At 47.4% G+C, this 54,556-nt stretch overlaps 1 protein-coding gene across 2 annotated transcripts; it reads left to right on the forward strand.

Annotated features, from left to right (window-relative positions):
- Nucleotides 1-27,444: 27,444 nt before the first annotated feature.
- On the forward strand, nt 27,445-43,900 carry DDR1 (discoidin domain receptor tyrosine kinase 1). Of its 2 annotated transcripts, XM_064283189.1 has the most exons (18): nt 27,445-27,591; nt 32,533-32,662; nt 32,755-32,857; nt 33,053-33,281; nt 34,623-34,770; nt 35,020-35,119; nt 35,626-35,812; nt 35,912-36,158; nt 36,737-36,832; nt 36,968-37,119; nt 37,977-38,142; nt 38,819-38,929; nt 40,036-40,280; nt 40,438-40,565; nt 40,658-40,876; nt 41,388-41,622; nt 42,238-42,387; nt 42,503-43,900. In XM_064283189.1, exons 2-18 carry the CDS (start codon nt 32,575-32,577, stop codon nt 42,641-42,643), a joined length of 2,745 nt encoding a protein of 914 aa, XP_064139259.1. In that variant the 5' UTR covers nt 27,445-27,591; nt 32,533-32,574; the 3' UTR covers nt 42,644-43,900. The 2 variants fall into 2 exon arrangements, with proteins under 2 accessions (XP_064139259.1, XP_064139260.1); XM_064283190.1 differs by lacking the exon at nt 38,819-38,929.
- The last annotated feature ends 10,656 nt before the right edge of the window (nt 43,901-54,556 follow it).

Here is a 54,556-nt window from a genome sequence, read left to right on the forward strand (position 1 = left end):
AGTTAAATGAGGCCATTAAAACCCCCTTCCAGGAGCTGCTTTGCTGTGACAGGCTAAAATAAAATGGGAAATGTGGTTGAGAAATGATCCATTGCACCACCCTGGCTCAGGGGGTGGGAGACAGTCTCAGCAACATCATTTTGAGCCAAGAAATACGAGAAGCTGGGAGTCAACTAAAGGCATTTTGAGAATCAGCTGAAGGAAAATCTGTGAGGCGAGGAAGGAGAAAGGAAATAGCTCAGGCTGTGACCATTGCTGAGAAGTATTGCAGTGCGTGGTGAAAATGACAGGAAGTCCCAGTGATACAAGAACTCTTGGCACAGAGACTGGGGTGGGGTAGGAAGCACTAGGCCAGGCTCAATGGAGCCTTCGAGGCCAGTTTATAGCATAGGTTAAGAGCAGCTTGTCTCCCACGAAACAAAAATAGAAAGCAGAATGTCCTCTCCAGTTCAAAGAATCTAAACAACTTGCATTCAATTCCATGGCAGTGATCAATATTATACAATAGCTACTCCACTTATTCTGCAGAATCCATTCCTTGCCTTCTTCAAGGTGCAGGAAACATCAGGATGATGAACCTCTTGGATGAAACCTCAAAGCTAATGAATTTAGTAACACATACAGGCACATGACCACGCACACATCTGAGGACGTTCTTTTTTTGTGTGTGCTTTAGGTGAAAGTTTACAGCTCAAGTTAGTTTCTCATACAAAAATTTATACACACATTGTTATGTGACCCTGGTTGCTATCCCTATAATGTGACAGCACACTCCTCCTTTCCACCACAGATTTCCCGCATCCATTCAGCCACCTCCCATCCCTTTCTGCCTTATCTCACCTCTGGACAGGAGCTGCCCGCTTAGTCTCATGTATCTACTTGTACTAAGAAGCACACTCTTCACAAGTATCATTTTATGTCTTATAGTCCAGTCTAATCTTTGTCTGAAGAGTTGGTGTCAGGACTGGTTTTAGTTCTAGGTTAACAGAGAGTCTGAGGGCCAGGTCTTCTGGGGTTCCTCTAGTCTCAATCAGACCATTAAGTCTGGTCTTTTTACTAGAATTTGAGCTCTGCAGTGCACTTTTCTCCTACTCTGTCAGGGACTCTCTGTTGTGTTCCCTGTCCTGACAGTCATTGGTGGTAGCCAGGTACCATCCAGTTTTTCTGGTCTCAGGCTGATGGAGTATCTGGTTTATGTGGTCCTTTTTGTCTCTTGGGCTAATACTTTCCTTATGTCTTTGGTATTCTTCATTCTCCTTTGCTCCAGGAGGGTTGGGGCCAATTGACGCATCTTAGATGGCCGCTTGCTAGCTTTTAAGACCCTAGATACCACTCACCAAAGTGGAATGCAGCACATTTTCTTAATAAACTTTGTTATGCCAATTGACCTAGATGTCCCCTGAAACCATAGTCCCCATACCCGTGCCCCTGCTCCTCTGTCCCTTGAAGTCTTTGGTTGTGTTCAGGAAACGTCTTAGCTTTTGGTTAAGTCCAGTTGTGCTGACTTCCCCTGTGTTGTGTGTTGTCCTTCCCTTCACATAAGATAATTCTTGTCTACTATCTAGTTAGTGAATTCCCCTCTCCCTCCCTCCCCACCTTCGTAACCATCAAAGAATGTTTTCTTCTGTGTTTAAACGTTTTTTTTTGGTTCTTATAATAGTGGTCTTATACGATATTTGTCCTTTTGTGATTGACTAATTTCACTCAGCATAATGTCTTCCAGATTCAACTAAGTTATGAGATGTTTTGTAGATTCATCATTATTCTTTATCGTTGCATAGTATTCCATTGTGTGTATGTACCATAATTTGTTTATTCATTTGTCCATTAATGGGCACCTAGGTTGTTTCCATTTTTTTGATATTGTGAACAGTGTTGCAGTGAACATGGGTGTGCCTATATCTATTCTTGCGATGGCTCTTATTTCTCTAGTATATATTCTAAGGAGTGGGTTTGCTGGATTGTATGGTACTTTTATTTCTAGCTTTTTATGGAAGCACCAAATCGATTTCCAAAGTGGTTGTACCATTTTACATTCCCATCAGCAGTGTATAAGTGTTCCAGTCTCTTCACAACTTCTTCAACATTTAGTATTTTGTGGTTTTTGGATTAATGCTAGCCCTATTCGGGTGAGATGGTATCTCATTGTAGTTTTGATTTGTATTTCTCTAATGGCTAATGATCGCGTGCATTTCCTCATGTATCTGTTAGCTGCCTGGATGTCTTCTTTGGTGAAGTGCCTGTTCATATCCTTTTCAAGGAAGTTCTTAAAAAAGAAAATCAGAGGAAGTAGAACAATGTATCCTAAAGGCCTATAAGTTAAATTTATGTAAATCTATTGTTCATATTTTCCAAAATCTGAGTAATCTAGTAAAATCAGAGGGACAAATGCCAGAGCAGAGAATTGATAAACAAGAAACTGAATTGTGAAATTATTTAAGAATGTGTATCAAAAGGCATTGCAATTTGTTTCTCTGGGTAAAACTGTCCTTCCTACTACCGTCTCCCAGTGCAATCTTTATGAAATCCCCCAAATAGAGACACCACATCAAGGCAATGACAAGGAAATGACAGGGATGTAGGTGGACTCAGGGGCACATAGTATAATACTATAAAATAGCAGAGCTGTTGTTGTTAGGTATCAACATGAGTCAGCTCTGACTCAGAGTGACCTTATGTATAATAGGTCTTACGTATACTGGTCAACCTTATGTTGACCAGTACCTGCCCCATCCTCACCATTGTTGCTTTGTTTGAGCGCACTATTGCAGCCACTGTGTCAGTCCACCTTGTTGAGTGTCTTCCTCTTTGACATGTCTCTAGGAGCCTACTCCAAGAGCTTAAAGGAGTTCATACTCAAGTACTTATCAAGTATCTCATAAAAGAAATAAGTCACCTTCAGTATTATTGCTATGGAATCATAGGATCCAAGCTTCCAGTTATTGCAGGAATTGAAAAATGCACGTAATAAATTCCAGGATACTGTAAAGGAGTTGGTATTCCAGAAGAGGTGAGTCACTGAGGAATACATCAAAAACAAAATATGAAAAACCTATCATCATCTACTTACTCTTTGTTATTAGGAATGGAACAAGAAAAAACATCAACCTAAAAAGCATATAATAAACTTGTCTTTAGGAAAACATAGACCCATTTCTTCCTCCCGAATTCTATTCCATGGTTTCATTTTCCATGTTTAAATGCTTCCACATTTACATTCATCTGGAATTGATTTTGAGTATAGAGTGAGAGATAACTCGAATCATTATTACTTTTCAAATGGTTAGCCAATTGAAGAAATACCATTTAAGTAATAAAGCATGCTTTTTACACTAGTTTGAAATGCAGGTTTTGCCGTATATCTACTTCTTAGATACAGTTAGGTCTGTTTAGAGGCTTTGTATTCTGTTCTGCTGATATATCTGTTCTTCCTCTGGCACCACTTGGCTTTAATTATTGGGACTTTCCAATGTATTTTAATGTCTAGTAGGTCAGATACCCCTTCATTATTCTCCTTTTTCAAAATTTGATTGGAAACTTCTCAGAGTAGAAAAATACGCATTATGTTTGGAATTATGTCTCTATATAATTTGGAAACCCTGGTGGCGTAGTGGTTAAGCGCTACGGCTGCTAACCAAATGGTCGGCAGTTCAAATCTGTCAGGTGCTCCTTGGAAACTCTATGGGGGCAGTTCTACCCTGTCCTATAGGGTCACTATGAGTCGGAATCAATGCAGTGGCACTGGGTTTGGTTTGGATTTTGGATATGTAAATTGGGGAAATTGATGTATTTAAAATATTAAGGCTTCCCATTAAAAAACTTGGGATATCTGCATTAATGTTTGTCTTAGTCATCTAGTGCTGCTGTAACAGAAATATTACAAGTGGATGGCTTTAACAGAAGTATATTCTCTCACAGTCTAGTAGGCTAGAAGTCCAAATTCAGGGCATCAGCTCCAGGGGAAGGCTTTCTCTGCCGGCTCTGGAGAAAGGTCTTTGTTACCAATTTTCTCCTGGACGAGGAGCTTCTTTCTGCGGGAAGCCCGAGTCCTAAGGATGTGCTCTGCTCCTGGCGCTGCTTTCTTTTTGGTATGAGGTCCCCCTGTGTCTCTGCTTGCTTCTCTCTTTTATATCTCAAAAGAGATTGGCTCAAGACACAGTCTAGTCTTCTAGACTGAGTCCTTCCTCATTAGCATAACTGCTGCCTATACCATCTTATTAACATCATAGAGAAAGAATTTACAATACATAGGAAAATCACATCAGATGACAAAATGGCAGACAATCTCACAATACTGGAAATCATGACCTAGCCAAATTGACACATATTTCTGGGGGACACAATTCAACCCATGACAATGCTTATGGTCCTTCAAAAACTTTTGTAATCTTCTTTCTGTGGACATGAATATTTTTTTTGAGTATGTTTCAAAGTATTTTATATGTTGATATCATGAATGGAATTTTAAAGATTATATTCTCCAGTAGACCATTGTTAATAAATAGAAAACCTATTGCTCTTATATATTTGGAAATTGTCCACATTTCTGAATTTACTAGTAGTTTTTCAGTTGATATGCTTGGGTTTTCTAGGAAGATAATCAGATATGCAGCTAATGATACTTTGATCTCTCCTTCCTTTCCAATATTTATTTAGACTCTTTAATTTTATGTTATCTTATTGTATTAGATATATGTCCAGAAAAAATGAATAATACTTAATAGTAGCGGTGATAGTGGAAAATTTGTCTTACTCTTGATATCGTTGCTGTTGTTAATTATGTAATGATTTCTCCAGAATTGATTTGTGAGTATTTAGAGGGCTATCCTACTTGGAACTTGGAGGTTCTCTTTGATGCTGAACAAAGAACAGAGGAAAAATGTCTTCCTTCCGAGGGGTTAATTGTAGATTAGGAATACTTTAGTAAGTATTATACTGGTTGTTGATTTGAAATAGATATCCTTCATACGGATGGCTCAGGACCAGGCAGTGTTTCATTCTGTTGTGCATAGGGTTGCCATGAGTTGGAACCAACTAGACGGCACCTAACAACAACAACGTTATGATAAGTGGGCGTCTTTTTATTCCTAGATTCTAAGAGTTTTTTTTTTTAAATACAGGATTGATTGACATTCATTTCTCAAATATCAATAAGCAAGATGATCATATGATTTATCTCCTTTGATGTACAGATGTGATAAATCTGAATATATTTTAAAATATTCAACTATCCGTATTCCTGATAGATCATGGTCATTCTTTTAATGTTCATTTCATATTAGATTTTTACTTTGTGGATTGAGACTCTGGAAATTTTTAAACTTCTTTCATAAACTCTTCCTCTGTCCAGTACCCTCCCAGAAAATCTACAATTAACCCTTCAGAAGGAAGGTATTTTTCCTTTGTTCTTTGGTCAGTATCAAAGGGAACCTCCAAGTTCCAAGTAAGATAGTCCTCTAATACCCACAAATCAATTCTGGAGAAATCAGTATATAATAAACAACAACAACGATAACATCTGTTGCTTATTGAGGGTTTACTATGTACAAGGCACTGGACTAAGATAGTATAAGTATTATTTAAGTCTTAAAATCACCCTCAGTTTCTTTCAAATGTGTACTGTAGTGATTAGCAAAGAAAATCTTAAACAATATTCCTTAATAGAGATAATGATGAATTTCTTTTTTTTTTATTATTATATTTTAGATGAAGGTTTACAGAACAAACTAGCTTTTCATTAAACAGTTAGTACACATACTATTTTGTGACGTTGGTTACCAACCCACGGCATGTCAACACTCTCCCTTCACAATCTTGGGTTCCCTATTACGAGCTACCCTGTCCCATCCTGCCTTCTAGTCCTTGCCCCTGGGCTGCTGTGCCCCTTTAGCCTTGTTTTGTTTTATGGGCCTATCTAATCTTTGGCTGAAGGATGAACCTCAGGAGTGACTTCATTATTGAGCTAAAGGATGTTCAGCGGCCATACTCTCAGGGATTCTCCAGTCTCTGTCAGGCCAGTAAGTCTGGTCTGTTTTTGTGAGTTAGAATTTTGTTCTACATTTTCCTCCAGCTCTGTCCAGGATCCTCTACTGTGATCCCGGTCAGAGCAGTCGGTGGTGGTAGCCGGGCACCATCTAGTTGTGCTGGACTCAGTCTGGTGGAGGCTGTGGTACTTGTGGTCCATTAGTCCTTTGGACTAATCTTTCCCTTGTGTCTTTAGTTTTCTTCATTCTTTCTTGCTCCTGAGGGGTAAGACCAGTGGAGTATCTTAGGCGGTCCCTTGCAAGCTTTTATGACCCCAGAAGCTACTCACCAAAGTAGAATGTAGAACATTTTCTTTATAAACTATATTATGCCAATTGAGCTAGATGTTCCATGAGATGAAACTATGGTCCCCAGAGCCCTCAGCCCAGTAATTTGGTCCCTCAGGGAGTTTGGAAGTGTCTGTGGAGCTTCCAAGACCTTGCCTTGGGCAAGTTGTGCTGGCTTCCCCAGTGGCAATGGTGAATGTCTTATAAGTGCTTAAAAAATACTATTTATGATGATAATTTTCAAAGATAATGCCAAAGTAGCGAGAAGAGTGTAATGACTCTCCATGTACCTATTACAAAGCTTCAATGGCTCAAAATTTTGCCATACTCATTTCATCTACCATACCACTTTCTTTTTTTCTTTCTGGAGATCTTTTAAAACAAATTCCAGATATCATATCATTTTATCATTAGATGCTTAGCATTACACCTAATTCTTATGGAGCTACTGCAAGCTGAGAGCAACAATACCAAAGCACACTTTACTCAGTGTAAGAGATTCTGGAAACCAAAAAAAAAAAAAAAAAAAAACCAGTTGCTGACCAGTCGATTCCCACTCATGGTAACACCGTGAGTGTCAGGGTAGAACTGTACTCCATAGATTTTCAATGGCTGAGTTTTTGGAAGTGGATCACCAGGCCTGTCTTCTGAGGTGTCTCTGGTTGGACTTGAGCTGCCAACTTTTTGGTTAGCAGCTGGACACATGAGCTGCACCACACAGGGGTGCTCCCTAAGAAATTCTATGAGGGTTTAAAACAACGTGACCCAAATAAACATTACTGCAAATTTCTGCAATTGCATGATCCACAGAACTGGTGGGACTGCGTATTCTTCAAGCAATCCTCCATGGACTTTGTTTTCCCTCAATTGAGCTTTTGGTAAGAATTTGGGATGGAGGGAGAGGGTGAGAATATGTTCTTCAAGGTTAGATATTTTGTCAAAAACTTCAAGTGGAAATATTTCTTATTGCCCATGAAGAGTGATCCACTGACCAGAAATCAGATTTTGCATATTTGTAGAAAATTCTATAGCCGAACCAGAACCTATGACACCTGACAGCTGCACCGGGACATAGCGTGAGCTCTTGGCAGGGTTCTCTGAGCTGAACTGTCTCCTCTCAGAGTGGTATCACTTAAAGTAGACAGGCAGAGTGAAAGAAACCAGACAAGCAAGAATGCATACTGTATGATTTAATTTACATAAAATTCTAGGAAATGCAAACTAATCTATGGAGACAGAAAGCAGATCAGTGGTTGCTTGGGAATGGGGGGTGGGAGGAAAGGAAGAAAGGAATTACAAAAGGGCATGAGAAAACTTTTGAGGATCACGGATATGTTCACTATCTTGATTATGGTGGTGGTTCCATGGGTGTGTACATATGACAAAACTTATCAAAGTGTGTACTTTAAATCTGTGCAGTTTATTGTATGTCATTTGTACCTCAGTGTATCTGTTAAATCAGTCTTGGAGAAAGTACAACCAGAACGCTCCTTAAAAATGAGGATGGTGAGACTGGACATGTCATCAGGAAAGATTCAATAGCTAGAAAAGGACACCATGTTAGGTAAAGCAGAAGGTCAGCAAAAAAGAGGGAAACCCTCAAAGAGGTGGATTGACACAGCAGCTGCAACAATAGGCTCAAACATACCAGCAACTGGAAAGATGGCCCAGGATCGGGCAAGGTTTCCTTCTGTTACATGTAAGGTTGCCGGGAGCCAATGGCAACTAACAGCAACAACATATCCGCTAAAAGGAAAAAAAAAAAAAAAAAAGAAAGAAAGAATAGCCAAGGGGCAGAGAGTGGTGGAAAGCCTCCAGGTGTCCTTCCAGAAGGCTGGTACCCATATCTCCAGGCCCAGGTCACGCATTTAACTTGCAATAAGAAGAGACAGGAGTCTGAGAACTGGTGACACTGAGCCCACACGTTAAGGAAACCACTCCTGGGGTGCACAAACCACTCTTTGTGTGTAGAGTCCCACCAGTCGGCTGGATAAGACGAAGGTAGAGACCTGACCCTTGTTGTCTCAAAAGACTTCCCTGGAGATACAGCCCTTGCCTCCATGCCTTTCCTGGGGTGTTCTTCAGGCAGCCTGATAAAGGTCCCAGCCTTTTAATGCAACAAAACATTTTTTGTGCCCCTAGACCTTGTCATGCTCAGGTGAAGTTGAGAACATGTTATTTGTTTCTGGTCTTCTATCCAAACACAGAGGCTAAAAAGAAAGAGGGAATGAGAATTATCTGGTAACTGTATTCCCAAGAATTATGTTGAATGTATGATAGAACTTAGCTGTCAGGCAGAAAGTTCAGTCAGTCACTATGATCTAGAATTTTGCCTCAGGATTCCAACCTGGACAAGTGAAATTTCAGGAAGGATTGACCGACCTTTATATGATGAGTAGGTCCAAGTTGTAGCTCAGTGCACATGGGCAGAGGGAAGACTGCTCTTACTAGTTCCTACCTGTCCACCTAACAGACTCTCCCAAAGGGTGCTTATTCCATGGTTATGGCCAGGTGTGTCCATTAGTAGAGGGAACAGCTTTACTTATACCACTGGAGTCTGATACCTTCATGCTTTGTATCCCCTCTGGGAAACGTTGGGGATGCTCCAGGGTCCAAGTGGGGAAACACCTAAGCCCAATCCTAACTGCCTTGAGATTTCCCCCATGCCTGAGGGCCTTTTTGCTGCTCTTAGAAATTTTTTTTTTTTTAGAAATGCAGGAGGCCATCCCTTTTGGGGGGATGGTTGAGGTGCCAGTCTGTACATTTGAAGAAAGAGCTCTAGGTCCACAGGGGTTGACTAGAGTATCTTAGCTGAGACAACTGAAGTTGGAAGAATTGAGAGGGTGGACCCAAGATAAGGCCTGGGGAGAAAGTTGAGCACCAAGCCAGGGAGCCCAAGTTCCGAGGCAAGGCTAGGATAGGAGAGGAGTCCCTGTCAGTATCTACCAGGAATGGGAGCAGATTGGGAACAAAAGATATGAGACAGTTGTCTGCGCAGACTCCAAGGGTCTGTGGCTCCTGTTGCTCAACTTTATGGGCCATGGGAGCACCATTCGTGGACATGTCAGGCTGATTTGGAGTTACAGAGGCAGGACGAGCACCACTTAGACTCCTGCTGCAGGGCAATGGCTCCCGAGAGTTGCCAGTGAATGACTCTGATGAGTTCCGGGGCACCCGGGGTGGGGAGCTGCTTTATAAAACCATATTTTGGGGCCACACCCTTCCCATTGGCCCAAATATTTGGAGCTGGCCAAGGTGTTTGATCCTAATGCTTCTTCCATTAAAGGGGCCATGGTGACTCATACTAGTGGTCATCTGGTATTTCCTGGCACCTCCCAGCAGATCATGGTTTCTCAGTCACTAGGAGTTGTTCAGGGCACTGTTACACTTTGCCAGGAAATGGCCATCCTGACCGCACAGCAATTAGATGGTGAGTCCAAAAGTGCTCCCTTTGTGGGACTCATAGTGACCCTATATACAACAAAATGAAATACTGCCCAGTCCTGTGTCACCCTCACAATTGTTGCTACGTTTGAGCCCGTCGTTGCAGCACCTGTGTCAATTCATGTCACTGAGGGTCTTCTTCTTTTTCGCTGACCTTCTACTTTACCAAGCATGATGTCCTTCTCTAGGGACTGGTCCCTCCTGATAACATGGCCAAAGTACTTGAGATGGAGTCTCATCGCCCTCATTTCTAAGGAGCATTGTGGGTGTACTTCTTCCAAGATAGATGCGTTTGTTCTTCTGGCAGTCCATGGTATATTCAATATTCCTCACCACCATGATTCAAAGGTATCAATTCTTCTTCAGTCTTCCCTATTCATTGTCCACCTTTTGCTCACATAAGAGGCGACTGAAAATACCATGACTTGAGTCAGGCACACCTTAGTCCTCAAAGTGACGTCTTTGCTTTTTAACACTTTAAAAAAGTCTTTTGCTGCAGATTTGCCCAAGGCAATACATCATTTGATTTCTTCACTGCTGCTTCCATGGGCGTTGATTGTGGATCCAAGTAATAGCCCTTGCAAATGTCTTAGATTTCCCCTTTTTGTTTTTTCTCCCTATATTGATGTCACTAATCACTGGAGACTTATGGGTTGCTCCTACCCAACACTCCTGACTTAATGGGGTGAGACATATCTGTCCTCTCTCTTATCAGGGTCTCTTCTCTATTTCTGTGAAGAGGTTTCTAATAGCTACATATGGTGATTCTCCTTTTGAATTCTAAGAGTTGCTATGAAATTTAATGGTATGGACCTGTGGGTCTCCACAATTCTAAACTCTGTGTAGGTGCCACCAAACCTCCTGCCCCAGAATCCCATCTGCCTTAATGCCAGAGAGATTCCTGGTGCGGGACCCATGAGTTCTGTACCAGCCTCCTTTTCTTTTCCCATTTTGACTCTGCTACTCCTCCAGCTTCTTAGAAGACAGTTCCAGCCAGCATGTAAAATGGCTCATTCTCTGGGCCTGGTACAACCCTGCCAGAAATTATCTTTGGTCCAAAGACTTTGGGATTTTTGGCAATTCATTGTATAATCATTATATTAAGTAAATAAGAATCATGGGGCATGGGGAACAGTTCTTCTCTGGCACATGTGAGGTTGCCATGAGTTGGAGTCAACTCAATGGCAACTGGTTTTAGAAATTAAAAAAAGTATCGTGAGGCGTGTGGTAGACACTGACACCTGCCCACTTAAAACTACCTTCTTCTTCCTGGGAGCATAGGCTGCATTTCTCAGTCTCCCATGCAAATAGGTGTGGTTATGTACCAAGTTCTCTCCAGTGGATTGTGAGCAGAAATGTATATGCCAAATTCTAGGCCTGATCCATTAAGAACCTCCCACTTCCCTCTTCTGCCTGACTGAGATCTTGACATTAGACCTTAGAAGCCATGAGTTTAAAATGTCAGAGCCACTGTGACTCTGCCCTACAAAAGCAAACTCCAGGACTGTTACATAAGAAATAACTTATATTAAGTTAAGCACCAAAACTTTAAGGTCTTTTTGTTACTATAGCCTCTCCTATTTCAACTGACAGTCGGATCAAGAAGAAGCAATTTCCTTTGATTTTTGTCTGTTCCTTTAAAGCCATTTTGTGGGACCCATTCTCCCTCTGCCCGTAGATGAAATTTAGGGCAATCCTCATGATCTTTCTGGTCATTTGTAGGCAACCAAAGGTCATCTAATTTCCCAAGTAGTTTAGTGCTTAAATGGTCTTTTCCTAAATGGTCTAGTCTCATATAATGGTAAAAACTTCAAACTTCTTTTAAATGTGAAGCTTCTTACCTTCCTTTGATTGTGCCATTCAGTGAGAAATGAAATGTATGATGATCTTCTCCTTTCCCCCTTCATGCTTTGTGGCAGAAACCGATATTGTCCTCCAATATCTAGTCTCCTTATTAATATGACTCACAATTTTTTACTGGACTTGTAGCCATCCTGAATAATTTCTACTAGATTTCCCAGCATCCTCTGCAGCCTAGGTGTGGCCATGTGAAGAACTTCTGGCCAACAGGCTTTGAGTAAAAATGATATGAGTAACCTTTTGTTATGCCCTCAAAGGGCAGGAAAGTCACCTTTCTTCCCCTTCTCTTTCCATCGGCTGGAAAATGGACCCAGAAGATATGGTGATGGGTCATTTTAAACTTTCTGATTAGGACAGCACTGTAGGGAATGGCAGAACAAGCAACATTGAAGGGCTGGGGTTCCCAACACTATGGAGTCACTATATCCGGTCCAGGATTCCTAATGATGAAGCTATGGCATGAGAAATAGATTGACTCTTGTCTTTTTTTTAAGATACAGATTTTTTTTCCCCCAGCAGCCAAACCAGTGTACTAACAAATGCTTCTATCACTCCTCCCCTTACTTTGCTAACTGTTAGAGGATTAGAATGGTGGGTAGAGAGGCCAAAAGGGACCAGGAAAGGTCTTGTTTGGCTAGAACTGTCGTGAGATGGCATAAAGACTCACTGGGTGGTTAGGCATAGCTGATTCTTCTTTTCACTGGGCGCTTTATGGATTTTTTTGAGACACCTCCTCCCCTGTGCTGAAATTTCTCACCTGTTGATTCCTTGATGTGGGCAAATGCCTTTCCTTTGGCTGGTCAGTCATATTTCTTTCTGCAGCCTCTAAGACTCTGGCAATTTACTCCTCTATTAGGATCATCAAATCCCTTCAAGTGACCCTCTTGGGATCTAAAATAATCTGTTTGGCTCTCTCTTATGCTGGCCTGACATCTGCTCCACAGGAAACATCATGTATCCAGTGTCCTCTGCAATCTGGAAAGGCTGGCTGCCCCATAGCCCAGCAGCCTCTCTTAGCTCCACCGTTAGGACAGCTAGCCAGCATCCTGACTTTTTTTTTTTTTAAATAATTTTTATTGAGCTTTAAGTGAATGTTTACAAATCAAGTCAGTCTGTCACATATAAGCTTATATACACCTTACTCCATACTCCCACTTACTCTCCCCCTAATGAGTCAGCCCTTCTAGCCTCTCCTTTTGTGACAATTTTGCCAGTTTCTAACCCTCTCTACCCTCCTATCTCCCCTCCAGACAGGAGATGCCAACACAGTCTCAAGTGTCCACCTGATACAAGTAGCTCACTCTTCATCAGCATCTCTCTCCTACCCATTGTCCAGGCATCCTGACTTTTTTGATGTTGTTGTTCCTGAGAATATACACCAACTAATAATTTTTACATGTACAATTCAGTGACATCGATTACGTTCTTCCAGTTGTGCATCCATTCTTATCCTCCTTTTCTGACTTATTCCTCCCCAATTAATATAAACTCACTGCCACCTAAGATTCTTATCTATTCTTTTGAATTGCTACTGTCGGTTTGATCCCATGTAATTCTTAAAAGAGAATAATGCTCACGGCAGATATTTTTTTACTAGCTAAGCTAAACTATTGTTTTAAGAAGACTTCAGGGGATATTTTTGGCTTAAGGTTTAAAGATTATCTCAGGGCAATAGTTTTAGAGGTTCATTCAGCCTCCATGGCTCCAGAAAGCCTGGAGTCCATGAGAATTTGAAATTCTATTCTGCATTTTTCCCCTTCTGTAGAATCTTGATCAAAATGTTGTCTCCTGGCTTTGTGCTTTTTCAGAAATGAGTCAGCCATCAGCTCACCGAGTTCCCCAAACTGTAGGGAATACGTATTAAATAGTGGTACCACTTAAGCCGCTTTCCCTGGATTTGAGCTTAATAAAATTAAAATTTAATGTCCAAGGTTTTGTTATTGGGTCAAGTTCATTGTGCTTGGCTGCTTCTTCTGCTCCGGTGGTTCTTGACTTAAGAATGCCTTTGATTTCCTCAAGAGGCTTAAGAGGCTTCCTCCTTTCTACTCTAGAATAATGTCTTATTTTCATGGGGTCATTTCCAGGCTTAAAATTGTAAAGGTGCTGGCCTCTTCCCTCATTATCCTTCCCCTCTTTTATTTAGGAAGAGGTTCAAATTTTCTAGAAGCTCATTGTCTTGGGTAAAGGCCACTGTTTTTTTTTTTTTTCCCCAGACACCACGCCCCACCCACTTACCTAAGATCTTCTAGGGAATCTCAGAAGACTTCACATCCCCAGAAGCTCTGGGGTGAAGCTGCATTCACATTCTCTTTCTGTTTGTGCTTCTAGTCCACCTCCCCCAAGGCACAGTGCAGCAGGACTCCACCAATGCCACTACCAGCATCACCAACAGATCAGTGGGTGAGTTTTCCTCCTAGTAGTAATCATTAGTCTGTGGTGCAAACTCATAGTATTTCAAGATTGGGTTCCAAAAGTGTAACATGAGTTTTCCCACATCCTGTAGGGATGTGCAAATGGAGTCACCTTAAGTAGTAACCCAAATTTCAGTGTCACTTCTCAACTTCTGCAAAGTCCCCTTCTCTGCCCAAGAATTTCTGGGGGTCTGAGGGAAGCCTCCCACATGCTCCTGAGTCCAGTCCTTCAAGTGTGACTGCTACACCCATTGGGCATCACGCCTTCCTCTCCCTGCAGCCACTGATGCTGGACACCACTGCTTCTGCTGGACACAGTTGCTGTCTCTATCGGAAGGAATTCACCAAACCAGTGCTGCCTCTGCCACCGGCCCTCACTGGCACTGGCTGCCTGGCTCTGCTCTCTCAACTAGGATACTGTACCTCTGTCTCCAGTTTGGAGGCACCAGTTCTACATGGGGGTGGGGGAGGACCTATGCCCAGTGGGGAAATGCTTCCCTCCTTTTTGTGTTCCACTTCATTTGAGGGCCACCCAAGCTGTGTTCTTCAGAGTCCTGCAGAGCTTTTAGAACTACAGCTTCTGTGCCATTTAGCCTTCTCTTTGCAAGGACTGAGGCATGAATCCTTAGGACCGGACTAGGTAGGAATGGGAACAAACAACATTCACTCGCTCTTTTTTTTAAATTTTTTTAAATGTTTTTCTTGTGTGCAATTTAGTGACATCAATTACATTAACCTGGTTGTGCAACCGTCATCAATATCCATTGCCAAATTTTCCATTCACGCTAACAGAAGCTCACTGCTTCCTAAACAATGACTCTGCTTTCCCCCTTCCTCCTGCCCCTGGTAACCACTAACAAACTTTGGTCCGTACATGTGCCTATTCTAGATATTTCATATAGATGAGATCACACAATATTTGTCCTTTTATGACTGATTGACTTCACTCGGCGTAATGTTTTCAGGGTGCATCCATGTCATAGCATGTATCAGGACTTCCTTTCTCTTTATGGCTGAGTAATGTTCCATTGTACATATGTATATACCACATTTTGTTTATCTATTCCTCTCTCGATGGGCAATTAGGCTGTTTCCACCTTTTGGCTATTGTGAATAGTGCTGCCATGAACATTGGTGTACATGTGTTTTTCTATTTAAAAAATATATTTTCCCAACTCATTTTTTGACTTGACAAATATTTCCTGAATTTCTCCTCTATGCTAGACACTGGGCTAAGCACTAGTGGTACAGTGGTGAACAAAGTAAACACGGTTTCTACACCAAGGTTTCTACACTTCTGGTGCAAGACCGGAAAAAAAAAAAGAGAGAGAGAGAGAATTAAATTTTAACATCCAAGACTTTGTTATTGGGTTAAGTTCACTGTGCTTGGCTGCTGCTTCTGCTTGGGTGAGTTCTTGTGTGTGAAGCCTGTCAACTCTCAGGAAAATAGGCTCTGACAGCCTGCCTTACCAAGTGGAGCCCTATTCTTCCCCACCCCACTGCTATGTTGACCTACTGGGGCCTAGTGCAAGAGATTAACCCTTGCTGTGCTAGATGTGTCTAATATTTTTCCAACACTCAATGACAACCAAAGGAAGGAAAAAAAAAAAAGCACCATCTCTCCTGAAAAGCTTCCCTCATCCCACACATGGTTCTCAAATTCCCAGGAGCAATACTGAGTGGTAAAGAGACTGGCTGGGTGCCTGGGAATACCCCTAAAATATAAGAGAAGGCCAGGAGTTTGCTAATCCCGAGGAATTGGGGGACACTGGCGAAGTGGGAAACTCTTAGAGAAAGTGAACGGAAAGAGGGCTTGGGGAGAGGAAGGCTGAAGAAGGAGGTATGGTGAGAAACTAAGAGAGGTCTGGCAGGGACATTCTCTGTTGGCTGAGAGAAACTCCACGCGGAGACGGGCCAAAGGCCAGGGGAGCCGTGCATGGCAGGGACTCTGACTATTTGGATTTGGGCCCTGAAGCCCTTGAGTACCAACCTTCCTTGGGGTTTTCTGTGTGTGAAAAGGCTCCCCAACCCCCAAATGGCACATAAAGATGTGTTCTTGCTTTTGTGAGACTACAGGGTGAGGAAAGGCTCTCAGGGAGAATATCCTGGAAGAGAAACAGTAAGGCTGAGCCCCACCTGCCTCTCATCCTAGCCTCGGTCTTTCCCACTAAAGCCACGAGTGACAGACACACCCAGGAGCCAAAGATGAGGAGTGTATTTTCCAGGGAAACTCAGCTGAGGCTCCAGCTCATCCTGACCATCATCCAAGAGTGAACAACAGCCTGGAATTTTAGCTTCCTGTCCAGGAAAAACCAGATACATGTTATTTATTTTTTAACCATTAAGAGTTCTGATTCCTTTATTTGCCTTATTTTTGATTGGTTCTATGGCTCAGAACACAGAAACTTTCAGTTCCTCCCTCTGTTAAGTGTGTATCAATCTGTAAACACACAGTTGAGAAGATGCTAATTAATGGGACTGTGTATTCTGTTAGCAAGTGAGGAGTCCTTTCGTAATTTAAATAATTTTACTCTGTCAGTAGGATATCCTGGAGCTGATGTTATAAAGTCAGTTTAATCATTTAAAAGGCTGATCCCATTATGGGAGGGTAGATCTCTGCAGAGAAGTTTCCTCCCCACCTCCCACCTTCATTCTCCCCTTTTATCGCCCCCACCTCCCATGCAGTGTTTTCACGGAGAACATGTGTCATGCCTTGCTTGAGATGGATATCTGCTTAGACTTGTGGAATGCCTCCAGAAGGTGGCTAATACCCTATACCCGGCCACTGGTTGTGGGCAGAGGAGAAGTTTGAATGCCATCATTCAGGGATATGATATGAACTTCAAGCCTCAACTGATGATCACATGGTTGTGTAGTGGTGGGAGACCATTTATCTGATGAACAGAGGGACTCAGGGAGGCAGGTGCCCAGAACAGAAGATGCCCCCATGGGCCACTTTGTCGGTGTATCACTATCATCCTCCAGCTATGGCAGGCCATTATGAAGTCCTCATCAGTGGTTTCCCAAGAGTCTAGGTGAGAAGTGCCCGGGCACACCCCTCCCTTCTAGGTGAATGTGTCATAGATGGAAATATAGTTTATGGCACGATGTCTAAAATTAGGCTAGTAGGAGCCCTAGTGACGTAGTGGTTAAGAGCTTGGCTGCTAACCAAAAGGTCAACAGTTCAAATCCACCAGCCACTCCTTGGAAACTCTAAGGGGCAGTTCTACTCTGTCCTCTAGGGTCACTGTGAGTTAGAACTGACTCGATAGCACCTAACAACAACAGGAGTCTCAGGTTGTCATTTTGGTACCTTGTATAAGACATGGGAGTCTCTTGGAAGAGATTGATGGTAGAACTTAGCACGTGTGTGAGCTTCCTTTAATTAAAACATTGTCAGTTCCCCTCCCACCACCACCTCTGAGCCTTCAGGACCCCCACTTTGTTGGCAGCTCCGAATCCCAAGAAGGCAGTAAGAGTCTGCTGTTTGCACTTGGGTTAGTTCCACCCATGGCTAAAGAGCTGTGAGGTTCATGGTGGAGATCTCCAAGAGATCCAGAAAGTGTGATGGGTTATCCATCCATCTGCTAGTATTTTCATGGTGTGTGCATGACTTAGAACTAGAAGAACATAAAAAATAGCCTTATAATTGCACCCCTGGCTGGAATCTCACTTCCCGTTCATTCCATCCTTTATAGCAATATGCAAATCTGATCATGCCCAGGCTCAAATTTTATTAACACTCTCCAGAGCCTACTGGATAAGTTCCAAACCCTTTGGCATGGCAGGCAAGTCCTTTCAAGAAAGCCTGTCCGATCTCATGAAAGTCTTTTGTAGAAGAAACTTTTGGTGCCCACAAGACAGCCACCCCCTTCTTCCTTGTGGGCAAAAAGTTTACAAAATTTGTTTGTTTATTGTTTCAGTGCCTTCCCTACCATATATTCAGAGAAGTGGTCCCTTCCCTGTCCAAAAAAAAAAAAAAAGGAAGTATAATTATGATTGGTCTAAGCCAGCCCTGCCACTTCCATTTCTCTTGCCATAATGGGTTCAGGAGTGGGGCTCCAGGACCAATGAGATCTTAAGGAAAGTCTGCTGGTCGCTTCTGGGAGAGGTGTTTTGCCTCTCTGTGTGGTTGTTGAGGATGTGATGGCTATAGCTGTGGCAGCCAACCAACGTCTATGGGAATGAATCCGAACACACTGAGGGTGGCAGAGCAGAAAGATGGGAAGAAGTTGGGTCCTTGATGACATCACCCACCCACCAAATTAACCCAGAACCTCCCAGAGCTTTTGTTTAAGCTACTTTTCTGGTACTTGCAGCCATAAGCATTGTGACTGATCAACCTGCTCAATGTCATCTTTTGCAATTCACCTTTTCCTTCCTTCTTCTTGAAACCTGTGAGTAGTCTCTCTCACACCTCCAAGGTCTCGCACATGCAGTTCCATTGCCTGGAATGCTCTCTTCCTGCTTTTCTGCCTAGAAAACTTTGTTCATCCTTCATGTCTTGCTCAGGTGTGACCTCCCCTGTGTGTGTTGGTGTGTATGTGGCCGGGGAGGAGTGGGGAGGGCCTCTTACCACTGGTAGCAGATGAAAGTCTGGGCTCCTTACTTAATCTTCTCGGATACCACCCTGGGAGGAGGTAGCAAAGGGCGCCTTGTTACAGCCAGTGTTGGTGGAAGCCTAGGTTCCTCACTTCAGGGTTGGGGTGAAGCTGAATTCTTTTCATGGTGTTTAGCTAGGATAAACCAAAAACAAACAAACAAACAAGCTGAGTTGATTCCAACTCATAGCGACCCTAGAACAGAATAGAACTGCCTTATAGAGTTTCCAAGGAGTGCCTGGTGGATTCAAAGTGCTGACCTTTTGGTTAGCAGCTGTAGCACTTAACCACCCTGCCACCAGGGTTTTAGCTAGGATAGGGGGGTTCTAAATTCCTTGCACTGAATCTTAAGGGTAAGGGAGATTTCTCTTTAAGTAGGGATTCCATCACTGGAGGTTTCCTTTGCAGCACAAGTTTAGTTCTAGCCCTAGAACTTGAGTAATGTGTGAGCCCTTTTGAAAGGAAAACCGTTCTCCTGGACTTGACTGAAATTGTTTTATAACTTAAATGTGTGCAAAAATAGGTAACTCTAAACGCCTTACACTTCAGTATTTAAACAATTATAAAACCAAAACAAAGTAGCAAATACATACAAACAAAAGTAGAAAGGCAAATAAATGCAAATAACATGAATTTAATATTATTGACAATAATAGTGTTGTTTTTCTGAAATGAAGTTGCTGCTGGCAGCATGAACACATACCTGCTACCCAATGCATGCATGATATTCCACTGTGTGCTCAGTGATGACTCAGTTCTCCCCCTACTTGTGTTTATCTGAATTACTGAGAAATCTTTGTTAGTACAGGTCTCCTGGCCTTCACTTGGTACAGATGCAACTGTTCTTTTCTTGTTAGCCCAAGACAAAGAAGTGCTAACGTGGCCATCAAAAACCAAAAGTACCAAGCCCGTTGCCTTCGAGTCAATTCTGACTCATAATGACCTTATAGGACAGAGGAGAAATGCCCCATAGAGCTCCCAGGGTGTAACTAGTGGATTCAAACTGCTGACATTTTGGTTAGTAGCCACAGTACTTAACCACTACGCCACCAAGGCTCCTGGCCACAAGCAGGTAAACATAAGCACAAATGCAAGCACTCACATCACAGGGCAGGGATCAGTTACATATGATCTAGAACATGCTGTAAGCTTGTATGATACAAAAAATTACCAATGAAATGAAAACATGGAATTTAATAATTTTCACAGGGCATTCCTGGGTCCTCAGGAGCCCAGGGTCTCACTTGAGAAACACTATCCTAGCATATGTCCGAGGTTCCTGGGTGGTGCAAACGGTTTGCACTCAGCTACTAACCGAAATGTTGGTGGTTTGAGCCCACCCAGCAGCACCGTGGAACAAAGGCCTAGCCAGCTGCTTTCATAAAGATGACAGCCAAGAAAACGCTATGGAGCAGTTCTACAGTGTCATACATGGCGTTGCCATGATCCAGGGACCGACTCAACAATAAATTTTCTGACCTTGGCTTCCAGTGTGACCCTGAGCAAATCATCTGCCATTTTGGACCTCTGTGCATTCATTTATACACAAACAAGAATGATTTGGGCCAGCAGTATTCTTGGGAGATGAAGGCAGTCACAGGAGTTAAAGATAGTGTCTGATGGTCTTTAGGCACTATAAAGGAAGGGATAAGATTTTATTACAGACGCCTAGAATTAGAAAAATAGTAGTGCCTAAGATGCTTAGTCTAGCTTTGGCTTTGGAGTAGAAAAGACTCTGGTTTGAATTTCAGATCTGCCAATTACTATGTATGTGTCTGTGGGCAAGTTATTTGACTTCTCTAACCCTCAGTTTTTGCCCCTGTTAAGTGGGGATATTTCAAAATGTCACATCACAGAGCTGCTGTGAGAGCCAAATGAGATGAGCCTGGTCAGTGCTGAGAGCAGAGCCAGACACACAGCAGGCTCGGTGATGGGTAGCCAGTCAGTGGGCCTTAACAGGAAGAGGCCAAGGGGCTGCTGAGAGCTCCCTGGACTTTCAGTAAAGAACAACAGAAAAGAGAAAGTGAAGATTCTAAGATTCTGTCTATAAATGACAATAACTCTGGTATATGAATATTGGGATATTTTGCCCTAATCAGCCCCATAACCACTCTAAGCTTACTTCTCCCTCCCCACCTGCCCCTCTGGTGCTCTTCCACACCCATGCTTAATCTCTTTCCCTGGAGGCTCCTAAATTAGTATTGGTCACCTGTTCAGGGCACGCCCCCCAGTGGACTTCCTGTTCATTGCAGGGACCATGAGGCCCAAAAAAGACTCCAGATGGTTGAGCTCTATGAAAGGTGGGGTTCCAGAGGGAAGCAGGGTTCCAGAGGTTCAGTATCCCCAGTCCTAGCCCCTTCTCCCTTTCCCTCCTTTTTGGATGAGTGAGGTAGAGGAACCTAGGAACGGTCTTGGGTGGCAAGTGGCAACTTGCCACAGATCTAAGGCAAGTTACAACCTCTCTGGGCCTGGTTTCCTTTTTATAAAAAAACCCTGCCCTGCCCAGCTCAGATGACCGGGAGGAGACAATTAAGTGATAGGTGGAAACACTGGGACAATTCCTAGCATGTGGATTGCTTTCCTGTAGGATTGCACCATTTCCTCATGGCTTTCCTGGCTGGTGAAACCCTTGTGGTGTAGTGGTTAAAAGTTATGGCTGCTAACCAAAAGGTTGGCAGTTCAAATCCACGAGGTGCTCTTTGGAAACTCTATGGGGCAGTTCTACTCTGTCCTTTAGGGTCACTATGAGTCAGAATTGACTCGAAGTCACTGGGTTTGGGTTTTCTGGTGTTTTTCCTGGCTGGGGGCTAAGAGTGAAACACCAGGGGGGTGAGGGCAGGATAAAGCTGGGATTAATTCCTTTCACCCTCAGTTTCTCCTCAGTCTAATAATAATAAAAACAAACACTTACTGAGTGCTGATTATGTGCCCAAAACCAAAAAACCAAACCCAGTGCTGTTGAGTTGATTCCGACTCATAGCGACCCTATAGGACAGAGTGGAACTGCCCCATAGAGTTTCCAAGGAGCGCCTGGCGGATTTGAACTGCTGAACCTTTGGTTGGCAGCCGTAGCACTTAACCACTATGCCACCAGGGTTTCCGATTATGTGCCAGGCACTGTTTAAAAGCATTTCATCCCACAAGAGTCCTCTGAAGGGTTTTATTGTTGCTGTTAGCTGCTGTTGGAGTCAGCCCCCAACTCATGAGAACCCCATGCACAGCAGAAGGAAACACTGCTCGCTTGTGCATCATCCCCATGACCAGTTGCTGAAACCTTTTCGGCATCACAGCAATGCGCAAGTCACCACCGACAGTCAGGCGGTAGCTGTGCATGAGTTGCACTGGCTGGGAATCAAACCCTGGACTCCCACATGGAAGGCAAGAATTCTGCCACTAAACCACAAATAACCTCATACGAAGGATTTTATAGATGAGGAAACAGAAACCCAGAGATTCAAAGCCACCCAGATAGATGACTAGTGGTGGAGCCAGGTGGCTTGGCTTTGGAACCCCACCCCTTAGCCATTGTGGCTCACATTACATCCATCGCAGTGCTGCCAGAAACCACTTTTAAAATATCATAAACCTAATCACTCCATTTCTAAGCTCAAAATGCTAAGGTTCTTCCTCCTGGCCTTCAGAATAAGCCAAACTATAGCACGAGATTCCAAACCTACCTTTCTGGGGTTACCCTCCAGAACAGAACCCCACCTTCCAGTCACAACTGCATTTTCATGTAACCATATTCACTCCTCCCTGCCTTTCCTCTCTCAGCTTCCTCAGCCAGGAATGTCTTTCCCTCACCTCTGCAAAATCTTAGCCTGACTTAAGCCCAGATCAAGCTCCAACTCACCCTTGAGTTCTTCCTTCATCTTGCCTCCTTCTCCATCTGGCTTACCTCTCCTCTGTATTCTCACAGCCCCTTCCAGCTCTGCCTATGGCATGGCTTTATCATGCCTTTTACTAAAAAAAAAAAAAACCAAAACCAAACCCATTGTCCTCAAGTCAATTCTAATACACAGTGACCCTGTGGGACTGTATAACTGCCCCACAGGGTTTCCAGGGAGTAACTGGTAGATTTGAACTGTGACCTTTTAGTTAGCAGCCAAGCTCTTAACCACTGCACCACCAGGGCTCCTGTCTTTTATCACATACATATATGCATCTGACATGCCCTCTAGACTATAAATGCCCGGGGGACAGGGAATGGGTCATATTTCCTAAAGTATCTTTCATAGCTTTTAATGTCAGCATCCTGCCCTGGGCAAACCCATAGTAGTAACTCTGTGTGGAATGAATTGGGAAGTGGAATTCAGAATGACACAGAGGGAGATCATGTTAGCGTCATTTGGATGGTTGCTTCCAACAGATGCGTCTTTACTTTATCTCATATTAGGAGTCTCTGGGTGGTGCAAATGGTTAATGTGCTCCATTCCTAACCAAAAGTTTGGAGATTCAAGTCCACCCAGCGACACCTTGACCATTGAAAGCCCTATGGAGTACAGTTCTACTCTGATGTACATGGGGTCTCCATGAGTTGGAGCCAACTGGAAAGCAACTGGAATATCGTATTATCATCCCCACAGACTCAGGGACAGTATTATTATCTCCATTTTATAGGCAAGGGAACTTGGCGGGGGGGTGTACGATTCTGCCAAGATCAGCCAGAGGGTGAGTGGCATTTCGATCCTCACCTCTCGGAAGGCAAGACCTTGCTTTCTCCCTTTCCCATTTGGTACTTTGCTTCCTTTCACATGGTGATTAAAGGCACCTTTAATACTCCTCTCCCATTCACCCCCTTCAATCCAAACCAGAGTCACCAGGGCACAAAAGTCCTGGGTAGAGGAAGCGTATTGACAGAGACCCAGAAGGAGTTCTCCCAAGGACCACCACTAGTCATTTTTAATCTGTTTCCTCCCTCAAGTCTCTCGTGCCTCTCTGTTCAGGACTCACTCCTTCAGCAGGGCCAAAGCCCGCCACCGCCTAAAGCTCTCACCACAGCCAGCTAAGGCCGCTTTCTCTCCACTCGGCCCGCTTCATCTCCCTTTGTCTGGGTTGTCTTTGTCTGTCGTCTCCCTTTGGTTCTGTTCGCAGCCTTCTGCCTCCCCTCCCTTTCTCCGCGGCCAGTCTGCTCCCTCCCTCTCTGCGGGGGCCGGGAGGCTTGGCGGAGGGGAGCCGGCTGGGTTGCCATGGTCACGGCGAAGCCAGCCGCAGCTGGCCCGGGCAGCTGCTCCGCGGCCCCGGGGCCCTGGACGCGCGGACAAAGCCCGGCGGCCTCGGCAGCCCCAGGCCTGGAACCCCAAAGGCCCGAGGCCGGGGACAACCGAACCCAAGTGAACCCCGAGCTGGAGGTGAGGGGGAGGAAGCCCAAGCTGAATTGGAAGGGCAGGAGTGGGGACTGCAGCCGGGCCCTCCCCTCGTGGGGTGGGACCAGGTCCTGGCTGGAGGCACAGTGGGTGGGAGGAGGGGAACGGGCTGAAAGCGCGGCCCCAACTGTATTCCCCAACCTCCCCCTCCTCCCCTCCGTGCCAAGAACTGGAAGCTAGTTTGTCCCCAGAGGGAGGGCTGGGGCTCTGTGTCCGGATGCCCAGAAACAAGGTTTGATTCAGTCCTGGGCCTTCTGGTCTGTTGCAGTTGCCCCCTTCCTTTCTCAGCCTCTTTTACATCTCATCTCTCAGCTCCCTAGTTTTAACCTCTGTGCCTCAGTCTCCCTCTTCTTTCCCCATCTCTGTTTCACTCTAACTCCATTTTCTCCCTTTGCCCTTGTTCTTGGCCCCTTCGATCATCTGCTCACTTCTCAGGTCTCCTTGGGTTCCTGTCACCCTCTCTGAGGTTTTTGTCATCCCCCCATCCCCTCTGTGTCTGCTCCAGTTCACTCACTTGGTCCAGCCCTTCTCTCCCCCAACCCCACTCTCCCTCCTTGAGCCCCTCATCTCCCACCTTTGCTGTGTGTGCCCCTGTCATCCTCCCTTTCCTCTCTGACCCCATTTTCCTCAGCCTCAGTCTCCCTCTACCTCTTACCTCCTTCTGGATTTCACCACCATTTCCCCCACCTGGCCATCTGCTTCCCCTCCCTCCTCTGGTCCCTGGTCCCTTCTTTCTCCATCCCCAGGCTATCCACAGCTGAGCTCTTGTATCATCTTTCTTCCAGACTACATCCCTTTTTCTTCCTTGCACTCCTAGGCCTCAGTTTCCCATTTGTACTCAATGCTATCAGTCTGACTCATGCCCAGAGCCTTGTCCAGTCCCCCCACCCCACCAGCCCTTTCTGGCTGTCCCCAGCTGCTGACCCTGCACTTCCCCTCAGGCAGCTGTACCTCAGGGAAGGGGTATTAGCTAGTGTTGGGGGCCCATCTGGTCCATTCTCCCTTCACTGGGCTCCCTGCGCGGCTGGGTGGTCTGTGGGCTTGAGCGGCTCTCTCTACGTGCCTCTCTGCACATTTTCTCAGCTGTTTCCCCTCCTTTTCTTCCTGGGCAGCCAGAGGCCATTGGCGGGAAGGGGTGGGGAGCCATGGATGGGGGATGGGCAGAGGGTCCTTTGGGGGTTCAGGAGGACATGGGGCTTCTGGGGTTGGGAGTGAAGCAAGAGATGTGAGATGGGTTCCGGGGTCACGGATGGTTGGATGGGCACGCTTGGTAGTTGGCGCTGCTCTGGGAGCCCCTGGGTGGCTGGGATTTCCCTCCCTGGCCCCTGGGAATCTCGGCTCGGCTCGGAGCCCCGCATTCCAGCCCGCTCCAGCCCCCTTTCCGCTGTCACTTGACTCCGCTGGGCCCCAGCCCTGCATACCTCCCACTCCTCCAGTCCTTGGCTGGGGCGAGGTGGGCATCACCAACCAGGAATTTCTCTTGGGGGAGTAAGAAGTGGGGGCAAAGGTTTCGGGACTTTTTGGCTTCTTCCCATCTCCCTAGTGGACCCCTCTGTCTGGCGCGCCATGCCACCTGGCTGGGGCTGTCGAAGGCCTGGGGTGTGGAATGTCCCACTGGGGTGTGAAGGACTTCGCTCCATTCCTGAGGCGTCTGGCGGCCGCTTGGCCTTGCCGGCCTGCCCAGGGCTCCCACAGAGCACAGCTCCAGGAAGGCGGGCCCCGAGTGTCCGCCCAGGTGAGGTTACTTGGGAAGCCTTGGCCACACCCACGGCCTGGCTCCACCCCCGGCCCTGCCTCTCCGGGGCCCAGACTCCCCAGCGGCGGTCTTCCGAGGGGTAAGAGCTCTGGAGGAACCCTGGGGCTTTGGTGGGAGGGGAAGGCCAGGAAGAGGGAATTCCCTGAACCACCGTGGGGCTATCTGTTAGCGGGTCCCGTAGCAGTTGGAGCGTTCTTGGGTTTGTGTGTTGCCGGTGGGTTGAAGTTCCTGTCCTTGTGCCTTGGCCTCTCTTGAAGGCCAGCTTCTTCCTGGTAGTGTTTTGCGTGTGTACTTGTCTGGTTGGGACTTCGTGTTTCTTTCTTGGGATTGTTGTCTGGAACTGCACAGAGTGTGATTTTACACCCACTGTGAGGTGCTATGGGGGTGGAGAGCTGCCATGGGGTGAGAGAATATTCCTGTGTTGGTGACATTGTCTAGGTGCTTGGCAGGCGTGCGGGGTATGGGGAGAGGTAGTGGGGGCCCGAAGTAGACCTGAGTGAGGGCAGAACACCTCTCACCACAAGCTTTTCTGTTTCCCCCACCTCACACCATCCTCCACCCCACACCTTTCTCATTTGATTTATTTACCCCGACTCCTTGTGCCCATCTTCCCTAAGACTCTTCCTTCCTTGTTGGCAGTGTTTGGTTTTCTCCTGTGCCTCTCTCCTCTTCCCCACTACCCACCTGGTCCCTGGTTCCCTTTCCAGTCTATCCCCATCACTGAGCAGACCCCCAAGCCCCTGCCAAGGCTGAATCTGGCTGAGTGTGAGGGAGGCTGCCCCTGGGGACTCTTCTGCCTTGAGCAGGGAGCCCAGCATTACTAGGCCTAGGAGTCTGGACTGCAGGGTCACTGAGAGTACCGGGGAGTGCCCAGTGGAGTAGGGGGATGGAACTGGAAGGTGGGGGCAGAGAGTAAGGGCCTAGAAGAGTGGCCTGTTCATTAGGCTCTGGGGCAATCCGAAGTTGGGATATAGAGGACAAAAGGGCCAGAGGGTGCCAGAGAGAAGCAACGATTGTGGTGTGAAAAGAGCAGTTCTAGGGGGCCTGGCTGGACAGGTGAGCCTTGCCCCCTTTCCTGACCCTAATTCTTGCTGCTGGGCCGCACACACCGGGCCTGTGGGAACCTGCTCCTTCCCTGTGCCCTGGCGCTGCTCCCCTTCACCCCCCTTTCCAGGAACTGAGCCAGTCCCCTCACTGGAGGGCCTGGATGTGTCGGAGCACGGAGGCCCGACTGGGGCTGCAACTCAACCCCCGGGGCCCTCAACGTTGTTGGTTCACATTAGTGGGGACCATGGGGGAGGGTTACAATGGAGAGGGATGGGCACGAGGCGGGCGCGGCTGGGCCGCTTGGGAGACAGTGCGGCACCTGTGGGGGCGCAGCGCCAGGGAGGGCACCGCAGGGGGGTTACCTGGGGAGGCCTGGCGCGCGGGGGAGCTTGGGGTGGGCGTGGCTGGGCGGAGAGGAGAGGAGCTCGGGCCCGGAGCTCGGCGCTGGGCGTGGGAGCCGCGGGGACTGCTCCGGCCGGGAGGGGGCGGGGAGGCGGCAAGCCGGGGTGCTCAGCTAGAAGGCGGAGGGAGGGAGCGAGAGAGGGGCGGGAGCGAGGGGGCCAAGGCCTGGGAGGCGGCGCCTGGGCCCGAGCCGCCCCAGCCCTGGCTCCTCTCCCCGGAACAGGCCCCCGACAGCTGCTCGCTGGAGCCGCCTCCCGACTCCAGAGCCCCGCCGGCGCCTCCAGCTCACAGCTCCTGGCTCCTCCGCCTCCCCCTCCCCTCGGCTCCGTCGCCCGCCGAGGAGGCCCCACTCCCGGGTTGGATGCCTGGGTCGGCCGGGTAGAGCGATGAGAGGTAGGGAGAGCGGCAGGGGATCCCTGCCGGGAGTGGGGGGCGCTGGATGACCAAAGGTGGAGGCCTGGGCCCCAGGGGAGGCGCGGCCCAAAGAGTGAGGCAGGATGGAGGACACAGGACGTTCAGGGCTGTGCTTGGTATCCAACTCCCTCCCGCCTGCCCAATGCTCTGGGTTATTGTCTGAAATGGGGGAAGCCCCCTCACCTCTGAGAAAGAAGGTGTTCCAGCATTGTGGAAGGATGCCTTACTCAGCAAGAGGAACCGAACCCCAACCTCGGGGGGTACAGGTGCCCATATGTAGCCCACCTGAATCATCCTCTTCCTCCTTCTGGAGAGCTGGGCCTACTCTCCCACCTGGCCAGTCCCTGGGGACATCTAATAACCCATAAACCTCCACCCAGCCAACTCCCAGTTGGACAGCCTGGCCATAGCCCAGCAGAGAGAGGGACTAACACCCCGACTGCTGGCACCCTCACCTACAGTGACAGAGCCGCTGGTCCTTGCTGATGGTCAGTTCTGCCATGAGATAACATCACTGCCCAGCGAGTACCACCCTCAGCGTCCCTCAACCCCTACTGCCCCCTCCCTCCCAGCCTTCACATCGCAGGTCCTTGCTGATGAACACTCCTGCACCTCCACCCCCAGCCAGAGTCTGGCTCTCAGACTCACTATTGCCTCAGGGATATAGGTGTGTCTAGAACCAAGTGGTAGTGTGGAGAGAGGTGAAAGCAGAAGGATCTGGGGAAATGGAAAAATGGCTCATTTTCTTATTGCCACTCTTCCCACCTCTGAGTCTACCTGCTCCCCACCCCCTTGACTTCCCTTTGGCTTGGTCACCCATGTGTGTTAGGGGTGGACCCCAGTTCTCTTGGGATCCAGTGTCCAAGGGCGTGAATGTGTGTATCCCACATGGTCTTCTGATCCGTAGGAGCATGGGGTATCTGTCATTCCACATACACAGGTGTCTGCAGGTGACTATTCACTAAGTGATAGCCCTGGACTTTCAGGAATGGATAGTGTGGATGGAGTTCATGTGTGCGTGGAAGTCTGTTTGCCCTGTCTGGGAGTTGATGTGTGTAAATGATTTATGTGGCTGTCACATGTCTGTCTCTGAAAGTCTGTGAGGGGTTGTCTGAGACACTGCAAGTTTGTATACCTACGGGTGCTTGGCCTCCTTGGCCTCCCTGGCGCTACATTTAGCCCCAGTGTTTACAGCCAGCTCTGTGAGTGCGTGTGTCTGGCCACGTGTGTGTATATACAGAGCTGCGTGGGTGTTGTTGTCTGGAGAGTGGGGCGGGTAAAGGGGCCTGTGGCAGGGTGTCCCAGCCCCTGGCTTGTAATTGGTTGTAATGGATCAGGGTGGGGTTGGGGCAGGTCTCTGGGCCTGTCCTCTGTGCCTCTGACTGTGCGGTCAAGACTCTTGTGCTTCTGATCGCTGAGAGAGCTAGGGTGTTTGGGGGGTGTTGAAGAACAGGTTGCTGAGATGTCTCTGAGTTTCTGGCTTGGCTCTGTGCCCTGTTTCTGAGCCTGCTCTATTTACCTCTGGCTTTGTGTTTCTTGCTCTGTGTCCGCCTGCCTCTTGTCTTTTGCCTGTTTTTGTATCTCTGCCCGGGGCTCTTCTCGTCTCCGTCTGGCTCCAGTGACTCATCTGGGATAGGCATGAAGGTTACTCAGGGGAACAAGGGCCCTGCTGTTCCCAAGAGAGGTGGGGGTGGAGAGTGGCACCCAGGAATTCAGGGCCAGCCGCCTGGGGCTCCGGCAGCCTGCTATCCTGCACCAGAGGACCCCCAAGGGACCAAGCATGATTCCGTCTGGTTCTAGCTCTCCTTTGATATCAGGTGCCCCCCGTAACTCAGTCATCGCCCTCAGCTGCTGCTTCAGAGCTGTGGGGTCTCAGCTGCCTCCTACATTCCTGCCCTAGAGCATTGTGGGAGCAGCTGGAGAAGGACAAAGGGATGTGGGAGTATCCCCCCACTCCTACCTCCTGAGGTGACCTGGCTTCTCCTGTCTTTAGACCCACCCTCATCTCCAAGGCAACTCAGCCTTTTCCTCAGTGCTGGGCTCTTCCTTCAGAGGCAGTCACCTTCAGAATGTGGGAACTGGGGGGCAGGATGTCTGGGTCTCAGGGAGGGCAGGCAGAGCAGGGAGAGCTGGGGTTGGACCTGATGGCAGGAGTGGGATGAGGTGGGGAGGTGGCATTAGGGGTCCCTGAGGATCCAGGACTTGGAGAACTCAGTGCTGGCCTCTGGGACAGGGCCAGCCAAGATGGCTTTTCCTGGGTTGGGGCAAGGGGAGATACCTGAGTTTGTAAGGGGATGACAGTTGGAATGATTTTAGGTGGAGCAAGCTGCCTGGGCCCTCGTAAGGGCAGAGTGGGGATTCTTGAACTTCAATGGGGACCATCACCTGGAGATGGAGTTAAAATGCAGATTCTGATTTCGCAGGTGTAGGGTGGGCCTGAGATTCAGCATTTCTCACAAGCTGCCAGTGCTGACAGGCTGAAGCTGCTGGCTTAGGGACCACACTGAGCCTAGCAGGGCCAGAAGACAGTGAGGTTGGAAGGCACTGGGTCCCACACTTCTCTTAGAACCCTGGGCTCCTAGGTGGGGAGGGGAGCAGGCTCAGCTGGTCCAGCCTTATCTTTTTTTTTCCTATTGTGAAAGTTTACAGCTCAAGTTAATTTCTCATACAAAAATTTATACACATATTGTTGTGTGACCCTAGTAGCAATCCCTATAATGTGACAGCACGCTTCCTCTTTCCACCCCGGGTTTCCTGTGTCCATTCAATCTGCTCCTATCCCTTTCTACCTTCTCATCCTGCCTCCTGACAGGAGCTGCCCTTTTAATCTACTTGAACTAAAACGCACACTCTTCACTAGTATTATTTTATGTTTTATAGTTCAGTCTAATCTTTGTCTGAAGAGTTGGCTTTGGGAATAATTTTAGTTCTGAGTTTACAGGGAGTCTGGGGGCCATGTGTTCTGGGGCTCCTCTAGTCTCAGTTAGATCATTAAGTCTGGTCTTTTTACTAGAGTTTGAGTTCTGCACCACACTTTTCTCCTGCTCCATCAGGGATTCTCTGTTGTGTTCCCTGTCAGGGCGGTCATTTTTTTGCAGCTGGGCACCATCTAGTTCTGGGCTCAGGCTAATAGATTCTCTGGTTTATGTGGCCCATTTTGTCTCTTGTTTCCTTGTGGCTTTGGTGTTCTTCATTCCCCTTTGCTCCAGGTAGGTTAGGACCAGGGGATGCACCTTAGATGGCCGCTTGTAAGCTTTTAAGACCCCAGACGCCACTCACCAAAGTGGGATGCAAAATTTTCATAATAAACTTTGTCATGCCAATTGACCTAGATGTCCCCCGAAACCATGGTCCTCCAGAACCCCCACCCCTGCTACATCTTGAAGTGTTTGGTTGTGCTCACAAAGCTAATTAGGTTTTGGTTTAGTCCTGTTGTGTCTTATCTTATTCTTAATTTTATCATACCCTCAACAAGCAGTTGCCCAGCCTTCCTTGGGATATCTTTGCTTTTAATAAATCTAAAGGACTTTAGATTCTTTTACATATCACATAATTTTATATAAATGCATAAAAGTTACCATATATTATAGCCTTTTAGGAAAATAGTACAACCAGTCCATCCTTTCCCTTTTTGTTTGTTTTCCCCTCTCCCATTCACATTAGCTTACGTTATAGTAGCCTATTAAGTGTTTTCTCTCTGTAGACATGTATACAAACACAGGGGCTTATTATTCTTTGTGTTCGAAAGATGGGATCATTTTATTCGTACTTTTGCATCTTGTATTCAACAGTTGTACAAGAATCTCACCAAGTCAGAGATTTATTGCTAAATTGTTATTTTTTCTAGCTGTGTAATAGTCCATGAACCTGTTTGCAGTGGCTGATTTTTACACCAGTAGATCATTAGGCTTGGCACAAATGGTTAACGTACTCAGCTGCTCACCAACAGGTTGATGGTTCAAGATGAGCCACAGGCACCTTGGAAGAAAGGTCTGGTGATCTACTTCCGAAAAATCAGCCATCAAAAAGTCTGTGGAGTGCAGTTCTACTCCGACATATGTGGGGTCGCCATGAGTTGGGGTTGACTTGATGGCAATGTTTTTTTTTACAGATGTTTTTACCTCCTGGTGCTTCCCCTACCCCCTTGGGTTAGAGCACTAGAAGGGAATGGACATTTTAAATAAATACAGAGATTATTAGATTGCTTTCCAAATAGATGATAACACTCTACGTTTCTGCCATCAACATGGCAGTTCCCTTTTTGTCACTCTTTACCACCTGTATTTTGTCAATCCGATGGGTATAAAATAATCTCACTGTTATTTAATTTGGATTTCCCCTGACTCTAGTGAATTTGAGTATTTAAAAAAAAAAAATGTTTATTGGCGAGTTGGCTTTGCTCTTCTAGGAACTTGTCTATTTAAACCCTTTGGCTGTTTCTCTATCAGGTTGTTTATATTTTTCTTTGTCAGTTTGTAAGAACCCTTAGTTTATTATAGTTATTAACGCATTTTCAGTCAGCTGAGTTAGAAACATTTTTTTTTTTTGCAGATTTGTTTTTTGTTTGAAGCCCTTGTTTATGGGCTATTTTGCTTTATGGGAGCCCTTTATTGACTGGGGCAATAGGGCTTTAGACAAGTTCTTTCACCGATCTCTGCCCTACTTCCCTCCTGTGTTAAATGTGGATAGTAACAGTATCTACCTTACAAGGTGTCTGGGAAGATTAAATTATGGATTCTATTTAAGGGTCTAGCCCAGTGTCTGGCACAGGGGATGCATTCTAAAAGTGCAGTGGATACTGTTAAATAATTCCACTGTTGTCATCCCCAAAGCAGCCCATCGTGTCTCTATTGCTGTTGGCTGTGACCCATTCTCTGATTGCCCCTTACCTGACCCTACCACCCATTTTGTCCCCTGCAGAGATGCTGGTCCCACCGCCTTAGGCCCCAGGGATCAGGAGCTATGGGGCCTGGGGCCCTCTCATCTCTACTGCTGCTGTTGCACTTGGTGGCAACTGGAGATGCTGACATGAAGGGGCATTTTGACCCTGGTGAGGAGCCTGGGTCTTGGGTCCATGTGGAATGGGGCTTGGGAGGCAGACAGTTGGGGGCCTTGACCCTGCATATGCCTGTGTCCACCCAGCCAAGTGCCGCTATGCCCTGGGCATGCAGGACCGGACCATCCCTGACAGTGACATCTCTGCCTCTAGCTCCTGGTCGGACTCCACTGCTGCCCGCCACAGCAGGTACCTGGCACACCTGGGTTGCACCACAGGGAACTCCTAGGGCCTCTACTTGACCTTCCAGCCCCTCTGCACAAGCCAAAAGACTTTTGAGAGAGCCTATGCCAATGAAATCCCTGCAGTCCTGGGGGCTTTAAATACTAAAGAGGGAGGCCAAGAGAGGGTCAGATATTCCTGTGACCTCCTTCCCCCTTGCAGACTGGAGAGCAGTGATGGGGATGGGGCATGGTGCCCAGCATCGCCAGTGTTTCCCAAGGAGGAAGAGTACCTTCAGGTGGATCTGCGACGGCTGCACCTGGTGGCTCTGGTGGGCACCCAGGGAAGACATGCTGGGGGCCTTGGCAAGGAGTTCTCCCCCAGCTACCGGCTGCGTTACTCCCGGGATGGCCACCGCTGGATGGATTGGAGGGACCGCTGGGGTCAGGAGGTGAGGCTGCAGGGGCAGAACCAAAGGAAGCCTGGCTCTCTTCTCTTCAGCTACACTTTATCCACTGACGACTCTCCAGTTTACACCAGCTCCAGCCCAAGCCTGACCCCCGAGTGCCATGCAGTGTTGCAAACCTGACCACCTTCTTCACCTCTCCACTTAGATGTCTAACAGGATCTCAAACTTATTAACTTCCCAAGCTGAACTTGATTCCCACCCACCCCAAACCTGCTCCTCCTCCAGAATTTTCCAGCTCAGGAAACAATAACATCTTTGCCCAGTTGCTCAGGCCATAAGCTGATACCCCAACTTCTCTTTTTCTCCCACTTGCAAAGTATCAGCAAGGCCTGTCTATTCTACCACCATGATATTTCCTGAACCCAACTGCTTCTCACCACCTCCACCTCTACAGGCCTAGGCTAGATGATGGCCTAGATGATGGCAGTTGTCTCCAAACTGCTCTCCCTTCTCCTGCCTTTGTCCCTCTGAAGTCCCATCTCCACCTAGGAGCTACAGTGTTGCACCTCGCTCAAACCCCTCCACTGTCAGAACAAGAGCTAAGCTTCTTACAGAATGCTGAGCCCAACCTAGCTCTTGCCCACTGCTCTTCTCCCTCCCTTTGTTCACTTCTCCCTGCCCCCCTGGTATTCCTGCTGTTCCTGGAACATGCCAGGGCTTATTCCCACAGCCTGAGGCATTTTCACTTGCCCTTCTAGTTCCTGGAAGGCTCCTCCCTAGATGGGCACAGGCTCTCCCTCCCTCCATTCAGTTTCCCCTCAGATGTCATCTCAGAGAGCCTCATCTGACCACCCAGCTCCCCCTGCTCTGCCCCCTCCCCTTCCTCTTGTTCTTCACAGCTGCTTCTCCTGCTGGAATCTCAGTCTTGTGAGGGGAGGGACTGTGCCTGATGTTTGCCACGGGGACGTGCCTGGCACAGAGTGGGACTCAGGCCAGTGTCGGTGGGGACATGCCTGGCACAGAGTGGGACTCAGGCCAGTGTCTGTTGAATGAACAGGGGGAATGGGGTAAAAGGGGAGAGGCAAGCCAAAGCAGGGATGTCGAGCCATGAGGGAGGGATTGGATAGAATGAGCAAGGATGAGCAGCTTTGAGACCAATGGATGGAGGCAGGCCAGGAGAGAGGGGAGGGCTGATACTGGAGTGATGAGGGTGCCGTCAGGGATGAGAGGGGTGTCAGAGCCTGGCTGCGCCCTACAGCCCTGTCTGCTCGGTGCCGGTCTCTATGGCTGGTGTGAGCCAGGCCAGGGAGCAGCTGGAGGCTGGGAAGTTAGATTCCACCCTGGAGCCCTTCCCACACATTCACCCTGTTTCCTGGCCCACAGGTGATCTCAGGGAATGAGGACCCTGGGGGAGTAGTGCTGAAGGACCTTGGCCCCCCCATGGTGGCCCGACTGGTTCGCTTCTACCCGCGGGCTGACCGGGTCATGAGCGTCTGCCTGCGGGTGGAGCTGTATGGCTGCCTCTGGAGCGGTGAGTCTCTCAGTCCCCTGAGACTCCTATTCTGGGGATAACAAGATGGGGAGTGGAGAGAAGGGCTTCTGAGATCCTCTTTCTGCTGTTGGGAAGCAGTTGCTCTGCGCGAGGCCACTGGCCAACATGGTCATGTCTTGTCAGAGGGCCCGTGGGGGTGCGAGGAAGGGGCCTGCAGCCTGCCCAGGCCGACACAGGCTGGAGGACAGAGGCCCCGCTCCCCTAACACCCTCCTCCCACTCTGTCCAGATGGACTCCTGTCTTACACGGCCCCTATGGGGCAGACCATGTACCTCTCCGAGGTTGTGCACCTCAACGATTCCACCTATGATGGACACACTGTTGGCGGGTGAGAGGAATGGACCCTGCGGGACATGGGTCTGGGTGGGAGGAAGTCACAGTGAGGGTGGGGGAGGTCTGGGCAATGAGATGGACAGGCTGAGGAGAGGGATGGGCTAGGTGGTGCCTAAAGGGACAGAACTAGGAATGGCAGGTAGCAGGCAGGGCCACCACTAGCCCATATGACACTTTTGTGCAAATTAGAAAAAGCAACCCCTTCTCTGAGACACTTACATCCGTGAAATTGCCATACTAGATATTCACATCATAGTCTGAATGGAGCCCCTTAGAGGCACAAAGTACCCTCGATGGTCCTGGGGGTAGGGAAGAGAGGGAGCAGGAGGCTGGGGCAGGAGGTGAAGAGCTGGGCCAGGAGATGGGGCCAGGCCACTCTGTGTGTGTGTGTGTGTGTATGTGTGCGTGTCTGTGTATGTGTGGTGGGCAGGGGCAGAGCACCCTGAAAGGTGACCTCCTGTCCTCTTCCAATCTCCTCTTCCTTGGTCTCCGCCTGACCAGGCTGCAGTACGGAGGTCTGGGCCAACTGGCAGATGGTGTGGTAGGGCTGGATGACTTTAGGAAGAGTCAGGAGCTGCGAGTCTGGCCAGGCTATGACTACGTGGGATGGAGCAATCACAGCTTCCCCAGCGGCTATGTGGAGATGGAGTTTGAGTTTGACAGGCTGAGGGCCTTCCAGGCCATGCAAGTGAGTGCGTTTCTTTCTCAGAAGTGGGCTCCGAGGCCAAGGGGGGTGACCGTGGGTGCTCCTGGTCTTGACCCTGTGTCCCTCCTATCTGCCCCTCAGGTCCACTGCAACAACATGCACACGCTGGGAGCCCGGCTGCCTGGCGGAGTGGAGTGTCGCTTCAAGCGGGGCCCTGCCATGGCCTGGGAGGGGGAGCCCGTGCGCCATGCCCTTGGGGGCAGCCTGGGTGACCCCAGAGCTCGGGCTGTCACGGTGCCCCTGGGGGGCCGTGTAAGCCGCTTTCTGCAGTGCCGTTTCCTCTTTGCGGGGCCTTGGCTACTCTTCAGTGAGATAGCCTTCATCTCTGGTAAGCCCCTGGTTACACCCAATCCCTAGCCCCTGGGATTGCTAACTGGTATGATCTCCCCAACCTTGCAGTGCCCCAAACATCCACGCCTGGCACCATCTCTACATATCACCCATCAGACATCCCAACCAGTGATGCCAGAAATAATTTGAGCCCCTCCCTTTCCTGTCCCCCGTATATCTCTGTCTTTCCGTTATGAGCCCCTCACTCATACAGATACTGAGCTAGGATGACAGTACTTGTTGAAATACTGAGACACTTCTGCACTCAGTTGGGAAATAGCCTCTTCTCCAAGTTTGCTAATACTCAGGACCCTCCCCTGTGCTCCCCCAGGAGCCCTCCACCTCCCTGCAGTTCAGCACTAAGGGGTTAACATCTGGAGCAACAAGAGATCCCTGGGATTTTGTTCCCACCACCAGTTCTCATTGGTTGGTGTCCAACTGGTCAGTTACATATATTGAACATCACCCCAGTCTCATTACTTTACCTACCAACTCAATTCCCAAGGTCTCATGCAAGTATGCCCCACTTTCATCTCTCTACCTGACCCCCTCCTTTCCTCTCCTCTTTTACCTCAGATGTTATAAACGACTCATCTCTGGCTCTGGGAGGCACCTTCCCGCCAGCTCCCTGGTGGCCACCAGGCCCACCTCCCACCAACTTCAGCAGCCTGGGTGAGCAGCCTCTGGGCTTCTTCCAGGTTTTATCTCCGGGACCTGTGGACCTCACTCCACCATTCCTCCCTGGGCCTTCCCTGCTCAGGCTGGGTGGGAAGCCTCCTGTGATTCTGACCCTTCTGCCTTCACCAGAGTTGGATCCCAGGGGCCAGCAGCCCGTGCCCAAGGCTGAGGGGAGCCCGACTGCCATCCTCATCGGCTGCCTGGTAGCCATCATCCTGCTGCTGTTGCTCATCATTGCCCTCATGCTGTGGCGGCTACACTGGCGTAGGCTCCTCAGCAAGGTGGGCGGAACTGGCTGGGGGCTTGGGGGCCAGCCGTGGTCAGGGCAGCCTGATGAGGGCAGGATGTGGGTGTGGACAGTGAGGCCAGTGTTTGTCTGGGCTCCTGTATTAGGTCCAGCACAGAACGCAGGCCACAGTCCAATAAGGCTTACTAAAGGAGGGTTTAGTAAAGAAACCTTGTATGAAGGAGTGGGCAGGGTGCACAGAAATCGCAAGGAATAGTGCAGTACCCAGGGCTAGTCACTGCAGAGCTGTGACCATCCCTGAGTCTGCCAGGGTGAGAGGAGAGGCAGCTACTAGAACCGTGGAGAGGGCACCTTGAGAGGGACTGTGGGCTGTGATAAGGGATGCAGCTAGCCCAAGTCCACCTCCCAGGGAGCAGCCAGGGGAAAAACTCTCCCGACTTCACTTTCTGCTTTCCGTCCAACTCCTGCTGGGGCTCCTTTCTGGCCAAACTCAACCAGGAGCCTGTTGGGTACAGTCTATACTGATCAGCCTCTTGGGACAGAAGCAGGGTGGAGAAGGGCAAAGAGTGGAGGGAGAGGGGTAAACAGAAGTCTGGCACACCCCAAGTCTACGTCTTCTGGGTGACAGTCCAGTGGTAGCAATACTGTTAAGGTTGATAATTACGGACTGATCAGATTTGGTTTGGAATGCCACTGTGGGACACGAGACAAGTTACTTAAATGCTCTTGAGCCTCGGGTTCTTTACCTGTGAAATGGAGCTAATAGCAGTTGCAACTAGAGGACTATTGGGAGGACTAAAGGAGAGAACATGGGTACAGCACTTAGCACAGTGCCAGGAAGTGTGTGCTAAGCAGTGGCCACAGTTAACACTTCCCATTCCCTGTAACAAGGCTGAGCGTCGGGTGTTAGACGAGGAGCTGACAGTTCATCTCTCTGTCCCGGGGGACACCATCCTCATCAACAACCGCCCAGGCCCTCGAGAGCCACCCCCTTACCAGGAGCCTCGGCCCCGTGGGAATCCGCCCCACTCTGCTCCCAGTGTCCCTAATGGTTCTGGTAAGACCTGTTGTGTTCCAGTCCACCTCTGTCCTCTCTGTCTGCCTGTTTTCTTATTGTATCCTTTTCCTTCTCCTTCTCCATTCCCTTCTTTTCCTGTCCTTCCCAGTTTCAACTCATTTTCCTATTTCTATGCCCCTGGTCACCCTCTATATCACTCCATGTCCCTGCCACATAATTACCCTCAAGAATTTCCCATAATCCGCAACAGTTTCATCTTGTCTCTGGGTCCCATACACAGCACTTTATCGTCTCTATTGTATCTTCTTATTGTGTCTCCCTGGCCCCTCTCCTTTCTCTTAGACTCGCCATGTTTGTTCCATTCATCCATCTACCCATCCGTCCTTTGCCCATTCGTTCATATATTCATACATTTGTCCATCATCCATCCATCCACTCTTCATTCATATCCATTCATCCATCCATCTACCCCTCCATCCATTCATCACCCATCCATCCATCATCCGCCCATCTGTACATACATATATTTGGCCATCCATCATCCACCCAACCATCACCTATCCATCCCTCCAACCATTTTCCATACAGCTACCCATCACTCTCCAGGTCCTTGTTGTCCCCATCAGCCCTGGTCTTACCCTATTCTGGATCTCCTTGTCTGTCTAGCCTCGAGTCTCATCCCTTCCCGGTGTCTCCCCCCTCCTTCTCCCGACAGCGTTGCTGCTCTCCAATCCAGCCTACCGCCTCCTTCTGGCCACTTACGCCCGTCCCCCTCGAGGCCCGGGCCCCCCCACACCCGCCTGGGCCAAACCCACCAACACCCAGGGTAAGCCCCTCTACCCCTGGGCTCCACCAGGCTCCCCAGACCCCCATGGGGCAGGGAAAGTCCTCACACCTTGCACTCCCTCCTTTCTTGACTGGAGCCTCTTCTGCTCTCCTGAGCTCCTAAGGGGAAAGCTCTTAATGCCGTTAGCTCTCCTCTGCTGCTTCTTGCTCCTTTTTAAGGCCTTTCCCTTGAGCCTAGGAATAGAAAGCTTACTCGTTCTCAGCTCTTTACACCTCCTCTTTAATCCATCTCTTCAGCTCTCCAGAGCCAGAGAGGAGGTTGCTGTGGTGGCCCAAGGTTCTCTTATAACCCCTCCTTTATTCTCCCCTCTTTCTAGAGATGCAAGGAGGAGGGCCTTTCATTCTGGGTGCTTGCCCCCTCCCCCTGCCTGTCCTCTCTGCAGTCCCAGAGGTGAAGGCTCATGCCCATTCCCTTTCTGTCTGCTCTTCCTCTCCTTGGTGTTGCCTTCTCATTGTTTCCCTCTCTCCAGGGCAAGAGGGGACAGCTCTGCTTCCTCTCCTTCTGTCTGTAGACTCCTTGTTGTTGGGGCTGTGAGGAATTGTTCCCCTTTCTTCCTCTCTGTCTACCCCTGTCTCTGCTTGTCTTTGAGCTCAGTGTGTTGGGACAGGATGGGTTTGGGTAACCATGGTAGAAAGAGCCAGGCCAAAAGCAGGGAGTAGAAGAGCAAAATGAAGGGGAGGGAGCTGGGAGTGGGACAATGGTTTGGAATGTGGAGGGTGACTGGATAGCAGGGACCATCCTTTTGATGGTGGGAAGAGGAATTCTTTTTCCAGCCGACTTTCCTCATGGTCTTTTGGGCTATGGAAGATCTCTAGAGAATAAGACTTTATGACGTTCTTTGCTCAACCATTTCCATTGCCCTGAAACCACTCTCTGGAACAGCTAACCCTCATCCCATGCCAGCATCTTCTCTCTGGTTTGAGGTTGGTGGGTGGAATACCAGGGAAGATACAGAGTAGACCCAGTCTCTCACTAGCTGGAGACATGAGGCCTCTGGGAGGCTGGGGTGTGGAGAACCGGGGCTCTCAGGGGCTGCTATACTATTCCTGATGCCTCATCCTCTCTTCTTTTCCTTCATACTTCAGCCTGCAGTGGGGACTATATGGAGCCCGAGAAGCCATGTGCCCCGCTTCTGCCCCCTCCTCCCCAGAACAGCGTCCCTCATTATGCCGAGGCTGACATTGTCACCCTGCAGGGTGTAACCGGGGGCAATACCTATGCTGTGCCCGCACTGCCCCCAGGGGCTGTTGGGGATGGGCCCCCCAGAGCGGATTTCCCTCGGTCTCGGCTCCGCTTCAAGGAGAAACTTGGTGAAGGCCAGTTTGGGGAGGTAAGAAGGATCCCTGCCCAGCCATGAATAGTGTCTGACCTGATCTGGGGCTCTGTCACCATGCTCACACATCCCCCTTGGCCAGGCCCTCAGTCATCTGTGACCGTGCTATCCCATTGACCCTATGGCTGCCTAGCAAATGATCTTCTTTTTCCAGGTCCACCTGTGTGAAGTAGAGAGCCCTCAAGATCTGGTCAGTCTTGATTTCCCCCTTAACGTGCGCAAGGGACATCCCTTGCTGGTAGCTGTCAAAATCCTACGGCCAGATGCCACCAAGAATGCCAGGTGAGGAGCAGGGCTGGTGGTCCTGTGAGCAGGAGGAGGGAGATGCAAGTCACCCCCTTGGCCTTTCTCTTCACTTTTTCCTACTTCTCCAGGAATGATTTCCTGAAGGAGGTGAAGATCATGTCACGGCTAAAAGACCCCAACATCATTCGGCTCCTGGGTGTGTGTGTGCAGGACGACCCCCTCTGCATGATTACCGATTACATGGAGAATGGCGACCTGAACCAGTTCCTAAGTGCCCATCAGCTAGAGGACAAGGCAGCTGAGGGGGCCTCAGGGGACGGGGAGGCTGCCCAGGGACCCACCATCAGGTAACCAGCCTACCCGGACTGGGCTTTCCCGATTGCCCCCCAAGGAGGTCTGCTCCGTTGCCCTTGCCCCAGCCTGGAGACAAAAATGGGGCGGCGGGGTAGGGAAGCAGGTAGAGGCTCTAGGGGGTGCCTAGGGTGACGAAGATGCAACCATTTTAATCCAAGAACTTAAGGGACAGAAAGGCTGGGGATTACTATGGTGGGGGTGGTGAAGGGACTAGGACCCTGTCATGAATTTCTCTTCTGCCTTCCCTCACCCTCACTCACTCTGAGTTCAAACTGAGGAGGAGCATAATGAGAGATAGATCCCTAGGGTTAGATGAGCCAAAGAGAAGTTGTATTGGAACCTACCATCTGGCGTCCACAGAGGGGCGGGCAGTGTCCATGGGTATCTTGTCTCCACTCCTGGGCTTGGGGAGTGGGCTCCCCTTCCTCTCCCAGAAGGGAATCTGTAAAGTGGGGAGGAGACAGGGCTGCCCCCACAATGACCCTCTGTTGTCACCTTTCTCAGCTACCCAATGTTGTTGCATGTGGCGGCCCAGATCGCCTCAGGCATGCGCTACCTAGCCACACTCAACTTTGTGCATCGGGACCTGGCCACAAGGAACTGCCTGGTTGGGGAAAATTTCACCATCAAAATCGCTGACTTTGGCATGAGCCGGAACCTCTATGCTGGGGACTATTACCGCGTGCAGGGCCGGGCGGTGCTGCCCATCCGGTGGATGGCCTGGGAGTGCATCCTCATGGTAAGCTGCCCGGAGAGAGGCAGGGTAGGTGGAGGCGGACCCTGGCTTTCTGTAGAGAACACTGGCTGCCCCTCACAGTCTGGAGTCCCTTTCAGTCACTCGCCTTCTCTGGACTGGTGTTCCTTCATCTGTAAAATGGGATCAGCTCATGCTTTGTAAGGTTCCTTCTGACCCAAGGGATTGGAGAAAGCAGGGAGCTATAGTGTGATGGGAAAAGGATCCAGGAGCCAAGAGTGAGGGTGGGGGATGAATTCAGGGTGCACAAAGCAAGAGGGATAAGGGGAGAGGGAGCCACAGATGGAAGGGGTTGGGTGGGGAGATAGAGGGTAGGAATCAGATAAAGGGGGGTGGGGCAGAGGAAGGATGGGTAGAAGAAGGAAGAGGTGGGCCAGGGCCCAGGAGAGAGGACTAAAGCAAGGAAGGTGGAGCCCTAGGGAGAGAAGCGCAGGCTTGTTGGGAAAGGTGGACTGGCTAAGGAGAGAAGATCGTAGGGTGGGGAGGGGTGGGCTGGGGTGAAGGGCTGAGTAGACCTGGAGCTCCCTGTGGGGAGGGGAGGAGGGTCTTCAGGGCCTGATCCCTTCCTTCTCTGCCTTTGTTGCCCTGTCCGTGCACCAGGGGAAGTTCACGACTGCAAGTGATGTGTGGGCTTTTGGGGTGACCCTGTGGGAGGTGCTGATGCTCTGCCGGGCCCAGCCCTTTGGGCAGCTCACCGACGAGCAGGTCATCGAGAATGCGGGGGAATTCTTCCGGGACCAAGGCCGGCAGGTCAGAAGGGAGGGCAGGGGAGGTGGACCAGGGAGCCCAGGAGGGGCAGAGCCCGTCAGCTTGAGGACTAAAGAGCATCTATCCCATGCCTCTCGCCCACCCTGCCACCATGCAGGTGTACCTGTCCCAGCCCCCGGCCTGCCCGCTGGGTGTGTACGAGCTGATGCGGCGGTGCTGGAGCCGGGAACCCGAGCAGCGACCACCCTTTTCCCAGCTGCATCGGTTCCTGGCAGAGGATGCGCTCAACACAGTGTGAATCCCAGCATCCTGCCCCTGCCCTTAGGGAGCAATTAAGGGGAAGCCAGCATCACTAAAGCAAAGAGAGACGACACTCCTGTCCCCTATCCCCCATCACCTCTGAATCCTGTGACTACAGGTGGGCTGGGCCTGCCCAGGGAGCTACGCCCTCCCTGCCCGACATGCTCTCATGCCCCCTCCCTGTTCCTCCTCCCATCTCCTCTCCTAGAAGCCCCTGCCACCCACCCAGCTGGCCCTGTGGATGGGATCCTCTCTGACCTCTTCCAGCCATCCCTTGGGGGAAGGTGGGGCAAAGATAGGGCAGACACTGGACATGGCCCATTGGGGTACCTGGGCCCCGCTGGACAACACTGGTTTCCGGAGAGATGGCTGTGGCCCCTCAGCCTCTCTTTCCCGTCACACACTGGACAGCACTGGTGAGCATCTGGGGGGTGAGGAGGACAAGAAGGGGAGAGCTGCTCCCTGGTGACCGCTCCTGGAATTGTCTTCAGCTTTGGCTTCTCCCTCTCCTTTCCCTGCAACACTGGACCTGGGGGGGATTGCTGCCCCCAACCCCATCATCCCCACCTCCCTCCTGCTGTTTTGTAGCTAGAACTTCTCTAAGCCTGTATGGTTCTGTGGAATAAATACTGGGATTAGGGGGAAAGAGGGAGCAATGGCCTATGGCCCTGGGTTTGGACATCTCTATCGTAGCTGCCACATTGGTTTTTCTATAATCACTCGGGGTTTGTACATTTTTGGGGGGAGAGACGCAGATTTTTACACTAATATATGGACCTAGCTCAAGGCAATTTTAATCCCCTGCTCTAGGCAGGTAATAATAAAGGTTGAGTTTTCCACAACTGTGAGTTGGGTTTCTTGGGGTTTCAGTAAAATCTGCCTCTTGCCCCCACACCAACCCATTTCCTTAGTTTCCTTCTTCTCTCTTCCTCCCCCTCCCATTCTGTCTCTTCTGCCCAAGCATGGAGCACGGAGTTCTATTTATACACAATCCAGGTCCTGGACTGCGGGACCTCAGGAGAATTGCATGGATGTATGAACCATGTCAAGGAGCCTGGGTAGCACAAGCAGTTTGTGATCAGCTGCTAACTGAAAGGTTGGTGGTTCAAACTCACCCAGCAGCTCCACAGAAAAAAAGGCCTGCTTCGATAAAGATGACAGCCAACAAAACCGTATGGGGCAGTTCTACTCTGTAATATGTGGGATTGCCATGAGTCAGGAGCCAACCCCACTGCAGCTAACAACAGTGACCCATGTCTACTTGGGGAGATCTGCAGGAGGCCCAGTGCCTCCCTCTTCCACACTGTGGTTAAGGAGGTGAACTAGGCCAGGGATTCTTAACCTTTTTTGATGCGCTGGACCCTTTTGGCAATCTGAAGAGGTGTACCGATTCCTCCGCAGAATTATGATCTAAAACCCCCAAAATAAAACACATAGGATTACCAAGAAAACCAACTGAAACAGTTACCAAGATGTTTAAAAATTGTGGTATAACCTATGAGCTTCTTTTTAATACATTTAATAACAAGACCTGGAAGAAGGTGTAATAACTGTTGACATTTCCAGGAAGTAATGAGCAAAAACGCTATTTTAAGATTTCTACAACCATAATTGGATATAAAAATAGCTGTGATGTCTATTAGTGACAAGTCACTACTGCTAATACTACTGGGGGTTTTGCCTACAATTACAATCGAAGGAAATAATAAATTTTCAGTTAGTAAAAATAAAGGTGTAATTTTTCTCCCCTTGTACAAATTTAAGGACCTGGGAGCCCCTGATTAAGAACCCTTGGACTAGGCTGAGTAAGTGTGCAGATTACCCAATAGGTGTACACTCTTGGCTGGAAGCTGGAATCAGGAGCCTAAATTCTCTCAGAAGCCTGCGAGGATGAGCTGAAATTACTAAGAATGCATTGAACAAAGAGTTCAAATTTGGAAAGAAAAACAAAAAACAGTTGCAAGTATTGGACAAGGCAGACCCGGCTTGACAGCCGGTATCATTTGCCATAGAGTCATTTCGGACTCCTGGAGACCCTGTGTGTGTCAGAGCAGAACCGTGCTCTGTAGGGTTTTCAGTGGCTGATCTTTTGGAAGCAGATCGCCAGGTCTTTCTTCTGAGGCACCTCTGGGTTGACATAAACTTCCAACCTTTTGGTCAGCAGTCAAGCATGTGAACTGTGTGCACCACCCAGGGATTCATGTCAAATAAAGACCCTGGGGCTTTGGTTGATGACATCCTCAAAAGGAGCCAACTGGATAATGAGGACAACCATAAAGATAATTTAATCTTAGGTTGAATTAACAGGCCCTCGGGGAAAACTCTAATAGTCTTGCTGAAACCTACGTAGGTCAGACCATTGTGCACTGTTGTTTAAGAGAGTTTAGAGTTCAGAGGTCAGAACCCAGATTAGTGAGCAATGGAACCCATGACAGTGAACCAATAACTCCCAAATTTACATCTCTAAGCCCAGAACTAAGCTTTACCCAATGCCTTGAGTTGATTCCGATTCATAGCAACCCCACAGGGTCTCCAAGGCTGTAAATCTCTACAGAAGCAGACTGCCACATCTTTCTCCCACAGAGCTGCTGGTGGTTTCAAACCTCCGACCTTTCAATTAGTAGTTGATCGCTTTAGCCACTGCGCCACCAGGACTCCTAGAACGAAGCTACAGACCTATACAACTACCTGAAGTTCATCTGCAACTCAGTCTCAGATGTCCAAACCTGCTCCTTCTCCGTGATTTATTTGGCTACACAAACCAGAAACCTGGGGGGTTGTCCTTGGGACTCCCTTACCTTTATCCTTACCTCTGAAGCCCATTCTATCCTGAAGCCCTGCTGATTTTGCCTCCCAAATTTCCCTTTGACTTGTTCATTTCTTTCTATCTCCATCATCGTCCTGGTACACACTACCAAAGCAGAAGTCTCCTAGCTTGTCACCCCAGGTCTGCGCCTGCAACTGTCTGGTTTGTTTTTGGCACTGCAGCCACCAAACCAAAACTCAAACCCACCACCGTCAAGTCGATTCCAACTCATAGTACCCCATAGACAGAAGTGAGCTACCCCACAGGGTCTCCAGGCTGTAAATCGTTACAGAAGCAGACTGCCACATCTTTCTCCCACAGAGTGGCTGGTGGGTTCAAACTGCTGACCTTTTAGTTAGCAGCCAAGCACTTAGCCACTGTGCCAGCAGGTCTCCTTACTGCAGCCACAGTGATCTTTCAAACACAAAAATCTGACCCCTCTCTTTTATTTCAAACCCTTTAATACCCAAAACCAAACCCAGTGCCATCGAGTCGATTCCGGCTCATAGTGACCCTATAGGACAGAGTAGAACTGCCTCACAGAGTTTCCAAGGAGCGCCTGGCGGATTTGAACTGCCAACCCTTTGATTAGTGGCCGTAGCACTTAACCACTATGCCATCAGGGTTTCCAAACCCTTTAATAGCTTCCACAATCTTCTTTCTGGCCAAGTTAGGCCCCCAAACACCTGTCCAGTGTCCTCTCCCACCCTCTCTATGAGCCACTGGTCTTCAGTTCTTCCATGGGCTAGTCCCTTATGCCACAGGGCCTTTGTAGCATGCTGTTCCCCCATATGGAACACTGTTCCTTGCTGTCTTTGCATTGTTAACTCCTGCTTCTTCTCCAGCAGCCTTCCGTGACCTCCCCAACTAGGTCAAACCCCTCCTGATGCTCTTGGAGCACATGGATCTGTCCTTTGTAGCACTTAAAAACAAACACAAAAAACAACCAGCTGCTTTGGAGTTGATTCTAACTCATGGCAACCACGTCAGAGTAGAACCATGCTGCATAGGGTTTTCAATGGCTGACTTTTCAGCAGTAGATTGCCAGGCCTTTCTTCTGAGGCACCTCTGGGTGGACTTGAACCTCCAACCTTTCAGTTAGCAGCCAAGTGCTTTACCCATTTCCATCACCCTCAGACAGCACTTGTTATAGGTGCAATTTTACATTTTTTTTTTTTTTAAATACCTGCCTCCCCCACTAGACTGTAAGCTTCACAAGGGCAAGTTCCTAGAGCACGGCTCAACAAATATTGCTTGAAAGAACTGTCATCAAACATCTAAAGAGCTAACATAAGAGATTGGATTATTCTGTGCAGTTAGAGAACTAGGATCAATAAGTGAGTTATAGAAAAAAATTATGGTGATAATTTTTACTTAACACCTACTATGTGCCAGGTACCACACTTACTACAGATCATACTACTCACAACAACATATGAAGTAGTTAAAAGCACTCTCATTTCACAGAGAAGAAAACTTCGTTAGGTTAAGCAACGTTCTCAAGGTAGTAGAGCCAGTAAAAGGCTCCTGGCTCTCTGGTCTTTCTCTCCAAGATGGTGTCTGAAGGGAGGAGGGTGTGAGCGCACCATCACAGCTCATTTGCAAGCACAGGCTGGACGACCCTTTGTCAGGAAGCGCTTCCCACAATTTCAGCTCCTAGCCTTCCTTCTTAGGCCCAGCTGGCTCACCAGCTTAATTTTCTTCCTTAAGGCCAGTGCTAAGAACTCAGCCTGTGCTCAGTTCCCGCCACCAGCCGTCCCGCCCTTGTTCACTGCATCCCTCAGAGCAGGGCACCCCAAGAGAACTCTCTGCCATAATGGAAATGTTCTGTAGCTGCACTGTCCAATAAGTAACCAACTAGCCACATATGGCCATGGAGCATTGAAATGGGGCTAGGAGAACTGAGGAATTGAATTTTATTTTTGTTAAATAGCCACAGGTGGCTAGTGGTGACAGCACAGGACAGTGCAGTCTTGGTGTTTTCCCCGCATTGTAGGGCATCGTGACACAGTTCTGCCCAGCTACCCCTTGCTGGGTCCCTCCAAAATGAAGAATATGGCCTCTCAGTTTTTCATGCACAGAGAAGCTTTTTGCAAAGATGGCAGCTCTGTACTATGTGTGCCATTTCTTTTCTCTCTCTGAGGACAGGTCATAGATAGCTCCTCTCTAAGGGTAGCCCAGGAATTTACATTGTCGGGATAACCCATATTTTACCTAACTCCCTGATGATGGATATTCAGGCTATTTCCATTGTTTTCATCATACATGAACAAATACACTTCAGTGAATATCTCTGCATGTACATGTTGGAGAGTTTCAGTATGATACATTCCTAGAGGTGGACTTGTTACGTCAAAGGGTAGCCACGTTAAAATTGCTGATAAATCAAAAAAAACAAGCTCATTGCCATGGAGTTGATTCAGACTTATGGTGACCCTATGTGTTACAGAGCAGAACTGCTCCATAGGGTTTTCTTGGCTGTAATGTTCATGGAAGCAGATGGCCAAGCCATTCTTCCGAGGCACTACTGGGTGGGTTCGAACCATCAACCTTTAGAAGTTGAGCTATGAAAAACCATTTGTGCTCAGGGACTAAAAGTGTTGATACCAAAAAAACAAAAAAAGAAAAGCCAAACCCATTGCTATTGAGTTTTTTTTTTTTTTACAATTTTTATTATGCTTTAAGTGAAAGTTTACAAATCAAGTCAGTCTTTCACATAAAAACTTAAATACACTTTGCTACACACTCCCAATTACTCTCCCTCTAATGAGACAGCCTGCTTTCTCTCTCCACTCTCTCTTTTCCTGTCCTTTTTGCCAGCCTCTAATCTCCTCCACCCTCTCATCTCCCCTCCAGGCATGAGATGCCAACATAGTCTCAAGTGTTCACCAGGTCGAAGAAGCTCACTCCTCACCAGCAGCCCTCTCCAACCCATTGTCCAGTCCAATCCATGTCTAAAGAGTTGGCTTTGGGAATGGTTCCTGTCCTGGGCCAACAGAAGGTCTGGGGGCCATGACCACTGGGGTCCTTAAGTCTGGTCTTTTTATGAGAATTTGGGGTCTGCATTCCACTGTTGTCCGGCTCCCTCAGGGGTTCTCTGTTGTGTTCCCTGTCAGGGCAGTCATCGGTTGTAGCCGGGCACCATCTAGTTCTTCTGGTATCAGGATGCAGTCTCTGGTTCATGTGGCCCTTTCTGTCTCCTGGGCTCGTAATTACCGTGTGTCCTTGGTGTTCTTCATTCTCCTTTGATCCAGGTAGGTTGAGACCAATTGATGCATCTTAGATGGCTGTTTGCTAGTGTTTAAGACCCCAGACGCCACTCATGAAAGTGGGATGCAGAATGTTTTCTTAATAGATTTTATTATGCCAGTTGACTTAGATGTCCCCTGAAATCATGGTCCCCAAACCCCTGCCCCTGCTACACTGGCCTTCGAAGCATTCAGTTTATTCAGGAAACTTCTTTGCTTTTGGTTTAGTCCAGTTGTGCTGACCTCCCCTGTATTGTGTGTTGTCTTTCCCTTCACCTAAAGTAGTTCTTATCTACCAACTAGTTAGTGAATACCCCCTCTCACCCTCCCCCCTCTCGTAACCACAAAAGACTGTTTTCTTCTCAGTTTAAACTATTTCTCAAGTTCTTATAATAGTGGTCTTATACAATACTTGTCCTTTTGTAACTAATTTCACTCAGCATAATGCCTTCCAGGTTCCTCCATGTTATGAAATGTTTCACAGATTCCTTACTCTTCTTTATCGATGCGTAGTATTCCATTGTGTGAATATACCATAATTTATTTATCCATTCATCTGTTGATGGACACCTTGGTTGCTCCCATGTTTTTGCTATTGTAAACAGTGCTGCAATAAACATGGGTGTGCATATATCTGTTCTTGTAAAGGCTCTTATCTCTCTAGGATATATTCCGAGGAGTGGGATTGCTGGATCGTATGGTAGTTCTATTTCTAGCTTTTTAAGGAAGCGCCAAATCAATTTCCAAAGTGGTTGTACAATTTTACATTCCCACCAGCAGTATATAAGTGTTCCAGTCTCTCCACAGCCTCTCCAACATTTCTTATTTTGTGTTTTTTGGATTAATGCCAGCCTTGTTCGAGTGAGATGAAATCTCATTGTAGTTTTGATCTTCATTTCTCTAATGGCTAATGATCGTGAACATTTCCTCATGTATGTTAGCTAGCTACCTGAATGTCTTCTACAGTGAAGTGTCTATTCATATCTTTTGCCCATTTTTTAATACAGTTGTCTTTTTGTAGTTGAGTTTTTGCAGTATCATGGAGATTTTAGAGATCAGATGCTGATCGGAAATGTCATAGCTAAAAACTTTTTCCCAGTCTGTAGGTAGTCTTTTTACTCTTTTGGTGAAGTCTTTGGGTGAGCATAGGTGTTTGATTTTTAAAGGAGCTCCCAGTTATCTACTTTTTCTTCTGCATTCTTAATAATGTTTTGTATACTGTTTATGCCATGAATTAGGGCTCCTAATGTTGTCCCTATTTTTCTTCCATGATCTTTATCGTTTTAGGTTTTATATTTAGGTCTTTAAACCATTTTGAGTTAGTTTTTGTGGATGGAGTGAGGTATGGGTCTTGTTTCATTTTTTTGCAGATGGATATCGAGTTATGCCAGCACCATTTGTTAAAAAGACTGTCTTTTCCCCATTTAACTGTTTTGGGGCCTTCGTCAAATATCAGCTGCTCATATGTGGATGGATTTATGTCTGGAGTCTCAATTCTGTACCATTGATGTATGTATCTGCTGTACCAGTACCAGGCTGTTTTGATTACTGTGGCGGTATAATAGGTTCTAAAATCAGGTAAAGTAAGGCCTCCCACTTTGTTCTTCTTTTTCAGTAATGCCTTATTTATCCGAGGCCTCTTTCCCTTCCATATGAAATTGGTGATTTGTTTCTCCATCTCATTAAAGAATGTTGTTGGGATTTGGATTGGAATTGTATTAAATGTATAGATCGCTTTTGGTAGATTAAGACATTTTTATAATGTTAAGTCTTCCTATCCATGAGCAAGGTATGTTTTTCCATGTATGTCTCTTTTGGTTTCTTGCAGAAGTGAACTGTAATTTTCTAAGTCTTTTACATCTCTGGTATGATTTATTCCTAAGTACTTTATCTTCTTGGGGGCTACTGTAAATGGCATTGATTTGGTGATTTCCTCTTTAATGTTCTTTTTGTTGGTGTAGAGGAATCCAACTGATGTTTGTATGTTTACCTTGTATCCCGATACTCTGCTGAACTCTTCTATTAGTTTCAGTAGTTTTCTGGAGGATTCCTTAGGGTTTTCTGTGTATAAGATCATGTCATCTGCAAACAGAGATACTTTTACTTCTTCCTTGCCAATCTGGATGCCCTTTATTTCTTTATCTAGCCTAATTGCTCTGGCTAGGACTTCCAGCACAATGTTGAATAAGAGTGGTGATAAAGGGCATCCTTATCTGGTTCCTGATCTCAGTGGGAATGCTTTCAGGCTTTCTCCATTTAGGGCAATGTTGGCTGTTGGCTTTGTATAAATGCCCTTTTTTATGTTGAGGAATTTTCCTTCTATTCCTATTTCGCTGAGAGTTTTTATCATGAACGTGTGCTGAACTTTGTTAAATGCCTTTTCTGCATCAATTGATAAAATCATGTGATTCTTGTCTTTTGTTTTATTTATGTGGTGGATTACATTAATTGTTTTTCTAATGTCGAACCATCCCTGCATACCAGGTATGAGTTCCACTTGGCCATGGTGAATTATTTTTTTGATATGTTGTTGAATTCTATTGGCTAGAATTTTGTTGAGGATTTTTGCATCTACATTCATGAAGGATACAGGTCTATAATTTTCTTTTCTTATGGTGTCTTTACCTGGTTTTGGTATCAGGGATATGGTGGCTTCACAGAATGAGTTTGGTAGTATTCTGTCCTTTCCTATGCTCTGAAATACCCTTAGTAGTAGTGGTGTTAACTTTTCTCTGAAAGTTTGGTAGAACTCTGCAGTGAAGCCACCCGGACCAGGACTTTTTTTTTTGTTGGGAGTTTTTTGATTACCTTTTCAATCTCTTCTTTTGTTATGAGTCTATTTAGTTGTTCTACCTCTGTTTGTGTTAGTTTAGGTAGGTAATGTGTTTCTAGGAATTCGTCCATTTCTTCTAGGTTTTCAAATTTATTAGAGTACAATTTTTCATAGTAATCTGATATGATTCTTTTAATTTCAGTTAGGTCTGTTATAATATTGCCCATCTTATTTCTTATTCGGGTTATTTGCTTCCTCTCCTGTTTTTCTTTTGTCAGTTTGGCCAGTGGTTTATCAATTTTGTTGAGTTTTTCAAAAAAACAGCTTTTGGTCTTAATTCTTTCAGTTGTTTTTCCGTTTTCTATAAAAATTTTTTTTTTTTTAAATTTCATTTAGTTCAGTTCTAATTTTTATTACTTGATTTCTTCTGGTGCCTGTGGGTTCCTTTTGTTGCTCTCTTTCTATTTGTTCAAGTTGTAGGGCTAATTCTTTGATTTTGGCCCTTTCTTCTTTTTGGATGTGTGCATTTATTGATATAAATTGGCCTCTGAGAAACTACTGAAACTAATAGAAGAGTTTGGCAGAGTCTCAGGTTATAAGATAAACATACAAAAATCACTTGGATTCCTCTACATCAACAAAAAGAACATCGAAGAGGAAATCACCAAATCAATACCATTCACAGTAGCCCCCAAGAAGATAAAATACTTAGGAATAAATCTTACCAAGGATGTAAAAGACCTATACAAAGAAAACTACAAAGCTCTACTACAAGAAATTAAAAAGGACATACTTAAGTGGAAAAACATACCTTGCTCATGGATAGGAAGACTTAACATGGTAAAAATGTCTATTCTACCAAAAGCCATCTATACATGCAATGCACTTCCGATCCAAATTCCAATGTCGTTTTTTAAGGTGATAGAGAAACAAATCACCAACTTCATATGGAAGGGAAAGAAGCCTCGGATAAGCAAAGCATTACTGAAAAAGAAGAAGAAAGTGGGAGGCCTCACTCTACCTGATTTCAGAACCTATTATACAGCCACAGTAGTCAAAACAGCCTGGTACTGGTACAACAATAGGCACATAGACCAATGGAACAGAATTGAGAACCCAGATATAAATCCATCCACATATGAGCAGCTGATAATTTGACAAAGGCCCAGTGTCAGTTAATTGGGGAAAAGATAGTCTTTTTACAAATGGTGCTGGCATAACTGGATATCCATTTGCAAAAAAATGAAACAGGACCCATACCTCACACCATGCACACAAACTAACTCCAAGTGGATCAAAGACCTAAACATAAAGACTAAAACGATAAAGAGCATGGAAGAAAAAATAGGGACAACCTTAGGAGCCCTAATACAAGGCATAAACAGAATACAAAACATTACCAAAAATGATGAAGAGAAACCAGATAACTGGGAGCTCCTAAAAATCAAACACCTATGCTCATCTCAAGACTTCTCCAAAAGAGTAAAAAGACCACCTACAGACTGGGAAAGAATTTTCAGCTATGACATCTCTGACCAGCGCCTGATCTCTAAAATCTACATGATTCTGTCAAAACTCAACCACAAAAAGACAAACAACCCAATCAAGAAGTGGGCAAAGGATATGAACACGCACTTCACTAAGGAAGATATTCAGGCAGCTAACAGATACATGAGAAAATGCTCTCGATCATTAGCCATTAGAGAAATGCAAATTAAAACTACGATGAGATTCCATCTCACTCCAACAAGGCTGGCATTAATCCAAAAAACACAAAATAATAAATGTTGGAGAGGCTGCGGAGAGATTGGAACTCTCATACACTGCTGGTGGGAATGTAAAATTGTACAACCACTTTGGAAATCTATCTGGCGTTATCTTAAACAGTTAGAAATAGAACTACCATACAACCCAGAAATCCCACTCCTCGGAATATACCCTAGAGAAATAAGAGCCTTCACACAAACAGATATATGCACACACATGCTTATTGCAGCTCTGTTTACAATAGCAAAAAGCTGGAAGCAACCAAGGTGTCCATCAAAGGATGAATGGTTGAACAAATTGTGGTATATTCACACAACGGAATACTACACATCGATAAAGAACAGTGACGAATCTGTGAAACATTTCATAACATGGAGGAACCTGGAAGGCATTATGCTGAGCGAAATTAGTCAGAGGCAAAAGGACAAATATTGTATAAGACCACTATTACAAGATCTTGAGAAATAGTATAAACTGAGAAGAACACATACTTTTGTGGTTACGAGGGGGGAGGGAGGGAGGGTGGGAGAGGGCTTTTTACTGATTAATTAGTAGCTAAGAACTGCTTTAGGTGAAGGGAAGGACAATACTCAATACATGGAAGGTCAGTTCAACTGGACTGGACCAAAAGCAAAGAAGTTTCCGGGATAAACTGAATGCTTCAAAGGTCAGCAGAGCAATGGCGGGGGTTTGGGGACTATGTTTTAAGGGGACTTCTAAGTCAATTGGCAAAATAATTCTATTATGAAAACATTCTGCATCCCACTTTGAAATGTGGTATCTGGGGTCTTAAATGCTAACAAGCGGCCAACTAAGATGCATCAATTGGTCTCAACCTACCTGGAGCAAAGGAGAATGAAGAACACAAAGGTCACACGATAACTAAGAGCCCAAGAGACAGACAGGGCCACATGAACCAGAGACCCACACCATCCTGAGACCAGAAGAACTAGTTGGTGCCCGGCCACAATCGATGACTGCCCTGACAGGGAGCACAACAGAGAACCCCTGAGGGAGCAGGAGATCAGAGGGATGCAGACCCCAAATTCTCATAAAAAGACCATACTTAATGGTCTGACTGAGACTAGAGGAATCCCGGCGGTCATGGCCCCCAAACCTTCTGTTGGCACAGGACAGGAACCATTCCCGAAGACAACTCATCAGACACGGAAGGGACTGGACAGTGGGTAGGAGAGAGATGCAGATGAAGAGTGAGCTAATTATATCAGGTGGACACTTGAGACTGTGTTGGCATCTCCTGTCTGGAGGGGGGATGGGAGGATAGAGAGAGTTGGAAGCTGGCATAATTGTCATGAA

The sequence above is a fragment of the Loxodonta africana genome, chromosome 1 (assembly GCF_030014295.1).
Source record: "Loxodonta africana isolate mLoxAfr1 chromosome 1, mLoxAfr1.hap2, whole genome shotgun sequence".
Classification (NCBI taxonomy): domain Eukaryota; kingdom Metazoa; phylum Chordata; class Mammalia; order Proboscidea; family Elephantidae; genus Loxodonta; species Loxodonta africana.

Coding starts and splice junctions, on each gene's coding strand:
- DDR1 (XM_064283189.1), top strand. CDS start 32,575: ATGGGGCCTGGGGCCCTCTCATCTCTACTGCTGCTGTTGCACTTGGTG. Junction 36,833..36,967: donor CACCAACTTCAGCAGCCTGG/GTGAGCAGCCTC, acceptor TGCCTTCACCAG/AGTTGGATCCCAGGGGCCAG. Junction 42,388..42,502: donor TCCGGGACCAAGGCCGGCAG/GTCAGAAGGGAG, acceptor GCCACCATGCAG/GTGTACCTGTCCCAGCCCCC.